At 37.9% G+C, this 72,089-nt stretch overlaps 6 protein-coding genes, 1 long non-coding RNA gene and 1 pseudogene across 8 annotated transcripts; 6 read left to right on the top strand and 2 right to left on the bottom strand.

Moving 5' to 3' along the window:
* Positions 1-18,726: 18,726 nt before the first annotated feature.
* On the top strand, positions 18,727-20,225 carry LOC145975456 (uncharacterized). Its single transcript, XR_014439984.1, has 2 exons — positions 18,727-19,607; positions 19,986-20,225. It is a non-coding gene; the product is annotated as an uncharacterized LOC145975456 (long non-coding RNA).
* A 6,779-nt stretch (positions 20,226-27,004) lies between these two features.
* Positions 27,005-27,643, top strand: LOC145975940 (uncharacterized). The gene has a single exon (XM_083106707.1). The coding sequence runs from the start codon at positions 27,005-27,007 to the stop codon at positions 27,641-27,643; it is 639 nt and encodes a 212-aa protein (XP_082962833.1).
* A 10,645-nt stretch (positions 27,644-38,288) lies between these two features.
* On the top strand, positions 38,289-40,186 carry LOC145975938 (uncharacterized). Its single transcript, XM_083106706.1, has 2 exons — positions 38,289-38,912; positions 38,957-40,186. Exons 1-2 carry the CDS (start codon positions 38,289-38,291, stop codon positions 40,184-40,186), a joined length of 1,854 nt encoding a protein of 617 aa, XP_082962832.1.
* A 45-nt stretch (positions 40,187-40,231) lies between these two features.
* Positions 40,232-40,864, top strand: LOC145975937 (uncharacterized). Its single transcript, XM_083106705.1, has one exon. It carries the CDS (start codon positions 40,232-40,234, stop codon positions 40,862-40,864), a length of 633 nt encoding a protein of 210 aa, XP_082962831.1.
* A 169-nt stretch (positions 40,865-41,033) lies between these two features.
* On the top strand, positions 41,034-42,680 carry LOC145975936 (uncharacterized). The gene is made up of 3 exons (XM_083106704.1): positions 41,034-41,300; positions 41,343-42,401; positions 42,495-42,680. The coding sequence occupies exons 1-3, from the start codon at positions 41,034-41,036 to the stop codon at positions 42,678-42,680; spliced, it is 1,512 nt and encodes a 503-aa protein (XP_082962830.1).
* A 5,480-nt stretch (positions 42,681-48,160) lies between these two features.
* LOC145975791 (uncharacterized) lies at positions 48,161-50,172 on the top strand. 2 transcript variants are annotated; one of them, XM_083106499.1, is made up of 3 exons: positions 48,161-48,496; positions 48,563-49,530; positions 49,597-50,172. In XM_083106499.1, the coding sequence occupies exon 2, from the start codon at positions 48,791-48,793 to the stop codon at positions 49,400-49,402; it is 612 nt and encodes a 203-aa protein (XP_082962625.1). In that variant the 5' UTR covers positions 48,161-48,496; positions 48,563-48,790; the 3' UTR covers positions 49,403-49,530; positions 49,597-50,172. The 2 variants fall into 2 exon arrangements, with proteins under 2 accessions (XP_082962625.1, XP_082962624.1); XM_083106498.1 differs by having other exon boundaries at positions 48,161-49,530.
* On the bottom strand, positions 49,500-53,404 carry LOC145975934 (uncharacterized). The gene is made up of 2 exons (XM_083106702.1): positions 49,608-53,404; positions 49,500-49,506 (listed from the first exon to the last, which is right to left on the bottom strand). Exons 1-2 carry the CDS (start codon positions 53,402-53,404, stop codon positions 49,500-49,502), a joined length of 3,804 nt encoding a protein of 1,267 aa, XP_082962828.1.
* Positions 53,405-57,179: 3,775 nt separating this feature from the next.
* LOC145975933 (uncharacterized) lies at positions 57,180-62,932 on the bottom strand (annotated as a pseudogene).
* Between the last annotated feature and the right edge of the window lie 9,157 nt (positions 62,933-72,089).

Here is a 72,089-nt window from a genome sequence, read left to right as displayed (position 1 = left end):
TGTCCTGTTATGTCCGTGGCAAAACCGAGGAAATAAATAAACACAGTTTTGTAACACCTATGCGATTTGACGTGATAATTTCTCCAGCTATTGCAGGAAAACTTCGAACCGTCGTAACTCCAGAAGCAAGCGTTTCCGACCCCATGTTTATGGGACATTTTCTGCTTGTTTAGATCCCTGGAACTTATTCATAAAGTTTGTACAGACCATTCAGGGACATCCTGTTATATGTTATTTGAAGGATTAATTTAGATTATATCCAGTATATGTTTCAAGGATTATTTAAGAAGAAATTTAAAAAATTATATATGCGTTGCATATATCCACACAGTACGAATGGCTATTTGCCGACTGAATAGCTATTAGTCGACATTTTTTAGTCAACTTGAAGTCGTCTTTTTAAGTCGTCGTTTATTATTGTGGCCTGTTTTTTTGTGTGTGAGTGTATATTCACCAAGTAGCTACCAAAGATATCCAATGGATAAATAAAAATATTCATATACTTCCACGAGTTTTACGCCTCGCCGCTAGGTGGCGAAAAGGAAAACGCTTAACCCGAAAGTGGAATTCATCTAAGATGGTAATATAAGGCCGCGACACAAGTCCCACGAATCACAGCTTATCGGTCAAAGAGCGCTATTATAATTGCATCTCCTCTAGCTTTTGCAAGGAGCTTCAGAGCTCCATGTAATTAACCGCAGACAGTTAATTTTTTTTTAATTCCATCATATATGTATCTATATACAGAACATTAAATCGATCAAATTTTTGAGAAATGACATTAAAATAAAAATTTAGTAGTTAATGGACATGACATTAAATTGACTGAAAATTGACTAAAAATTGACTGAAAATTGACTTATAATCGCCATAAAGTTGACTTCTAAGTCGATTTATTAACTGGCTGACAATCGACTATAGTCGAGTCATTTGTTGGCTGTTAGTCGACTTTAAGTTGACATTCAATCTGACTTTGAAGTCGACTTTAGACTTTTTCTGCCGACTGACAATCAATTAACAGTCGACTTGGTGCTGTTTGGGTACAAACATATATTCGACATATAAACTGTCAAATCAAGCAACGCGATATAAAATATGGGAAAAAATATGCTGGATATAACCTAAATTAAAATCCTGAAAATAACATATAAAGCACCTCAACGATATATTCTGGACCAATTTAGGATGTATTGTAGACGTTTCAAGAGTTATAAAATTTCCTATGGACATCCTGCAAATATCCTTAGGACTTTGAAATAGAATCTTCTGAGGATATATCTAGGCTTTATGTGAGGCGCTCATTTACTCATTCTTCGCTCATTCTTCAGGACATCCTCAGAATGTACGAGGATTACAAACAGATATCCTCAGGATATCTCCTATATCCATGTAGGACGTCCTTAGGAGATTCACAAGACGTCCGTGTGCTGTCTGGGCTCATTCTTTTTTCTCTTCTCATTATTCATCATTTTCATATCTTTCCTTCTCTCCTTATTTTACCTACTTATCTTTTATTCTTCTTATCTTCTTTCTGTCTTATCTTTTATTTTTATTTTTCTTCTTATTTCTTACATAATGATTGATTACACGCCAATCTCTTTGAATATGGTAGAAGAGAAAATATATTTTACCATTTTACATCATTACAATAATATTTTCTCTTTCGTTTACAATAATAGCACATTAATATTACACATAATATAATTATTCATTTACTTATTTATATATTTTCTTATTTGTCATTACTTCTTTATTATTTATAAATCTGTTTTATCTTATTAATTTTTTCTTCAAACATCTTTACTCTCTCTTATAATTCTTTTCATTTATTAAAACATAATCTATTATAGACTTTTTCTCCTATCGTATCTTTTTTAATTTAAGCCTTTAAAGTTATTAGTTTAATCCTTTTTTCTCGATTTTTTTAACTTTACTTCTACAAGTATAAATATATATATTTAAGTATATAAATGTAAGTATATTAATAATTAAATTATCAATTAAAATATTACTGAAAGATAATCATTAATCTTTAATTAAATTAAGTTTAAAATAAAAATCTCTTTAATTTTTGTTTACTTTGTTATTTTTTTTATATCATTATAATAGAGACTACAATCAAGACTGCATTATGAATATTTTGAAACATTATTTTATCCATGTTTTACTTCATGAGAATAAAGTATTTGTAATTTAGTTTTGATTATAGTTACAGTCATGTTACTTCTTCGTTTTTGGTTACATTTTACATTAATCTATTTTATTGTTTAATTATTCAATATTTCTTTATAAACATAATTTTTTATTTTTTTAGATAGATTATCACGTTCTAAATAAATTTTTAATGAATCCCAAGAACGAACCCGTGAAAAGGCGACATACAGTTGTCCATGACTAAAAATATTTTTTCGAAGATCTATTGCAATTTTATCGAAAGTTTGCCCTTGTGATTTATTTATAGTCATAGCAAATGCTAGTTTCACTGGAAATTGTCTTCTTTTAAAAGTAAATGGATACACATTTTCGCAATATAAAGTAATACGATTAAGAAAAACAATTTCTCCAATCTTATTACCTGTTAAAATTTCACAACGTAATAAGTTACTATCTAAATCTAAAACTAATAATCTAGTACCATTGCATAAACCTTCATTGATACTGAGATTTCTAATAAGCATGATAACAGTGTATTTTCTTAAGCGTAATTCATGAGGTGGAAGACATGTTGGATTTAAAGAGTTAAGATATTCTATTGGAATATTTCGTGTATATCTTCATTATTTCCAGTCGTTTCAAGAGTATCCACACTTGTATAAATTTTCTCTGTCATCTCATCTAACAGATTTATTACTTTTTCGTTTATTTCATCAACATCAACATTCCTTGCAGATAATATAACATGATTAGCCATAGTTTTATATTGTTTACGTATTATAATATCTCCGTATATGTCTTTAACCATATCCGAATTTGCATTTGCTATACATTTTTCTGGAATGTGAACATTATCTGAATAATCATTTAAAGAACCATTACCTAAATTTAGTAAAAATTGTGCAAATTCTTTTTGTCAATGAAAATATTTTAAATTGTTTCCATAGAATACTAAATTTTATTGATAAATTTATAATTTCACAACGTGTAGCTCTTTCTTTTACAGGTAATAGTTGTCTAAAATCTCCACCAAGAAGAACAATTTTACCATCAAAATATAAATCATTTTGCATTATATCGCGTAATGTTCGATCCATTATTTCTAATACATAACGTGGTGCCATAGGAGCTTCGTCTATAATGAAAACATCCACAAGTTTTAAATTTTCAGCTTCTTTAGATTGAACTTTAATATTCGATGTAGAATCAGCAAAAAGAGCTACAGGTAACGCAAAAACTTCGTGTATCGTTCTTCCATTTGGAAGTAATGTCGCAGCAATACCAGTAAATGCCATTGTGCTAACTATTTTTCCTCTATTTTTAAGTAAATAATATAAGGTCGTATAAATGAAAGTTTTACCAGAGCCACCTGGACCATCAATATAAAAATATTTATCATTATTATTACTTATTGTAACTACTAAAATAGTATCAACAATTTTTTTTTGTTCTATGTTTAATTGTTCATATTGTAGCATACCTATTGATGTATCCTCTACAATTTGTTCTTCGTCATTTGTTTCTTGTTCCTCTATTATTTGTTCCATTTCAGGAAAATTAGCAATATTCGATCCTTCTTTTTGAAGCAAATTAATGATATAATTATAAACTTTCTTTATTCCTATTATAGGTCCAAATCGTCTTATATAATCTTCTGACATATCTTTTTTAAATTCATCCCATATTTTTTTTGGATGAATTGGTTGACAATGAATTAAAATTCGTACAAACAAATTACGAAGTCGTTTTGGCATCATCCAAACTTTTGCTTCATTCATTGCACGATACCATTCTTCATCGTCTTCTATGAGTCCTAATACTAAACATGCAGCGGTGAAAGTTTGATGTACCTCGTTATTAATTGTTCTTAATTCTTGAAAATTTGTAGCTCCTTTAACATGTAATAAAAGTATACGTAAATGAAATAGTTCTAACTGAGACGGGCTGACAGAATACATACGACCGATACAATTAAAATATTTTTGACGTTTTTCCCAACGATTAATAGTTTTGCCATTAATTGTAATTTTTTTAAATACATAATGAGATGGAATATCACTATATAAATATTGTTTCGCTTCCTCATCTCGAGCATTTAATTCAAAATAATCTAATAACATTGTTACACGTCCTATAGCAGATCTTATTGCATTATTATTAACATTGTCATCGATTATCACATTATGTTCGTTTGGTAAATGAACTGGTAAACGAAATATAGCGTGACTTTTTTCTTGTAAAAGTTTACTTAAAATACGCCAACACGCTTCTACGGGTCCAACATATCAAGTTTCGATAAAATCTTGAATTTCATCGTGTATTATTGTTTTATCTATATTTTCTCCAATGATTATAGACGCAGCATCGTGACCCTTATAAATATATTTATATAAATATTTTACAGATTTTATACTCGAAACTATTTCAACATTAATATGACTATTAAATAAAAGTAAGAGTGTTGAATTATATGGAACAACATATCTATTATCAACAACATATCGTCTAGGTCTTTCGTACAGCAATCCATTATTTCTTCGACGATATTGTGGATAACCATCTTCATCCATAGTTGTCTCAGGTTGAAATGGTTTTGGAAAATGTTTCGAACATTTATTGTCTATCAAACACCAATCTCCACATGGCCCATGAATCATATGTTTCATTACAATATTGTGTAAACTTTCATTTTCATTAGGATTAGGAATTTCTGCAGAAATAAATTTATCAACTATTTCAGAATTTGATATTTTATAATTTTGTTTTAATGTAATTAATAAATGTATATGTGGTAATCCACGTTTTTGAAATTCTATTACATAAACGTATGCCAAGACTTCACCAAAAAATTTTTATCTAACAATAACATCGATTAAATAATCCTTTTTTATATTAAATACGCGAGCACATATATCAGGTCTATCTGCAGGTTGTTGATTCGGAAGTAAGTTCTCTTTGATTTCGCGCCAATTTGGATTACAAGTCATAGTAACAAAGATATCTGGTTTTCCATATTTCCGAACAATAGCCATCGCATCTTGATAATGTTGTAACATATTACGTGGTGAACCTATAAATGTTGGTAAATGGTATAAATGGTATAAATGGAAGTATAATCATTTTTCCAATATGAGCATCAGTATTATTGGCTACGTTTGCTAAATAATCAATTAATCCTTGATAAGTTTCAGCTCGTAATTGTTTTTGATTTTGTTTACAATAATTAATTCGATCCTTTTCAATTTTTACATAACTATCTACAAGCCATTGCTGAAACAATCGTCTTCCCATAATAAAAATATTAAAATTATCACGTACTACTGCAGTCAAAAAATTCCGGGACTGCTTTCATATCTTCGCGCCAAACGATTTACATGTGTAACCAACTATTATTTTCACATTGGTACGACTATTTTTGACATTTCTGTCAGTTTGCATGACAATTGATTCATTTGTGTTTATAATACAGAGCGTTTTGTTGTGTTACTTTTTGCAGAGCGGCGATTTTCACGATGACCGATTCAACAGAGCAAAGAACTTGCATTAAATTTTGTGTTTCAAATGAAATAAACGCAACGAAAACGTTCGAAATGTTGCAGAAAGCCTTCGGAGATAAATGTTTGTCGCGTTCAAGAACTTTCGAGTGGTACAAGCGATTCAAGGAAGGGAGAGAGACGATTGATGACGATCCTCGCTCTGGAAGACCATCAACATCAATTGATCAGAAAACCATCGACGAAATCAAAGATCTACTGACAACCAACAGACGATTGACTTTGGATAAACTTGCCGACACTGTTGGGATCTCGCATGGTTCGTGTCATGCAATTGTGAGTGATAAATTGGGCATGAAACGCGTTGCCGCGAGGATCGTACCAAAACATCTAAATTTCATTGAGAGACAGCGTCGCGTTGATGTTTCTCGGGAGATGTTGGGTGAAGCCAGAAATGATCCTATGTTCATGAAACGCATCGTAACTGGTGACGAAAGTTGGATCTACGCATACGATGTCGAAACACAACAACAATCTAGTGAATGGAGGCTCAAAGGCGAGGCAAGACCGAAAAGAGTGCGTCAAAGTCACTCAAAAATCAAAGTTTTGCTCACAGTCTTCTTCGATTATCGTGGTGTAGTGCATCAAGAATTCCTTCCGATTGGTCAAACAGTTAATAAGGAGTATTACTTGGGTGTTATGCGCCGTTTGAGGGAGTCTGTTAGAAGAAAACGACCAGATTTGAGGCAAAACAACACTTGGTTCCTGCATCATGATAATGCACCAGCGCACACATCACTTCTTGTACGCGACTTTTTGACCAAAAACTCAACCAATGTCATCGATTATTCGCCTAATTTGGCACCGTGTGACTTCTTCTTATTCCCGAAGCTAAAATTACCACTTCGAGGAAATCGTTTTAACTCCATAGATGAGATAAAAGCAGAATCGCTGTGCGTCCTGAAGGCCATTCCACAAGATGCCTACGAGAAGTGTTTTCGTAATTGGCAGAATCGCTGGCACAAGTGTATAGCTGCAAAAGGGAACTACTTTGAAGGAGACACATTTGATTTATAGATATTAATAAAGCATTTCCTTAAAATTAACACAGTCCTGGAACTTTTTGACTGCAGTAGTAGTTATCTTTAAGAAAAGATATGTAACTGTTAATTGTAAATTACATTTTTTTCTTAAAGATAACTATGTATTTTTTTTACACCAATGGATTCCTCTCATTTTTTGTGCCTAAAAGTATTGAGGTAAAATCATCGAACAGTGAATATGTTACAAGATATTTTATGGTTTATGTAAATTTGAGAAATTATTTCAAGCCTCATAACTCAAAAAGTACTTAATGAAAATATACTTTATTATAGTGTTTTGGAAACACTCGAGGCATGCTACAAGAATATGCAAAAGTATATAGGGTATCCTATTTAAAAAGTTGGAAGTAACCTTTACGTAACCTTCAGGTGACTCTTCAAGGTCAAACTAATGGAACCATCTTATGTCCCCCTTGAAATCATACAACTTTTGTTTGAAACATTTTTTCATATCTTTTAGACTTTACGAGATATTTCGATGGCAAAGTTAAAATGGAACACCCTGTACATATACAGGGTGGACCATTTTAACCTTTAATGGAGAATAACTCGAAAACCAAGCCCGGGAGAGAAAAATGTTTCAGACAAAAGTTGTTTGGTTTCGAGGGAGCCATAAGATGGTATCATTCGTTTGACCTTGAAGAGTTATTTGAAGGTCACATGAAGGTCACCTTCAATTTCTTAAATGGAACCTATTATTTGTCATTGCATATTCTTGTAGCTTATCTCGAGAGCTTTCCGAAACAGTATAATTAAGTTAGTTTTCATTAAGTATTTTCCGAGTTATGAGGCTTGAAATAATTTCTTAATTTTACATAAACCGTAAAATATCTTGTAAAATATTCATTTTTCGATTATCTTACCTTAATACTTTTATGTACAAAATAATGAGAGGAATCAATTGGTGTAAAGAAAACACATAGTTGTTTCGAAGAAAAAATATGTAATTTCTAATTAACAATTACACATTTTTTCTTAAAAATAACTGTGTTTCTTTTACACCAATTGATTCCTCTTATTATTTTGTACATAAAAGTATTAAGGTAAGATAATCGAAAAATGAATATTTTACAAGATATTTTATGATTTACGTAAAATTAAGAAATTATTTCAAGCCTCATAACTCGGAAAATACTTAATGAAAACTAACTTAATTATAGTGTTTTGGAAAGCTCTCGAGATGAGCTACAAGAATGTGCAAAAATATATAAGGTATTCCATTTAAAAAATTGAAGTGACCTTCACGTGACCTTCAAATGACTCTTCAAGGTCAAACCAATGGTACCATCTTATGGCCCCCTCGAAACCAAACAACTTTTGTCTGAAACATTTTTCTCTAAAATGCTTAGTTTTTGAAAGAAAAGGGGTGTACTTGTGGTCTAGGACACCCTGTATATATATATATATATATATATACACACACACAGGGTGAGAAAAAAGGACGGAACCCTGAAATATCTCGAAAAATATACATTTTATTGAAAAATGTTTCAAACAAAAGTTGTAGGACTTTAAGTTACGTAATACATAGTAATATTAGTATGACCTTGAATAGCGCCATCAATACACGCCGTCACATAGAAATCATTTTGAATTTTTTAAATAGAACCCCCTATTTTTCATTACATATTCTTGTAGCTTATCTCGAGAACTTTCTAAAATACTATAATTAAGTTATTTTTTATTCAGTACTTTTTGAATTATGAGGCTTGAAATAATTTCTCAAATTTACATAAACTATAAAATATCTCGTAAAATATTCACTGTTCGATGATCTTACCTCCATACTTTTAAGCACAAAATAATGGAAGGAATCCATTGGAGTAAAAAAAATACATAATCTTCAAGAAAGGATATGTAACTATTAATTACAAATTACATACTATTTTTTTAAATAACTATGTATTTTTTTTTATACCAATGGATTTCTCTCACTATTTTGTGCGTAAAAATATTGAGATAAAATCGCCGAACAGTGAATAATTTACGAAATATTTTATGGTTTATGTAAATTTAAGAAATTATTTCAAACTTTATAACTCAAGAAGTACTGAATGAAAAATAACTTAATTATAGTGTTTTGAAAAGCTCTCGAGGTTACAAGAATATATAATGAAAAATAGGGGGTTCTATTTAAAAAATTCAAAATGATTTTTATGTGACCTTGACGGTGTTATTCAAGGTCATACTAATATTACTATGTTATGCGTAACTTAAAGTCCTACAACTTTTTGTTTGAAACATTTTTCACGAAAATGTATATTTTTCGGGGTTCCGACTTTTTTTCCTCACCCTGTATATATATATATATATATATACAGGGTGAATTTTAATTTTTGTGTCAATCTTTTTATCATGCAGGAGATTACCGACTGCAATTGTAATAAATTAATCGGTACATAGATGTCAGATAATTGGATCCACCGTATCGAAGGCCGGGATATAATGTGTACAATTAAAGCAAGTTAAAAGCTGAAATTATGTGTGTAGTATGGATTTATTTTTATTATTAAAGCTACGTATTTATTATTATTATTATTATTATTATTATTATTATTATTATTAAACCTACGTATACATATTCGATATATTAAAGCAGTAAGAATACATATTTAAAAATTTAATTCAAATTTAACACTTTAATGTTTCATGTAAAACTTTATTTCAAATTCCGCATTTATTTTTGGTGGAAAAGAACAATACATTGAAGAATCAAGCGCGTGGCGAGCGTTGCGGCTACGGTGTGTCACGTCTCAGTGACCAACTTTTCCCCTAGATGCCTCAGTTCCAGAGAAAAGTGCGCTCTCTTTATTTTCAAGGCAACCTGCGTACACCGGCTATACCTTGGGGATGCCGAGAGCGAGGATCTGACTTGTCGATTACGGAAAAATATAAGAAAGCCGCGAAACTCTATAATGGAGTAATGTTAAATGAGTCGTGACTGCTGAAATAATTTTATGTATATGGATATGTAAAGGGTATCTATTAAAATGGGATTTCGAGATTTTCTATCAAATCCATTAACTGGTCGATATCGATATTACCTGCGATATATTGATCTATGAATTCCAAGAGTATATCGAGAATTTTTGAACTTGCTCTTCGTCTGTTAAGGTGAAAAAATCTTTATCGTTGCAAGAAGGCCTCATTGGAGAGTCTGTAAGTAACTCTCTATTTCACACTGATTCTCCGGTAACTGAGATTTTAATTGAGTTAACAGATCTATTGATTTTAATGAAGGGTTTTCAATCTTATCTTTATTTTTTATAGTTTCCAAGTAATAGTTATAGAAAGAGTCAAATTCTACGTTTGAGATAACTACTCGAAGAAATTTCTGTGAATTAAAATTTTCCGGTAAGTAAAAGAGGAATTTAGCCTTAACCCTTAAAGCGGAGATAAAACTTTCTGGAAGGAAAACCCTTTTATATCTGATTTGACAAGATTACGCCTTGAGTTCAATTCTAATCTCTTGATCCGACGGAATCGAGAAGCGTCACGATATTCACGGATTATTTTTCCTGCTCTATGCCTTTTTTTCTTGAATTCTGACGGTGGGTTTACCATTAAAAAAAAAGTAATATTAATGTTAATATATATATTTTCAGGCAGGTAAAATATAGTATTGGTTAAGGAAATTGGTATTTTATTTATTCTTGACTGAATCAGCGTCAATGCACATTAGCACGTAGTACCTTTATTCTTGTAATTTGTTCAGATAAAACGTCAGTGGAGGAATAATTTATAAGGATATGTGGATGTCTCCGGCATGACCGTAGATGCCCGGGGACGATGGAACTAGAGGGCAGAATAAAGTTATGATAGCGGAATTTGCATGTAAGGGTAGGGAACTTAGGATGCTTCTGGCATGACCGTGGATGCCCGGCAGCGACGGAAGAATGGGCGAATGGGCGGATAATAAAATCTGTGTACAGCACTGCGAAGACGCTATACCTATGTGTGTGTGTGAAGACGTTTTATCCTAATAGCAACGTTAGAAATTTATGCGAATCCAAATATCGCTGGTATTTTCAATGAAGCGTCGATTAAGCAAATTGGGTTATGATGTCGGATGCCTCCGGCATGACAGTGAATGCCCGGAGACGATGGAGATCTGGATTTGGGTTAAAATGTGGTACTGAAATTTTAAGAATAAAGTTTGGAGAGTGAGGAGTTCTCCGGCATAGCAGAGGATGCCGGGAGATGAAGGAGTCTTCGGAGAAGGGAAGTTGCGACGCTCAATTGATGAGGGCGATTTTCGGAGTTCTAATTAATTTTTGCTTTGACGCTTATCAGAATAGAATAACGAGTTAAAACAATTTCTGCAGGAGTAAGAGGAAGGAATACTGCCAGCGACGTGCTAGTGTTCGACAGTATGCTTGTTTATTTAATCCTCGATGTTTTGTTTCAGGAAATGTTGTGAATGCAAGGAAGGTGAATATTATCACACGAATATTGAATAGACAAGAATGAAGTGGGACAAAAAATCTGGTACTTACCACTCAGATGTCGATTTCGGTTGGTCTCGATCGCCTTCGTCTAAGCAAGGTCTGGGAATCTCCAAGGATTGACACAGTGAATTTGCACAAGTATAACTTCTTTATTTGAATTTTACTGAACGATATAGCAGATTGATACAAAGTATTAAATTTTAGTTATAATGAATGGTTAAAAAATATTAAAGAATAACGACAAAGTGATTACGAAAATAACGACTAACAGCGAGTCTGCTATACTGGCTAATTATTAATGATAGAATGAATCGCTTGCGCCTAGAATCCGGGGTTTATATACTGGCGATTTCGTTGTTCCTTGCATGATCTTTAGCCGTAGGAATCCTCGAGTAAGGTGATCTCTACATCGGATCACGTCGTTCTCGGAAGCACTACTGAATTATTACTTATCAATTGTTTTGACATAGATATCCTCTTCATAGAAGCGCGGCGGTGATCAAAGAGTAGTACGCGGCTTTCATCGGAGGTGTCGGTTGACATCTCCGAGAAATCAATGTTCGATATGTTTATGACTTCCTCTTAGACCACCTCACGCGTCAAAACTATGCGCTCTTAATTTAATATTTAGTATCTATCATTAGCGGTGTTAGGATTACGGAATCATTTTATATGTATAACTTCCTTTATATTTTAGAAAAGGTTCAGAAATTTACGGTTCAAGTTAGAATAGATTAATTTTAAGTTGTAGCGTATAGAGAGTTATTTCCACTGGTTATGATTCCATAATGAATTTTAAATAAAGCATTTCAAAGTGTTTAAATATATTTGTATTTATTCATATTTAAGATCAATTCAACAGTTCCTTTGAAATACCTTACTTGTTATTGCTTAAATTATATATTTTCGGTCGCGTTTATTAAAATCTAAATTCGAATTTTAGCGCGTATATAAAGTCCTCATTATACATTGATTGAGGGAGTACTTATTTAATTAGCTAAATAACCGTGTAGAATAAAACGGTAAGCAAATATTATAATTGATATTTTAAGCGTTAGAATTCGTATGCGCATATATTAGAATTAAAATTAATAGTAATATAATTGATAATAGTGAGTAAAATTGAATTACGAATAATAGAATTGAATATTCATTCTTATTCCATGGATATAGCAAAGAAATAAGGTGGGTAAGCGAATTGTAACTAAATCTAGTAATTTTAAGATGGCGGGACGTCACAGGTGAAAGACCACAGATATCTATACTATAACTAGATCGCTAACTCCCATTGATTTTGTACATAAAATGTGTCCCCGAAAACCATGTAATATGGCGGTCGCGCATGCGTAATATTGGTGGAAAACTAATATGGTGGACACTTGTAGCCAGCTAATATTTAAGTTTTCACCTTAAAACTTGTACTTTTTCCCGAGTAGAAAAATTTCTGGGAAAAACTTGTCACTATCCAGAAATTGACCAGTTTTTACTGGCTAAGATTAATTAGATAGTATCTGTTCAAAAACTAGCCAGAAATATCTGACTATTGTTTCACAGCCAGTTACTGTCCTAAAACTAGGCAAGAAACAATGATAAGTAAATACTGGATAGTTTCTGTTCAGCGAAAACTTTGAAAATACTGGCTATAATTTTTTGACTCATTCTTGGTCAGTAACTGGGCAAGAAAAAATCGCAAGTAAATGCTGAACAGTTTTTGTTCAGCGAAAACTTTGAAAATACTGGCCATGGTTTCTTGATTCATTCTTGGTCAGAAACTAGTCAGAAAAAATGATAAGTAAATATTGGACAGTTTTTGTTCATCGAAAACTCTGAAAATACTGGCTATGGTTTCCTGACTCATTCTTGATCAGAAACTGGGCAAGAAAAAATGATAAGTAAATACTGGGCAGTTTCCATTCAATGAAAATTCTGAAAATATTGGCTAATTTCTTAACTCATTCTTGATCAGAAAATAGACAAGAAAAAAATAATAAGTAAATACTGGATAGTTTCTGTTCAGCGAAAAACTTTGAACATAAAAGTTGAAGTTCTATAAAGAAAATGTAAAATAGAAACATTAAATATAAAATTAATAATGTTTTTTAATTATAGATATAATACATTAATTTAAAAAAAAATTATACAACTTAGAATATTGCATTATAGAAATATAATAAGGAAATAAATAACAAATTAAATGCAATATTAACAACAATACTCTAAATAAAAATGTACTTGATAATGATTTTAGATTATTAATTTTTATTTTTTAAACATTACATAACTTAAAACATTACATAACAAAAATATATTTCTTGAGTATTTTTTTTTATTTCTTAATAATTTTGATTAAATTTCTCCACTTTCCATTACTTCTTCTATGTGATCCGTATTATCATTTTCTTCATTACTTTCTTTATCATTTTCTTCATGTACTATATCAGGTACTTTTAATTTTGCTTTTCTTCCTAAATTCCAATCTTTAGCATTGCTAATAACATTTCCGAGAGCTTTGTGAAAAGAGTTTTCTGTTATATTAATGTCTGCGCGGTTAATAAGTATATCTAAAAATAGAATTGAATAAAATTGAAAATGCAATATATATATTTAGGAATTAAATATTAAATCTATAAAATCATTAATGTTGATTATTCACCAAATAATTCTTTGCAGAAATATGTTTCAATAAAAATATGTTTGTCTTTGGTCTTTTTCACAGCCGTAAATTGCATTATTACATCTTTTGTAAAATATTTTCGTAATATAATTACGACATTTCTCGATATGCTTAAATTATTGTTGATTAAGATATTGATTTATTTTACCTGAAGATAAATATATAACAAAATATTTATATTGATATATTATTATATATGTATATAATATATAATATATATAATAATATTATATATATATATATATATATATATATATATATATATATATATACAAGGTGTAACTTAAAAACCTCCCACTAAACAAATAGTGTTATTCCTGATTAAATGATTCAGGATGTTGACTCGATTTTTAATCAAGAATAATATTATTTGCTTAGTGGGAGCTTTTAAAGTTACACCCTGTATATAATACAATAATAAATATTAATCATATACTTACGAAGAAAGTTCGATATTTCTGTTCTTCCTCCAATAGTTTTGAAAATTTAAAAAATTCATCAATAGTATTAAAAGGTAGTCTAATATCATTTGCACAAATTGCATTTTGAGTATTGATATTTTTCGAAATTAAAATTTCATCCAATTTGTTATTAATGTCTTGATTACATTTTTGGAGTGTTTTCATGCAATATTCTAAATTATTTAATTTTTTTAAAATCAACGTCATACCTACAACCAAAAATCATTATTAAAATCGAAAAGAATTATAATTCTAATTATAAGTGTGAAAACGTGTTATTATTTACATTCAAATTTCTCTTCTGTTGCTGTAGAGCTTTCTTGAGATTTTGAAATATTATATTCAGCAGCATTGCTGCTTGTAGTTGGTTGATCAGTATTAAAATCTATATTTCCTTCTTTTATTATTATGGGCGTGGAGATATTTTCTATTGATTTTATAGATAATCCTACAATTAAAATGAAAATGTGCTCAGGCAAATGTATGTTATTATATCATTTTTATTCTCTTTTCTTTTATGTATACCCTTTGATGTTTGTTTTTTCTTAAACGATTTCGCTCTTTTCCTACTTGTAGAAATTTCCTTCAAATAGTTTTCGTCATTTGATTCTATATTGTAAAATATATTATTCTTATTCAATAAGCACCATAAAACATAAAACCGTGTTATAAACATTAATTGTGTTTTTATAACTAACCACTTTCTGATGATACCATATATTTTTTACCAGATGTAGACGCGTTCTTTAAAATATTATCTATTTCTTGTTTTTTTCTTTTTTTAGACATAATTTGCTGAGTTATTTCATCAATTTGCTCCCGGCAATCACTATCACAATCGGTTGTGAAAGCATAATTTTCGTTTTTTAAACGATCTAATCGTTGCAGTGCTTCTTCATAAGAATCTATGAAATTATAAACACACATTACAAAAAAACCAATGCAAATTATTTTAATTCTTCGTTATTCACTCTTGGATAGTTTCTTTCTTATTTTAATAATATTATATATACATACATATATACATACATATATACATACATATATACAGGGCGATCCTGAAAAACGATCCGTCTATAAAATGACGTATTCCTGACACCATTCTAAGACAATTTTTCCTTTACCAAAATTTGATTTGAAGCGTAGTTTTTGAATTATTAAAGGAAGTAGTTAACGTATGACGGGTCGAATACAAGAGGCAGGCAAGGGTGGCGCGATTCACCGTTAGACGCGGGTGCTTACGCGGGGCGCCTGCTGCGATCAGCTGATCGCTATACACATACAGACACACATGCGAACACATACATTCTCTCTCTGTCTGTCTGTCTGTCTGTCTGTCTCTCTGTCTCTCTTTCTCTCTCTCTCTCTCTCTCTCTCTCTCATTCGCTCACTCACCAGTAATTTTTTTTTTTTTTTCTACGAGAGAGGGGAAAATGCATTTTATGCATACCCACCGGTCGATCCAGTGAGTTATGTGGGACTCGAGTACCAAGTCGAATTACCAACTCGGTACTCCCTACCCACTAAAAACCCCTCTCTTTTCACGAATTTCCTTTGACACACTGTCCCTCTGACTTCCCGAGATCTGTTTTCACATAACGTCAAAAAATAGTTATCATTACCTTGTTCGATGACTTTTGATGTATTGCTGTAATTGCTTGAAGGAGAAATGAATTTTCCGATAGATCGTACGTTCTCAAATTTAACGTAGATATCACGTTGCAAAAGACAAGAAATCCACACTAAATTATTAACTGAAAGTTTTTCTTCTTTCATGAACTGTATTCTTTTATAAACTTTAACGTAATCACATTTATTTACTCACTCGATGAGACGAGAAATTTACTAATGACTCTATCACTAATCACTATTAATCACTGTCGAATAATAACTGTTGGCGATTAAAAATCACTCGATGAAAGAAACACGCGCGGACACGTTACTACACGACGCGACGACGCGACAATGCGACGATAATTACTCGGCGACTGCAAGCAGTTTTTTGTCATGGTAGGTTGCGGTAGGTTAAGGTACTACTGGCGCTATCGAACGCGATCATGTGTTCGATTGAAGAATGCGGTAAACATAATAAACATTTAACATATTAATATTATTATTATCATGAATGTGTGTGATATCCATACATCGTATGATATCTATTTAAAAATTAATTAGATTAAATAAGTGTTTTTTAAAATATTTATTACTTTTACTATTATCATGTAAAATATTAATATTAAATATTTATTTAACTATTTTATCTATTTATTTATTTATTTATCTATTTCACCTATTTATTTTTAACTATTTATTATCAATGACCGATTTTCGATCATTGATAATAAATAGTTAAAAATAAATAGGTGAAATAGATAAATAAATAAATAAATAGATAAAATAGTTAAATAAATATTTAATCAAAACAGTTATAATGGCAATACGAGTCGAGTGTCGATGTTATAACACATTTATTTATAATACAATCAAATAAATATTGATATTAAAGCATACAAAGAGAGGATAGCGAACGTTTCGATCCTATTTTTGGGTCATCTTCAGCGCGAAAGTATATAATAAAAGATAATATAATGAAAAAATATAATAACAAAGTGTTTTATATCGGAGTCTGTTACAAAGGGTGCTGTCTAAAGCGATAATAAATGTCTCGGTATCTCATTATCTTGACGATGCCTACGTAAAAACAAAGGACAAAAGTAAAATAAGTTAAATAAATAATGTAATTAATATGAACAAAGAATGAAAAAGTACTAAATTAAACATGAAATTACGAGATTGAAATTATTTTAATGTCAATTTATTAAAAATGATCTAAATAAACTGAACATATAGTCAAGAAATAAAAATTAAAAGGTTAAAAAGATAAGAAGTTAAAACTACGGAAATGAGACTTACTTCCATGCATCGAAGATAATGACGCGCCGAGGAGATGAATAGAGACAACTTAACATCTCTGAAGACAAAGATCGACTCGTCTTTAACGGATAAATGTGATTTATATATAAACGGTAAAGAGAGTCAAATAATGTATAAATGTACACATACGCAAAGTCGCAGACCTATTTGTTATGATAGAAACTGTGTTAAATTTTTGGCAAGTTGTTGACAATATTTAAATAAATTTCTGGTAAATGTTCAGTATCCGAATTTCAGTCTTCCTACACAGAACAATGACATGCTAACAATGGAGTTCATCAAGAGTTTTGAAAATAACATAAGAAAACTTCCTGCGGTCAGTCAATCAGCTATTCGGAATCGATCGTTGATCGATATCGTTGATCGACTATCAACAATTTACCTTCTTACTCAGTTAACAGAGACGAACTTGATGAGACTCTGAATAGACTTACATTAGCTACGAAAAAGTTTCTTAACAGCAACAAAAACCTAATTTTGACTCGTGCAGACAAAGGTAATGTCACAGTTGCTTTAGACAAAGACAAATATGTTAGAGAAGTCGAAAATCTTTTGATGGACACTGACACGTACATGGTGGTTGGAAGAAGCCCTGTCAAGAAGTTAACAAATAGTTTACGTGAAATTTTAACGAGATGGAGGAAGTCGAATTTCATCTCAGCTTCCACTTACAAGTCACTTTATTACAGTGATGGTATTTTACCGAGAGCTTACGGTTTACCCAAAATCCACAAACCGAACTGTCCATTTAAAATAATTGTTTCATCCATAAACAGTCCTTTGTACTTTTTAGCCACATATTTACATAAGATCATGATTAAGAGTTTTCCGGTTTCTCACAGCCATGTCTCCAACAGTTGTGATGTGGTTAAAAAACTGTCTAATACATACCTCGACAACAAATTCAGATTAGTTTCGCTGGATGTAATTTCTCTTTTTACCAACGTGCCAACAGATCTGATTATTGACAGCGTTTCTTCCAGATGGAGTAATATCTCGCCAAACTGTGACATACCATGCAATGAATTCCTTTTAGCAGTTAAGTTTGTGTTGGATTCATCCTTTTTCACCTTTAACGACATCACTTACAAGCAATCCTTTGGCACGCCGATGGACTCCCCCTTGTCTCCTATTGTAGCTGACATAGTGTTGCAGGATTTGGAAAACAAAGCACTTCTTTCCTTAAAATTTACTCCCTCCTTTTACTTAAGGTATGTTGATGATGTTCTGTTAGCCATTCCTTCTTCTTTTTTTAAAGATACTCTGGACACTTTCAATTCTTTCCATCCTCGTCTACAATTCACAATGGAAATTGCTGTAGACAATAAAATTAACTTTTTAGATGTGACTTTAATTTCCGACAATAATTTTATAATTTTTGACTACCGTAAAGATACCTTTTCCGGTAGATACCTACACTTCTTATTTCAACATCCTCTCTGCCAAAAAAGAGGCACAGTAATTGGTTTAATAGACAAGGTTTTCCGCTTGTCTCACCCTGTTTTCCATTATAAGAATATTAAATTGGCTATCAACATCCTTTTAAGCAATGGATACCCTTTAAATTTTATTTTCCACACATGTGTTGACCGCCTTAAGAAACACCTTTTCAAACCAAATTCCTTAGTGAATAATACCCAGGTCATAAACACAAATGATCACATTACTTATTTCACGATACCATACGTTCCTTCAATCTCCGGGCGTTTTAAACATATCGTTAAGGATTTGGATGTTCGACTCTCATATTACAGTATCAATAAAATGAAAAACTTCATCAGGGCTCATAAGGATCCTCTTCCTACCTCCAATTCTTTGAACGTCATATACAAATTGAACTGCATGGATTGCGATGCGTCCTACGTTGGACAAACTTGCAGACAACTGCATACCAGAATCAACGAACATCGCAGCCACATTAGACATAACACTAATTCTCAATCAGTCATCACGAATCACAGGGTTGGTTTTGATCATACTTTTGATTGGGATGGCGTTCAGGTTTTGGATCGAGAACCATATTTGAGTAAAAGATTGATCTCCGAAATGCTATATATCAAGAGGCAAAAAAATGGTCTCAATTTGCAAACGGATACTGAACGTTTACCAGAAATTTATTTAAATATTGTCAACAACTTGCCAAAAATTTAACACAGTTTCTATCATAACAAATAGGTCTGCGACTTTGCGTATGTGTACATTTATACATTATTTGACTCTCTTTACCGTTTATATATAAGTCACATTTATCCGTTAAAGACGAGTCGATCTTTGTCTTCGGAGATGTTAAGTTGTCTCTATTCATCTCCTCGGCGCGTCATTATCTTCGATGCCTGGAAGTAAGTCTTATTTCCGTAGTTTTAACTTCTTATCTTTTTAACTTTTTAATTTTTATTTCTTGACTATATGTTCAGTTTATTTAGATCATTTTTAATAAATTGACATTAAAATAATTTCAATCTCGTAATTTTCATGTTTAATTCTTAGTACTTTTTTCTTTCTATGTTCATATTAGTCATATTATTTATTTAACTTATTTATAACTTATTTATTTTATTTCTTTGACTTTATGTTCAGTTTATATTTAGATCATTTTTAATAAATTAACATTTCAATCTCGTAATTTCATGTTTAATTTAGTACTTTTTCTTTCTTTGTTCATATTAATTACATTATTTATTTAACTTATTTTACTTTTGTCCTTTGTTTTTACGTAGGCATCGTCAAGATAATGAGATACCGAGACATTTATTATCGCTTTAGACAGCACCCTTTGTAACAGACTCCGATATAAAACACTTTGTTATTATATTTTTTCATTATATTATCTTTTATTATATACTTTCGCGCTGAAGATGACCCAAAAATAGGGTCGAAACGTTCGCTATCCTCTCTTTGTATGCTTTAATATCAATATTTATTTGATTGTATTATAAATAAATGTGTTATAACATCGACACTCGACTCGTATTGCCATTATAACAGTTTTGATTAAATATTTATTTAACTATTTTATCTATTTATTTATTTATTTATCTATTTCACCTATTTATTTTTAACTATTTATTATCAATGATCGAAAATCGGTCATTGATAATAAATAGTTAAAAATAAATAGGTGAAATAGATAAATAAATAAATAAATAGATAAAATAGTTAAATAAATATTTAATATTAATATTTTACATGATAATAGTAAAAGTAATAAATATTTTAAAAACACTTATTTAATCTAATTAATTTTTAAATAGATATCATACGATGTATGGATATCACACACATTCATGATAATAATAATATTAATATGTTAAATGTTTATTATGTTTACCGCATTCTTCAATCGAACACATGATCGCGTTCGATAGCGCCAGTAGTACCTTAACCTACCGCAACCTACCATGACAAAAAACTGCTTGCAGTCGCCGAGTAATTATCGTCGCATTGTCGCGTCGTCGCGTCGTGTAGTAACGTGTCCGCGCGTGTTTCTTTCATCGAGTGATTTTTAATCGCCAACAGTTATTATTCGACAGTGATTAATAGTGATTAGTGATAGAGTCATTAGTAAATTTCTCGTCTCATCGAGTGAGTAAATAAATGTGATTACGTTAAAGTTTATAAAAGAATACAGTTCATGAAAGAAGAAAAACTTTCAGTTAATAATTTAGTGTGGATTTCTTGTCTTTTGCAACGTGATATCTACGTTAAATTTGAGAACGTACGATCTATCGGAAAATTCATTTCTCCTTCAAGCAATTACAGCAATACATCAAAAGTCATCGAACAAGGTAATGATAACTATTTTTTGACGTTATGTGAAAACAGATCTCGGGAAGTCAGAGGGACAGTGTGTCAAAGGAAATTCGTGAAAAGAGAGGGGTTTTTAGTGGGTAGGGAGTACCGAGTTGGTAATTCGACTTGGTACTCGAGTCCCACATAACTCACTGGATCGACCGGTGGGTATGCATAAAATGCATTTTCCCCTCTCTCGTAGAAAAAAAAAAAAAAATTACAGGTGAGTGAGCGAATGAGAGAGAGAGAGAGAGAGAGAGAGAGAGAGAGAGAGAGACAGACAGACAGAGAGAGAATGTATGTGTTTGCATCTCCTCCGTGGTGTGCCACCTTGTCGTGGTGGAGGAGCTCCCCTTCTCGTTGGGGGAGGGGTCTAAGAGCGCACCATTGCACGTGTGAGTCGGTGTGAGCATGTGTGTGCGTATGGCACGCGGTCGGCCCCGGTGGATATTCTCGGCAGACTAATCAAGGGGGGAGTAGTAGCCCCCCGACCGCGGGAGCGATGTTGGTGGAGAGGTGACGTCGGTACCTGACCTCTGGTCTGGAAGACGTCGGAACGTAAGTCCCGGACTTGTCCAGGCAAAGTCGGCCTGAAGGGCTATGTTTAACGTGGAAAGACCGCTCCCTCTCCGCTGGCGGAGCCTATGCCGGGGTTGAAGTTGGGTAACTCATAGAAAAGGTCTCCAGAGAAAGATAGGGATGTATGTGGTAACTCATAGAAAATCTCTCCAGAGAAAGATAGGGATGTATGTGGGAGGAGGTCGGACGTGTCTTTACGCCCATTTGATCAACGAGCGACAGAATCCATCCGTGGCAACGGCATTAACGCATATCCTGTGGAGAGAGCATTCACACACTTTTTCAGCCTAACGAATAATTGCTAGAAAACAATATTCGCAGACTAGAAAAATATGTGAGGCGCAAGTGGCTGGATCGGGAATCGAACCCGAGTCTTTCGCTTTCCGGGCAACTGCTCTAGACCACTGAGCTATCCAGACCTCACACCTAATGCTGCTTTTTAACACAGTGATATGCGACTCCAGAGCGATGTTGGTATCTTGCTCGATGGATGCAATGCCGATTGCCATGGAGGAACCTTGAAAAGGTCGCTCGCTGACCAAATAAGTGCCGGTGGAGGTATTCGCGTACATACTGGCTTCCGACTGGCCTTCCGTATAAAAAACGGCACCGACGAGCACAACGCCGTAGAGTGACCACATCCCCCAAGATCCCTCTAGTATATACTAAAATCCCCACTGTACCAAATAGCAGTGGCGGATGGACCTTAAGATAGGGCCGGGGCAGGCCTCCAGAGAAAGATAGGGATGTATGTGGGAGGAGGTCGGACGTGTCTTTACGCCCATTTGATCAACGAGCGACAGAATATGGGCGTGTGTGTGTGGAGGATTACCTGGCCAGTATTTCCTCATACCCGAGCCGGGCGGGGTAAGTCCCGGCACCGTCTAGCCCGAGGTATGGGTTACTCGTGGCTCGGAGCCACGGGGCGCACTCGATAGGGGACGTTAAACCTATAGCATCATTTTGTGGACCTGGCCCTCTCCAGGAACCTTTTTCCAGTAGAGTCACTGTGGGCGACTAGGGTTGGCCACCCGAAAGCCGCTTCTCGGTTGTTGCTCACTTCCATTAGGGTTATTAACTCGGCAGGGAAGTAGCCCTACTGCGGTAGGGCTCCCATGATGGGCGAACTGTCGTTATCTTTTTGTAGGTATAATATGGAAGACTACTGCATCATCTTTGGATTGGGGAAGGAGGTGGTGGCATCGCCACCGATCAAGGGAGCGCCTGACGGGAGGCTTCGTGACCCGAGGGCCACCACGTACGTGGATACTCCGTGTATGGGGAGGTCGTCGGCGACGGAAAACATCCCACAGGCGGTGGTGACCGAGGTCGTGGAGGCAGTACGCGGTGGGGTGGAGGAGGACCCTTTCAGGAGGAGCAGCAAGGTAATGCGCTCCCCTCCTAACACCGGATCTGGAACTGCCGGGAGAGAGGGCCCGGAAGTGTGGCCGAACATCCTCAACGCCGGTGATCTTCCGAATATTGGAGGATTGCTGCCGGTGACGAACATCGAGAGGATGGAAGCGGCGACTCTGGATAGGACAGGGCGGGCGTCCACGCCATATGAAGGTATGACCTCTGGAGCGGGTTCTATTATTTTTGTTGATGAGCCCACCTTGACCGGGGAGGGGGGTGAGATGGATGAGGCTTCCTCGTCCGCCTTAGCCCCCTCCAAGGCGGTCAAGAGGAGCAGAGGCCCCGAATCGTCCGGGTCGGAGCGCTCGACCTCAATGACTGAGGACGAGGGCTCCACCACGAGTGCCGGCTCGAGACAGAGGAGGAAGAGAGAGAGACCACGCACCACCAATATAATAGACGTGGTTAGAGCGAAAGAGAGAGAGAGGGAGGAGGAGAGGAAGAGAGAGAGGGAAGAGTGGGAGGAAAGAAGGATGGCGGACCCGAACCTTGTCATCCCGCCGGCCGCCAACCTGCCCGGCTTGGAGGACGTGATGGGGGAGCTGGAGAATCAACCGACTCCCGACGTCACATCCGAACTGATGCAGGTGGTGCGGACGATCGAGAAGGTGGCTACGACTTCGAAAAACTTGACAGGGAAATACGTCAGGTTGTTGAGGATGGCTGCCCTTAAGATCCATGCGGGTCTTAACATACTCGCATACAGAATACAGCAGGAGCGAGATGGAGAGGGGGAGGAGGTGGCTAGCCTTAGGAAGAAAATCAGGGGGCTACAGCTGGAGAAGTGTAGGATGGAGAAGGAGGTGGAGCAGGCCTCACACCACAGGAAGGAGGCGGAAAAGATAGTGAGAGAGAATGAGGAGCTGAAGCGGAAGATGGGAAGAATGGAGGAGGAGCTCAGGGACGTGAAGGAGAGGCTCGTCGATGGGATGGATGGGGGTGGTTGGCGGGCGGAGGTGGGTGACAGAGAGTCGCCCGCCCCAGCCCGCTCACCCCCTCCCCACATACGTCTGTCTTCCCCTGTCGGGGAGGGGGGGCGCGGGGGTTCCCTGCCGAAAGCGGGGGTCGCCCCGCGCCTCCCCCCCGCGTTGGGGGAGGTACGGGGGAGTTTGATTCGAGTCTCCGCCTCCTTCAACAGATGGAGGGGGTGGTGAACAGAATCGTGGAGCAGGTTATGGAGAGGCTCGGCGTCCGGGGTTCGTGGGGATCGTTGATTGTCCCGCAGACCCCGGCCGCCGACCCCCTCGTGGAGTTCGACCACCTTCCGGCTCCGGAGGCCCCTAAACCGGGGCCGTCGGGCGTCGTGAGGGAGCCTGAGAGGAGGAAGAAGAAAAAGAAGAAGAAGAAGGGGTCGGCGGCTCCTGTCCTTGAGTATTTTGGACGACCGGAGGGCGGACAGGAGTAGCACCGGGAGGAGCCAAGGAAGGAGGTGGAGGAACCGAAGCCCGAGGCACCTACATGGGCTATGGTGGCCGGGAGGAGGGGGGGTCAGAATAGGCCCTCCCCCCGCCCTCGGTCGCCAACGGGCTCGGCCGGGGGTCTTGTGGTGAGCCGCGGCGGCAGTGGGGGGGACCCTCCTCCCCCACTAAGGGGGGGGAGGACCCCGTCCACGGCCGCGGTCACCATCACGGCCCCCGACCACAATTATTATATATCTCAGTTTTTACAATATTTATGGCTGGGTTAATGGCTAATTTTGAAATAGATTTAAAAAAAATTATTGCTTTATCTACTTTGAATCAATTGGGTTTAATAATAATAATTTTAAGGTTAGGTGTAAAGTTTTTAGCCTTTTATCATCTTTTAACCCATGCAGTATTTAAATCTTTATTGTTTATATCTGCGTATATTATAATTCATTTTATAGATAATAATCAGGATATTCGGTTTTATGGAAAATTAAATGAATATATCCCTTTTACAATAATAAGATTTTATGTGGCAAGATTGGCCTTAATAGGATTTCCTTTTTTATCTGGATTTTATTCAAAGGATTTAATTATAGATATAATTTATATAATAAATTTTAATATTTTTATTATTAGTTTTATTATTATATCACTAATGCTTACAGTTTCATATTCATTACGTTTGGTATATTATGTTTTTTTTAGGGAGTTTAAGTGGGTTAGATTAAATAATATTAAAGAAAATATATTAATAAATATTTCAATGTTTATATTATTAAGGATAAGAATCTTTGGGGGTGCGATATTTTTTTGTTTGTTTTTTTGATAATTATTTTATTTATATTAGTTTAAGAATAAAATTATTAACATTAGTTTTTATAATTATGGGTGTTTTATTAGTGAATTTGTTATATATGAAAAATTTAATTCAAATTTATATTTTAATGTATTTTTTTAGGTCTATATGAATATTAAATTTTTTATTTTTATGAATTTATGAGCCATTTTTAAATATAGGAATAAGATGTTTTAAGATAGATATAGAATGGGTAGAATTTATTGAAAAGGATTTAATTTTAAAGTTTATAGAAATTATTAAGTTAAATAATAATCAACATAATATATATATATATATATTTATTATTAGTATGATTTTTTTAGTGATTTTTTTAATATAAAAATAATCTAAATAGCTTATTGTGTTAAAAGTTTAATATTGAAGATATTAAGAAAAAATTTTTTTTTTAGGTATTTTAAATATTAAAATAAATTTTATATTATTTTTATAGTGAAAATATAATGTTTTTTCAGTTAAACTATATAAATTTTGAAGTAAAATGATATAAATCATTGAATTTTGAATTAGAAGTTCAAATTAAGACTACTTTCCCCCCCCCCCACGGCCCCCGTCATACATACGCGGAGGTCCTGAGCAGAGCGAGACGAGCCGTAGGTACGGACAAATTGAGAAGCTTGGGCATCGAGGACATGCGGGCCCGTCGTGGACTGACGGGCTCGTATGTCCTCGAGATCCCAGGCCTCACGAAGGAGGACAGGGAGTCCAAGGCGGAGGCTCTTGCCGCGGAAATGCGGGGGGTTTTCGCCGAGGACCCCTCTGTCCGAATAGGCCATCGGCGGCGATTCGTGTCCGGGGGATAGACGAAGCGGTGACAGCGGAGGAGGTCGTGGCGGCAATCGCAGATAGGGGCGTTGCCAAACACGAGGAGATCAAGGTCTCCATTAGTAGGCCAGCTAATGGAATGGGCGTGGCTTTGGTCCGTTGTCCTGTTAGGGCGGCGGACGATTTGGTCACGGCTGCCCGCCTAAGGATAGGGTGGACGTCGGCCAGAGTGGAGTTGGCTGTGGCGCGTCCCTCCCACTGTTTTAAGTGCTGGGGGAGGGGCATGTCGCAGCCAGATGCAGCAACGCCGAGGACAGGTCCCGCACCTGCTATAGGTGCGGAACGGCGGGACACACGGCCTCCTCGTGCCGAGCGGCCCCTCGCTGCTTACTGTGCGCGGAGGCAGGGAAGAGGGCGGACCATCGGATGGGAGGAGCTGGCTGTGAGCGGTTTCTGGGGCGAGCCCCACCCGTGTCATCTGCCCCCCAACAGCGGCAGAGGCAGCGGCAGCAAAAACATCAGCAGGGGCAACAGCAGCAATTACGGGAGGCGCCGCAGCAGCCGCGACCAAAACCTCTGCCCAAGGAGCAGAGGCCCCCGAGGGAGAGGACTGTAAGGAGGGACTCGGAGAAGATGGGCGCGGAGGAAGCAGATGGCTAGGGGCAAGTCCGCTCCTCTAACTATTTTGCAAGCCAACCTCAACCACGCCCGCCGTGCGCAGGATCTTTTCTTGCACACAATGGCGGAGCGTGGTTGTGGGTTGGGTGTAGCGTCGGAGCCGTATGCGAGCCCCCCCGGGCACCCGTCCTGGTTTCCAGGCGGGTGCCTGGGGAGGGCCGTACCCCTGGTAGCCATCGTGCGGGGGAGTGACGAAAGGTCGCCTCCCTGCGGGATGGGGCCCAGGGGCCGGCATTTTGTGATGATGAGGTGGGGGACTATCTGCGTCATTGGAGTATACCTTCCTCCCTCGCTGAGCCTGGCTCAGTTTGAGGACGAGCTCGGCGAGGTGGAGGAGGCAGTGAGGAGCGGCCTTCCCGGGCCGGTCCTCGTGATGGGTGACTTCAACTCCAAATCGAGGAGTTGGGGCTGCCGGTATGGGGACCGGCGCGGAGAGGTGCTGCGGGACTGGGCAGGGTCACTGGGGTTGACCCTGCTCAACGAAGGGTCCGTGCCCACGTGCGTGAGGCCGCGGGGGGAGTCCATCGTCGACCTGACGTGGGCATCCCCTGCGGCCCTGCGCAGGGTGGGGGGCTGGAGGGTGGCAGCCGAGCTTGAGACCCTGTCGGATCACAGGTACATCGAGCTCGGTTTGGCTGCCCCTCGGCCTCCCACCGGGGCGGACGTGATGGAGAAGCGCAGGTGGTCCCTCACCAGGTTGAACCCGGACCTCCTGATGGCCTCGATGCACGCCTCGCTATGGGTGTGGGATGAGGATCGTCTGGGGCGGGAAGGAATGGAAGTGGAGGAATTGGCGTCGAGGCTTCGCGAGGCTCTTTGGAGAGCTTGCGATGCCTCGATGCCAAGGGTAAGAAAGGGATGCGGGAAGAGGTCGGCGTACTAGTGGACCGAGGAAATCGCGAATCTTCGCGATGCCTCGGTCCGGGCCAGGCGTCGGCTCCAACGGACCCTGCGAAGGAGGGGTAGCAGTGAGGCGTGCATAGAGCAGGCGCGGGGGGAGTATCGCGAGGCTCGGCACTCCCTTTGCGCTGCCATCGGGAGGTCTAAGACCAGGGCCTGGGAGGAGCTGATCGCCTCCCTGAATGAGGACCCGTGGAGGCGCCCGTATAGAATGGTCCTCAAGAAGTTGAGGCCACGGGCGCCTCCGACCACGGTGTCTCTCGCCCCCGGCTTCCTCGGGGAGGTGGTCGAGACCCTCTTCCCCGGGGGAGCCGGGGGTGCGGTGCCCTTCCCCCTCTCGGGCCGTATGCCTGAGTGGAGGGAGGGCTGGGAGGTGACAGCGGAGGAGATGGGGGAGGCCGTCCGGAGGATGAAGCCGAATAAGGCTCCCGGTCCGGACGGCATCCCGGGCAGGATCTGGGCCTTGGTCATGGGTGAAGCTGGCGGGTCCCTGAGGTACCTCTTCACGAGGTGCCTCAGGGAGGAGGTCTTCCCCTCCCTCTGGAAGGAGGCGAGATTAGTCCTCCTCCCGAAGGGAGGGAGGAACCACGATGACCCATCGGCTTACCGACCTCTCTGTCTGTTGGACGAGGTCGGTAAGCTGATGGAGCGCGTGCTAGTGGGGCGTCTCAATGAGCACCTGCAGCGAGTGGCAGGGCTCAATGAGGGCCAATTTGGGTTCCGGACGGGCCGGTCGACGATCGACGCAATCGACTGTCTGCGGGCCCACTCGAAACAGATAGTCCAGCGCGGGGGGGTGGCGTTGGCTGTATCCTTGGACATAGCCAACGCGTTCAACACCCTCCCGTGGGACAAGATAGGAGAGGGGCTGCAGTCGCACGGGGTCCCGGATTACCTGACCAGGGTAATCCGGGACTATTTCAAGGAGAGGTGCATCTCCTACCGCGATGCCGGGGGGGTGCGCAGACGGAGGCCCATCGTGTGCGGTGTCCCGCAGGGGTCCGTCTTGGGCCCGTTGCTGTGGGACATCGCGTACGATGACGTACTGGGAAGGATACTTCCCCCCGGCTGCCAAGTCATTTGCTATGCAGATGACACGCTGGTGGTAGTCGGAGGGAAGAACTGGAGGGACGCGGTTACGCTTGGCAGCATCGCGGTGGCCGGGATAGTCCGCGGCATAAAGGCGCTGGGCCTGGAGGTGGCCCCCCAGAAAACGGAGGCCGTCTTCTTCCATGACGGCTCCCGGGGGGCCCCCCTCAGGCTCATATTTAGGGTGGACGGACATGACGTCCAGGTGGGGACCCGGATGAAATATCTGGGTCTCCATCTGGATGGCATGTGGACATTTGAGGAGCATTTTGCCCAGTTGGCCCCCAAGATAGGTGGGGTGGCGGCCTCACTGGCGAGGCTGCTACCCAACCTGGGGGGACCGGACGACCGGGTCCGCAGGTTGTATGTGGGCACGGTCGGATCGGTGGCCCTCTACGGGGCCCTGATTTGGGCGGATGCGGCCTCGGGGTCCAGAAGGATCAGGAACATGTTACGGGGGACACACCGCCCCATTGTATTGAGGGCCGCGCGCGCATACCGCACTGTCGCGTATGCGGCGGCGGCAATCCTGGCGGGTTCCCCCCCTGGAGCTCTTGGCGCGTGGCCAGTTGGCCGCATATTGGGGGGTAAGGGAGCTCCGTGGGGGGGGGAACCATCGTGGGACCGGGGACCAGGAGGGCCATTGGCCGTCAAGCGGTGGAATTGGTCCTCGCGGACTGGCAGCGGCAATTAGCCGGGCCGGCCCACGAGGGCCAAAGAGTAGTGGGGGCCATTCTCCCTGTTTTCAGGGAGTGGCTGGGGAGGACCTGGGGGCGCATCACCTTCCGGGTGGCGCAGGTGGTGACCGGGCATGGTTGCTTCGGTTACTACCTGTGCCGCATCGGGAGGGAGGCGACCCCCGGGTGTCATCACTGCAGGGGAGACCGGGACACGGCGCAGCACACCCTCGAGGCCTGTCCGGCCTGGGAGGTGCAGCGCCGTTCCTTGGCCGCGGTGGTGGGGGAAGATCTGTCCCTCCGCGCCGTGATGCGGGCCATGGTGCGAGGGGGAGGAGCAATGGAGGGCGATGGCCTCCTTTTGCGAGGAGGTCATGAGGACCAAGGAGGAGGCGGAGAGGGTCCGTCGACGGATGCCGCTCCCAGAAGCGCAGGATGTCACGGCCCGGAAGATGCGGCGAGGGAGAAGGCGACCCGTGCCTGGGCCCCAGGCCCCAGCGCGGGACTGATTGAGTGGGGGGGGGGGCTATTGGGGGCCCGCTCTCCCCTCACTGCAGGCTAAGTGGACAGATGGGGGGCTAGAGGGAGGTTCCGGGGCTGGCAGGGCCTGATGGCTTACCTGGTGCTCCCCCCTCCCTCCCCCCATCCGGCATAAAAAGAGGCCCCGTTCAGGGGCCGCGGCGAGGGGGGCCCCGGTGTGGAGCGGGGAGATCTCCCACCGGGACAGAACCCCATTGGACGGAGCCGGGAGGCGGACGGGTGTCCTCCCTCCCGGCTACAACGAGGGATTGCGGTGGGGGAGTCGCGGAAGAATGCCTGTGGCGTACCCGTGGCTCCCCCGTGACACCGCGGTGGAGGACACCCGCAGGGGTTTTAGCCGGTAGGAATCCGGCATAACCCTCTCTCCCTCCCCGGGGAGGGGGGGTATCCAGGAGGATTTTCCCTGCGTATCAAAAAAAAATGTATGTGTTCGCATGTGTGTCTGTATGTGTATAGCGACCAGCTGATCGCAGCAGGCGCCCCGCGTAAGCACCCGCGTCTGACGGTGAATCGCGCCACCCTTGCCTGCCTCTTGTATTCGACTCGTCATACGTTAACTACTTCCTTTAATAATTCAAAAACTACGCTTCAAATTAAATTTTGGTAAAGGAAAAATTGTCTTAGAATGATGTCAGGAATACGTCATTTTATAGACGGATCGTTTTTCGGGATCGCCCTGTATAATGTAATATATATATACAGGGTGTTTTATTTTAATCCGACCAGTCGAATATCTCGAAAACCAAGCCCGGGAGAGAAAAATATTTCAGACAAAAGTTGTTTGGTTTCGAGGGGGCCATAAGATGGTGACAATGATTTAACCTTGAACAGTCATTTGAAGGTCACATAAAGGTCACCTTAAATTTTTTAAATGGAATACCCTATATATTTTTGCACATTCTTGTAGCTTATCTCGAGAGCTTTCCAAAACACTATCATTAAGTACCTTTTCGTTAAGTACTTTTTGAGTTATGAGGCTTGAAATAATTTCTTAATTCTACATAAACCGTAAAATATCTAGTAAAATATTCATTTTTCGATTATCTTACCTTAATACTTTTACGTACAAAATAATGAGAGGAATTAATTGGTGTAAAGAAAACACATAGTTGTTTTGAAGAAAAAATATGTAATTTGCAATTAACAATTCCATATTTTTTCTTAAAAACAACTATCTGTTTTCTTTACACCAATTGATTCCTCTCATTATTTTGTACGTAAAAGTATTAAGGTAAGATAATCGAAAAATGAATATTTTACAAGATATTTTACGGTTTATGTAAAATTAAGAAATTATTTCAACCCTCATAACTCAAAAAGTACTTAACGAAAAGGTACTTAATGATAGTGTTTTGGAAAGCTCTCGAGATAAGCTACAAGAGTGTGCAAAAATATATAGGGTGTTCCATTTAGAAAAATTGAAGTGACCTTCACGTGACCTTCAAATGACTCTTCAAGGTCAAACCAATGATACCATCTTATGGCCCCCTCGAAACCAAACAACTTTTGTCTGAAATATTTTTCTCTCCCGGGCTTGGTTTTCGAGATATTCGACTGGTCGGATTAAAATGAAACACCCTGTATATATATATATATATATATATATATATATATATATATATACACATACATATATACATACATATATATATATATATATATATATATGTATGTATATATGTATGTATGTATATATAATATTATTAAAATAAGAAAATAATAAAAAAAAACATTCTTACTTGCTTGTCCTTTAATTGTAATGGTACATGTGAACCATTTACTGTCTGGATATTTTTTGGCTTTTACAATTTCATGAAATTGTTGACATTTTTTAGTCGTGTATGGTGGTGGTAAGAAAGGAGTTTTTAATGCCTTTTCTTCTGCATCATAATATATCCAATTACTTGGAACACAATCAACAGATTTTCCGTTTTTATCACTTTTATCATTCGAATCACTAATAAACTCAATTATTGTATAATTTTTCATTTTAAAAAATGAAAATGTCAATTACGTTGACGCGTGAGGTTACGTATTACTTGATTAAATAACCAAAAGTAACCAAGTAACTAAGTAATGCTTAATAAAAAAAAATAGTGATGTCAGAAACTAGAAAATGAATGCGACTTACTCGAAAATCAGTCAGACGCACATCAGTTTCTTGCAGTAAATATATTTACAGCGTTACTATATAAATATTTTAAAAAATTGAAAAAAATGAAGCGTGTAGTAGCAACAAGAGAATGAAAAAGAAAATACAAACGTATAAAAGCAGCTGTGAAAAAAGATATGCATATCTTATACAGTACATGTAAGCATATTTTTACATTTAACTTTTAATTTGTAACATTTATATGAAAAGATCAATCAGAGATAAAAAAATAAAATCAGAGATAAAAAAAATAAAATAAAATAAAACAGAAATTCTACGGTTAAGTAAGGTTAAATAATTCTACGGTATAGTAAGTGTTTGTTTGTAATATTTATATTGAAAATTACTTTGAATAAAATTAAAAATTAAAAAACATTTAATAAACAAAATAGTTGCATTAACAATTAATAATTTTTTCTATATGTTACCATACTAAACTATAATTAAAATATTTCTGCACATTATAATTCATTATGATATTTCTTCCTTTTCTAGTACAAAGCAAACATTCAAAATGTAATGGAAAGCAATACGGTATAAAGAATATAGAAAAAGGAGGACTAAATAGAGAACAGGTTAGTCATCAATTATTAATATACAATGAGGATTGCAATATTATCTCTCAGCCTCAAGAAATTTATGAACGCAATTATGTTCCAGACAACAGTATTAATTTAAATGAAGAACTTGACAAAATAGATATTTCTGATTTGAACATTGACATAAATTATCTGCATGTACAACAAAAGGACGAAAATGAATATCATAAAGTGGAAAAAGTAAAAAATAATGAAGACTATAAAGTTAAAGATATTAACGATATACGTAAGTGGGCTGTAAAATGTAACATAAATCAAAATAATTTAGAAGAACTTTTAAATATTTTACGTCGTAATAGTTATCCTAATTTGCCCAAATGTGCAAAGACGTTTTTATTTACTAATGAAGCGTCTTACAACATACGAATAATGAATGGAATAGATGGTACAGCCGGTGAATTTGTTTATTTCGGATTAGAGAAATGGCTTCGTGAATATTTTCTTTCTGACTTTCATTCTTCATCAGATATTTTCGTACAATTTAATGTTGATGGAATGACATTGTATAATTCTAGTTCTAAACAATTTTGGCCTATTCTGTGCAAAGTAATTAGTAAATCCAATATGTACAGTCCATTCTTCATAGCAATTTATAGTGGCAATAGCAAGCCTGCAAGTAGTCATGATTTTTTTAAAGAATTCATACAAGAAATTAATGTATTAATGTCAGAAGAATTAATAATTAATGAAAAAAAATTTAAATTAAAAATTCACAGTTTTATCTGTGATACACCAGCACGAAAATTTGTGAAATCTATTATAGGCCATAATGGATACGGTGCTTGTGAACGATGCGAAATATATGGTATTACTGTTTCTGGAAAAAAAAAGAATTCTAAAAAGTATATGGTATATCCACGCGATAAATATTGTAAGAAAAGAACAGATGTATCATTTCGTAACCAACGTCAATCATGTCATCATACAGGACAGTCACCATTACTAAACGTTGATCCACCAATAGACATAATAAAATTCTTTCCGCTTGAATACATGCATTTGGCTTGCTTAGGAATCATGAAAAAATTATATTTGGATACTTGGTACTTTGGTCACACAGATACAAAATTCAAACCATCTTATCGTCGTGTAATAGATGAAAGAATTGACTGTATAAAACAATGGACACCATGTGAATTCCAACGCAAGCCTCGTAAACCAATTGCACAATTAAAAGCATCCGAATTAAGATTTATTTTGTTATATATTGGCCCCGTCTTATTCAAGAAAATTCTCAATAATCAGATATATAAACATTATTGTTTATTACATGCTGCTTTCAGAATACTGTGCAGCTCACATTTTCTTCATTTATTTATTAATGAAACTCGAAAATATTTAGATAGCTTTTTTGACATAATGCCACTTATTTATGATAATACGTCTCTCAGCATTAATGTACATAATTTAATTCATATTGTTGATGATGTTGAATATTTTAATTGCACACTAGATATATCAGCCTTTCCTTATGAAAATATGTTAAGTAAAATAAGAAAACTGATCCGAACAGGTAATCAGCCTTTACCACAAGTGTGCCGACGTCTTTATGAAAGTAATAAAATTCAAAAACCATGTCCAACTTTTACACAAACTTCAATTTTAAAACAGAAAAATGATTGTAATGATAAACCTATTATACTTAAAATATATTATAAAGGATTTACATTAAGTACCAGAAAACCTAATAATATTGTATCATTAAAAAATGATTTTATAGTACAAATAACTGACATTCTGTGTGATTCGTTACAAAATGATTTTTACACAATTCAAGGATACGTTTGGAAAAAAATGAAATGTATGTACACATATCCATTGTTATCAAATAATTTACAAGAATGGAAATTAGCATCAAATGTATCTTCTACTATAATTTCTTGCAATTTGAATGACATTTATGGTAAAATTGTTATAATTCCACTACTTCATAAAGAAGGTGACAAAGAAAGCATAGAATTTTATGCTTCAGCATTATTACATGCCGAAGAATATTAATTATAAAGATACAGATAAATACATTCGTATTATTTAGAAAAGAAAAAAACACCTACAAAAACAGATAAAATACAGGTATATTACAAACAAAATGTTGTCTGTAAAAGATATCACAACAATAACCAAAATGTCTATGTATCTAATATTTTCTTAACTCTTTGAATTTCATATTTAATATTTAATATTAAATATTTAATTCAAAGAGATAAGAAATATTAATTAATTAATTTTTTATTTAATATTTTTGTTACACGTCAAAAAACGCGATCATATAATGTCGGTAGGCAGCAAAATATTAATTTTATTACATATTTATTACATATTTATATTTTTTATATTATATAGATCGCAAGGGACAAGGATGAGGTCGTTATTCAAGAGTACGTTGTGCTAATAAAGATATGCAGTACGCGGAATAAGAAGACAGTTTAAATATAATAAAATATAAAAATATTAAATATAACTATTATAACTATTATATAACTATTATGTAGAATAATGTGTTTAAATATTATACAGGGTTTAGCAAAAGTGTGGAAACCCCTTAATATTTCGAAAAATACGCATTTAAAAAAAAATGTTTCATACAAAAGTTATAGGGTTTTATGTGGCGCATTACACAGCAACATTATTATGACCTTGAATAGCGTCGTCAAGGTTATGTGAAGGTCACCTCCAACTTTTTAAATGGGACACCCTATATGCTTTTGCATATTCTTGTAGCTTATCTCGAGAGCTTTCCAAAACACTATAATTAAGTTAGTTTTCATTAAGTACTTTCCGAGTTATGAGGCTTCAAATCATTTCTTAATTTTACATAAACCATAAAATATCTAGTAAAATATTCATTTTTCGATTATCTTACCTTAATACTTTTATGTACAAAATAATGAGAGGAATCAATTGGTGTAAAGAAAAAACATAGTTGTTTTTAAGAAAAAATATGTAAATTGCAATTAACAATTCCATATAAAAATGAAAGCACGTGGCGGATATAGCTGAAACTTTAACTGCAGTCTAGTGAGAGATGGCGCTTACTAAAAGCAAACCTTTTTCGGTACTACTAGCGCCATTTCCTGGATTTTCTAAGGACTTAATGAACGACCCTCGTAGCTAAAAAATGATTGAATTTCTACTCGGGTTACATTATAAATTTTTAATTTTGTAATAAAATAAATATAAATATATATATAAATGTTATATACATATATTTTTAATCTTTATATATTTTTAATCTTCTATATATATTTTTAATCTTGATTTTAATTATATCATATACCTTTTAAATATATTTTGATATATTTTATCTTTAAAGGCTGTAATAAATTTTAATTAAAAATGAAGAACATTATATATTATTTAAAAATAACTTATATTCAACTGTAAGTTTATACACAAATTACACTTATGTACATTGTACATAACATCAACCAATCACAAACGTGACTGCTGTCCACCAACGTTACGCATGCGTGAGAATTTAGTATATAAATTTCGTGGACATGTATTTGACGCAAGTTAGCGGTCTAGTATATAGTATAGATGTCTGTGTGAAAGACACGAAAACGTTTCACGACGTACAAACAAACAATATAGTGACGTGTACGTATTACAATCGTTCGGTAACAAGTATCGTAACGGGTGTAGTGCACATGTACATATCACCTCGGTGATATTCGCACAAAAGAACGAGTATATTGAATACTCACACATCGAAAGAGACAGAGAGTCTCACATACACGAGAATACGGCGTGGCGGTGGACGACGCGCAGTCGAGACATAACCTCAAAGACGAGAATTAGGCATTGGCGTGGGACGGCACGCACATTCAAGGCATAACCTCAACAACACGAGAATCGACGCGGCATTGGACGGCGCGTAAACACACGGCACATAACCTCGACGATACGTAACGAGATAACGGCAAATATTAGGTAAGTGAGTCGCTCATCTTCTCCTTCGCTCATCCTCTCATCCTTCTCTTATCCAAATAAATAAAGAAAAATGGAACCTAAGCAGTGTTGAGAATGAAACGCAGTCAAGTGAAAGTGCAACTTACTCGTATTCAGACATTTTTCAGTACAACAGCTGAGCCAACAGTAGCTGAAGCACGAGTACGATTAGAGAAATTACAAGAATTATGGGATAAATTTGAAGAACTTCAGGGTTCTCTCGAGAGCACGAAAACTTAACCGAGGAGAAGGAGTTGCTCAAAGCAACAGCGAGGCTGAACGTGCAGTGTTTGAAGCAATGTACGAGGGTAGGCTGAAAAGTAATGCACACATGCTTGTAGAACACGAACAAAAAGAAATAGCAAGATCGGGCAAAAAGCACATTAAAGTACAATTCTTAAGCTTCAAAATCATATATTTATTTTTCAACATAGTCACCGTTAAGACTAACACATTTCTCCCAACGTGTAACAAGTTTTTTCATTCCGTCACTGAAAAATTCTTCCGACTTCTCTCGAATCCAGGACTTGATTGCTGCTTTCACCTCATCGTCCGAGGTGTATTGATTACCCTTGAGGTCTCTCTTAAGTAGAGGAAAAAAATAAAAATCGCAAGGCGCAAGATCGGGAGAGTAAGGAGGGTGTGTAATCGGTTCAAACTTCAGGTTTCGCAGAGCCTTTTCAGTTGCGCGCGAGGTGTGTGGACGAGCGTTGTCATGTTGCAAGATTATTGGCGCCAGGCTGCCTCTAACACGACAAACTCGACGTCGGAGGTGTTTTAGAGTCTCTATGTACTGAGAAGAATTTACCGTTGCGCCTCGTTCCAGATAATCGGTCACATAAACTCGGCGAGCATCCCAAAACACAGTCAAAAGAAGTTTTTTTGCGGACGGTTGTGTTTTGAACTTTTTCACCTGAGGAGAAGACGGATGTCGATATTCAGCGCTGTCTTTTCTCTTCCGGGTCGTAATGATGGACCCATGACTCGTCCCCCGTCACAATATTCAAAAGAAAGTCGTCTCCTTCGTCACGGTAGCGCTGCAAAAGTTGCTCGCAGCATTCCAATCGACGCTGTTTGTTCTCGTCTGTGAGACGGCGTGGTACCCATCGTGCACAGATTTTACGGTATCCCAATTGTTCAATAATGAAGCCGACACGTTCCTTGGATATTCCAATTTGGTTTGCGATACACTTTTGAGTGATTCGCCGGTCATTTTGAATCAAATCGTCGACGAGTTTGCGATGTTTATCGTCTGTGGCAGTGATCGGACGTCCGCTGCGTGTTTCATCAACAATTATGGCTTTTCCAGGCTCGCAACCACGAAATTTTATTACCCATCGATTCACAGTAGACCTATCAACAGCATCGTCACCATAAACAGCCTTTAAACGACGATAAATCTCAGTAGAAGTCACTTTTTCAGCAGTTAAAAATTCGATAACAGCACGCTGTTTAACTCGCGTTGACATAGCACTAGAACACATCTCCATACTTCCGCTGCTCAAAATACACTGGATGAACGCAAGTCATTCAAACTGCGCATGCGTATAGAGGGGGAATGTTACTTCCACATGTCACCTGGCGCGCTTCTAAAGGTCATTTCGTTCGCGTTCTACAAGCATGTGTGCATTACTTTTCAGCCTACCCTCGTACTACGACGTGGCGGCGAAGGCTCACGGTATAATAGACAGAGCCAATAGGGCACGAAAACACCGAACATTAGAATTGAATCAAGGTAACAATCGTCAGGACGAAAGAAATTATGTAAGAAGAGCCAAGCCCAAGCTGCCGGAAATAAAACTCCCTGAATTTCGCAGAGAATACACAAAATGGATGTTTTTCAAGAATAGTTTCGAATCGACAATTCATAACGATGAGAATCTCTCGCCGGTGCAAAAGCATCAATACCTGGTGGGGGTGCTTCAAGGTGAAGCTCGACAAGTAATTCAAGGTTTTAAAATTTCAAATGAAAACTATGAGAGTGCATGGAAACTGCTCAAGGACACTTATGACAATGAGATGATCATAATCGAGACACATCTCGACGAATTGTTACAATTTCCGAATATCACGAAAGAAAATAAAGCTGAATCAATCCGACAATTTATTTGGCATATTCAGACACACTTCAAATCGCTCGAAGCGTTGCAACAGCCCGTATTTGAATGGGAGACAATCATAATACATCTGGCAAAGAAAAAACTCGATTTCACGGAGCAGCGCGATGGCAGAACATTGTTAAAGGTAAGACACCTCACAATATGCCACGACTGGACGAATTTATCAAGTTTTTAACGAAACGTTGTCACATGCTCAGAATCTTGAACAACTCAAAGGAAAAGCCTACAGTGCAAAAGCCTCAGCAGCAGAAGAGGATCGAGAAGAAGGTTTCTCTTGCTTCGACATCATCGAGTTGTAAGATTTGCAACGGAGATCATCCAGCATATAAATGCGAGTTGCTCAAAACGGCAACATCGGAAAGATTTAAATTGGTTCGAGAAAAGCAACTCTGCGTAAATTGTCTCAACCCAGGGCATTATGCAAAAAATTGCAAGGCATCCTCGTGTAAAAAATGTCAAGGCAAGCACAACACTATGCTACACAGAGAAACGGAAACATCGTCGCGAGAGAACGAAAAAACGGATATGTCAGTAGTGACAATTTGCTCAGAGAATTTATCCACGAAAGCCATACCGATGACAAAGGTTTCGAGAGATGAGGAGACCTCGGTAGAAGTATACTACGCTCAAAAACCAGCGTCCCGTGTGGTACTGTCAACAGCTCGAGTCTATGTACAAGATGAAGATGGCAACCAGCAGATTTGCAGGGCATTGCTTGATCCTGGATCGCAATCAAATTTAATCACGGAAAAAATGATACGAAAACTTAAGTTGTCATATCGATCAGAAGATCGAGATATCTGCGGTGTCAGTCAGTCGAGAACAAGAATACGAAAAGTCGCGCAAGTAAGGCTTGCGTCAATGCACAATGATTTCGCGATAATACTCGAGTGTCTCGTCTTACCATCGATAACAGAAGATTTACCGCAAAGAAGGATCGAAATGAAAAGCATTACGTTACCGAAGTATATTTCGCTGGCAGACCCTATTTTCCAGGAACCGGGATCGATTAATCTATTGATTGGCGCAGAATTATATTGGAAAATACTTCTAGGCGCACTGCGAAATCGCATAAACGGGCAACCTGCGCTGCAAAATACAAAGTTTGGCTGGATAGTAGGAGGTTCCCTAAACGACGATGAAGCTAATTCTTCGTCGTCATGTCTGCTCGTGTCGAATCAAACGTTGAGCGAACAAGTCGAGCGGTTTTGGAAGCAAGAAACGGTTCCCGAAGCCTGTCAATTCACGAAAGAAGACGTTGAATGCGAGACGAAGTTTATCGAAACTACAGAACGAGACGAGACAGGAAGATTTATTGTTCGTCTACCAGTACGCATGAGCGTGAAATTAGGCGATTCGAAAGATTCGGCATATCGACGATTTATTGCGCTAGAATGACGATTGAGTAAAGATCCAACGTTAAGGGCAAGCTACGTGGATTTCATGCAAGACTACGAGCAGCAAGGACATATGTCGGCGGTGACGGATGAAAACGCACTCGAATCGGAGTCATATTATTTGCCGCATCAAGCTGTAGTGCGACCTGATAGTGTGACAACTAAGCTCCGAGTTGTATTCGACGCATCAGCCAAAACGAGTACGGGGAATTCGCTAAACGATAAATTATTGGCAGGCCCAAATCTACAGAAGGAATTATTAAACATTATACTCCGTTTTAAGACGCACGAATACGTTTTAACTGTAGATGTGGCGGCTATGTTCAGGCAGATTCTCGTGGACAAGCGAGATCGAGTGTTACAGCGAATACACTGGAGAAAAGATTCGAGTCAACCGGTACAAGTTTTTGAGCTGAACACGGTAACATATGGAACAGCATACGCTCCATATTTAGCGATGCGTTGTCTTCAACAGTTGGCGAGGGAGCACCTTGTCGATTTGCCAGAAGCAGCGCATGCCATTAAGGACGATTGTTATATGGATGATATTTTAACAGGATCGAGAAAACTCGAAGATGCGATTAAGTTGCAAAAGAATATCTCTCAGATTTTCATGAACGGACAATTTCCTCTTCGTATCACCTTTGAAGACAATCTCATTACCCAGATTAGAACTTGAAGCCGCGCTTTTACTTTCGCGATTATACACAATAGCGCGAAATTCGTATGGTTCAAGAATCGATGAAGTTACTCTCTGGAGTGACAGCACGATAGTTCTCGGTTGGATAAAAAGTCCGCCCAGTTCACTAAAGACGTTTGTAGCGAATCGCGTTTCAAAAATTCAAAATATGACGGAGAATATCGCCTGGCATCATGTGTCTTCTAAGGAAAATCCTGCTGACTTAATCACGAGGGGAGTCAGCGTGGACACGCTATTGAATAACGGCCTCTGGTGGAACGGTCCCCACTGGTTAAAGTCCGATTATTGTCGACCAGAACAGGAAGAAGAGCCGGAAATGAATCTACCGGAAATGAAATCAACAGCGATTACAATGAAGATAACGGAGGATTACGATATATTAATGAGGTATTCCTCTTTCGACAAGCTCAAGCGGGTGATTGCGTATTGCATGTGATTCAAAAATAACGCTCTCAAGAAGAAAAATGGCGGTCCGTTGACGGTCGAAGAATGCGATGAGGCTGAAAAGGCAATAGTAAAATTGGTACAACGAGAAACATTTCGTCAAGAGATTCAAGATTTGAAGGAGCAACGAGAAATCTCTCGCAAAAGTCAATTAAGAGGATTAGATTCCTTCCTGGATACAGACGGTCTGATTCGAGTAGGAGGGAGACTGCGAAATTTAAATCTACCCTGGACACAAAAACATCAAATAATTTTACCGGCCAAACATTTTGTAACCGGTTTGATTATACGCAGTGAGCATGTCAGACATCATCATTGCCCACCGGAGCAACTTCTCAGCGTAGTCCGGAATTGTTATTGGTCAGTATGTGGTAGACGAGAAGTACGAAAGGTTGTTAAACGCTGTCTGGCTTGTTTTCGATTTAGGCCAACAGTACAGGAAGCAAAGATGGGAGATTTGCCCAAACAACGAATAAGCGGATTTATTAGACCGTTTACTTGCACCGGAATCAACTACGCGGGACCTCTACAAATACGAGAAAGTCGACGTCGTGGACGTATTCATGTTTCGAAGGGATACGTAGCCGTGTTTACGTGTCTTAGCACAAAGGCCGTTCACTTAGAACTCGTGTCGGATTTAACTACGGAAGCATTTTTAGCAGCCATGAGTCGTTTTACTGCCCGACGAGGTATATGCTCTCAGATATTTTCCGATAATAGCACGAACTTTGTTGGGGCTTCGCATGAATTGAAAGAGATATACCGCTTTCTTGAGAAGGAAACTCGTCAAATAGAGACAAATCTCGCTCAACAGCGTATCGTATGGAATTTTATTCCTCCTCGTGCCCCTCATTTTGGGGATATATGGGAGGCGGCGGTAAAGATAACTAAAAGACATCTTTATACGGTGACGCAGGGTAGACTGATGACATTTGAAGAATACGCTTCACTGCTAACGGAAATCGAAGCGATTTTAAATTCGCGACCTCTCACATCTCTATCCAATGATCCTAACGATTTTGATGCATTAACTCCAGCCCACTTCCTTATTGGCGGCTCACTGACCCTACCTGTCGAGAATAATTATCTGGAAACTCCAGATAATCGATTGTCACGTTGGCAACATATATATAAGTTACGCCAACGATTTTGGAAACGTTAGCAGGCGGAGTATCTGCAAGAACTTCAAAGACGCAATAAGTGGACAACCTGTAGCAAAAATATCGAGTTGAACGCCTTGGTTCTGCTCAAAGACGATAACGTACCTCCTCTTCAGTGGGTACTAGGCAGAGTGTCCGATTTACATCCAGGACTGGACGGAGTCGTACGTGTGGTCACGACGATCATATAGTTAGCAGACAAATTTGATATTCCCTATTATCTATTAAATCAATCGCTTGGGAATCGTTTGGGCACATTTAAGAATAGATTCTCATAGTTTAGGAAATAATAATTTATTTGTAATTAATTAAAATTAATTGAGCGTATAGTTAGCAGACATAAATATTAAAAAAAAAAAATTTTTTTTAATTAACGTGAAATTATTTGGGAAACATGTCTGTAATGTTTTTAATGTTTGGGAAATAATTATTTCATCTGAAAATCAAGTTTAAAGTATGCTTACTGGACATCGGTTAGACAAATTTTTTATTTTTTATTTTTTATTGTTATTTCTTATTTTTTATTATTGCAATCGTTTGGGAATTATTTGGGCAAGTTTAGGAATGTTTTCATAGTTTAAAAATTAATAGTTTATTTATAATTAGAGAAAATAAATTGAAGGCGTATAGTTAGCAGACGTAACTTTTAAAAAATCTTTTTTTTTTATTTTAATCGATATGAAATCAGTTAGGAAACGCGTCAATAAATGTTTTCAACGTATCCGGATAGAAATTAAGGCTTAAGGGTCCGTTCACATGGACTAATATTTTCCGCGTAACGCGTATCGCGTAACCAATCAGCCTTAATTCCGCGTAACATTTCCTATTCGATAGCCAATCTATATTGCATTCTTTCTTTGTGTGGACTCAATTTTATTATAACAATTTGATTTTGGAGCATCGTTCTTTCCGGCTATTTTATGTCCTGCTACATTACTTCTCTCTGTCCACTTTGAAAAGTGTTAGTAAAAGTGATCAAGATGTGGAATAAAATAAATTGGATATTTCCCATACAGCACAGAATATTGTAGTAATATTGCGACAATATTGCAATGTTGCTGCAATATTACAACAATATTAATAATATTGTTGCAATATTCTGTGCTGTATGGGTTTAATTCTGAATGTTTGTATGGTCTGATTTCTCATTACATACATTCATCGAAAGATATCTGGAATGGTTAGTATAAAACATTCCATTTTCTGTTTTTTCTTTAATTTAACATTTTTCGTTGTCGTGTTATTCTAGTTGTATATTGTTTTCCAGCCTTTAGATCATGTAAAACAACGTTGGAGCATTCTAATAGCATAAAGATTCTGTAGCACGAGGAATTGTATTTCAATCTATGCACTTATGAAGATTTGGTTATCACGTTTCTAATAAAGTATTGTGGAATTACCTAGACAAATTCGGCTAGAAAATATTGGTTTTTTTTGTATGTGGCATACACATGTCGAAAACAATTAGTTGTCATTAAGCAATGATGGGCTGGTAAGTAAATTGTATATAAAAAGTTTGAATTTACTATATTTAAATTGCACAATACTGTAAATATATAGTGACTAATGCTAAAACAGCTTATAAATTCTCATGCACAATTAATTATTTTTTGAACTTATAATGATAAAGAACTTATTTGAACTGAATTTATTAAACTATTTGATTTTGCAGCATCATGTTCTTTCCGGATACTTTATGTCCTGCTACGTTACTTCTGTCTATTTTGAAAAGTGCCAGTAAAAATGGTCAAGATGTGGAATAAAATAAGTTGGACGTTTCAGTTCTGATATCTCTAAATGTCTGTATGAACTGGGCAATTTCTCAATACTACCATCCATGCATCGAAAGATACATTTAGAGCGGTTGGTATAAAACATATTTGTATTTTGTTTTTTTTTTATTTAACACTGCATTGTCAGGTTATTTTACTCGTATATTATTTTTCAGTCTTTAAATAATATAAAGAATCGTTGGTGTAAAGACTGTATCATGGGGAACTATACTTATTTCAATCTGTACACTTATGAAGATTTGGTTATCACGTTTCTAAGAAAAGTATTGTGGAATTACCTAGACAAATTCGGCTAGAAAATATTGGTTTTTTTTGTATATGGCATACTGACGGCGAGAATAATTAATTAGTTGTCATTAAGCAATGATGGGCTAGTAAGTAAATTATATATAAAAAGTTTTAATCCATACTATATTTAAATCTGTACAATACTGTACAATACTAAATATATGGTGACTAATGCAAAAAGCAGCTTATAAACTCTCATGTACATTTAATTATTTTTTGAACTTATAATGATAAAAAACAATTATTCGAACTGATATTGTAACGATGCACCCCCGAATGCATCGTTTCCCGGCGAACACCGGCCGGAAGCTGCCGCCCGACGAACATCGGTCGGGCAATGGCAGAGGCGCAGTGCGCCCATTTTTTAGCGTTTAGAGAACAACCGGGCAGGGACTCTCAACTATTGAGAGACTACTGTCGGGAGCCGTTACCGGCGGCTGAGAACCCGCGTTCGGCACCCCGAACTCCCCCGGGCGGACCCGAACCGCTCCGATTTTTACCGCCGCTCGGTGGGGGTAATTACCGAATACGCCGGCGCGGGTAATTAGCCGAGTATAAAACGGGCTCTCGACGGCACAACCGGACAGATCCTTGCGATCCTCTCAAGCGCCTAGCTAGTCCGAAGGCAAGCAAAGCAGCTCAGAGAAATCCTTGCGAGAATAACAAGGCCAGAAGGTAGTGAGAACGCTGCCTCCGCCGATCGATATCGGCGCCTGTGAAATCGCCTCCGAACCAAGATCCTTATCAGGCATCGCGCCTTCACGAGGTGGAACGAGAGCCGCCTCCGACGCTCGCTAGCGTCGCGACGCCTTCCTAAAACCCGCAATCCATCCGGGAATTATCAAGAGACGGGCCGAATAGTACATAAGATTAAAGCCGAACAGCTGAGCGAACCGTGCGTAAAAACCGCGACAAAAACACGCCCGACGAGTCGCAAGAAAGCGATAACGCGCCGATACCAGGAAACGGGCGAGTGCATCGCGCCCGGAAATAATCGGTACATTTATACACACACACACACACTCGACACATCTGCACATATACATTTATACACGCGCATACACATTCACATCCACACAACGCATCTGTACATACACAATTATACACACACATATACACGCGCATACACAACACATTTGTACATTTACATTGGCAACAATAAAGACTTATTGCACACACATTTCCGCGTTACCGAATTATTGATTCCACCACCTGGATCCGACGGCTATCCATATCATTACGTTTCCGCGGTACACGAAAAACCGCTCGTTACAATATTATTTAAACTATTTGATTTTGCAGCGTCATGTTCTTTCCGGATACTTTATGTCCTGCTACGTTACTTCTGTCCATTTTGAAAAATGCCAGTAAAAGTGGTCAAGATGTGGAGTAAAATAAGTTGGACGTTTCAGTCCTGATATCTCTGAATGTCTGCATGAACTGGGCAATTTCTCAATACTACCATCCATGCATCGAAAGTATCATCTTTGAAGACATTTAGAGCGGTTGGTATAAAACGTATTTACATTTTTTCAGTTTTGTTTTCATATTTTTAATTGTTAGATTATTTTTATCGTTTATCATTCTTCACCTTTTAGATATCAAGGTTTTATTTATATTTCTAACATATTTCTTATCTATATAGAGAATATTTTATTTAACTTCAACATTTCTAAAGTATCTTCATTATTTTTAACAATATGAAAAAAGATGTAAGGAATAGATAGTTCAATGAAAGATATATCATGATAAAAAAATTTAATCAAGTTTATTTAGAGCTTTATAAAAACATAAAGTTTAGGTCTTTTTTTAAATAAATGCAGTTCTGTTTTTTGTAAATGAATATATCTGATTAAATTTTTGCTTCCATTAGCTATAACATTTTATTTTAAAAAATGTGAACTTTTCAGTCTTGAAAAATAATAAAGCATTGTTTGTATTAAGGCAATCTATAATGAAGAACGGTATTCTTGCCAGTTTGTGCATCTATGGAAGTTTGGTTTTCAAAAAGCATTGTGGAATTACTTAGAAAAAGATTAGCTGAAAAATTTTGGCTCTTCATATGACATACAGACGTCTGGGATAATTAGACAGTGGCTTTTATGCAATGGTGAGCTGGTAAGTAATTTATATATAAAAATGTTAGTCCCAATTATATTTAAACGCATATAATAATAGAAATATACAATATATATATATATATATATATATATATATGTATATATATATATATATATATATACATATATATACACACATAAAATTATAATTTTATTGTAGAAGAAAGAATTGACGTTAGGTTAGATTATTTAACATTATTAAAATTAAATAATAGATGCAAAAGTTACGCGCATTTTCAATTATCACGTCTCCAAACTTCGATTTTATTTTCTTTTTTCAATGAATTTTTTCAATGAATAGCTTTAATTGTAAGAGTTACCGACCCAAATTTTTAAAGTTTTACCGACACAACCCAGATCAGGTAATGAAACAATAAAAACAAAAGATTGTTAAGAAATGTGATTTCTTCTGTTCGTGTTCTTCGGAGTTCATTATTATTAGATCTCATTATTGAGTAAAAGTGTTTGAATTTTGAGTGTAAAAAGGACACATATTGTATTGAATATATATAAAAAACCTATTTCAAAAATAGTACCATTTCAATCTACAAAATTATTTTAATCTACAAAATAGTTATTTTAAACCGTAAAAAAACTAAGTTATTTTAGTTATACATTTTACTTACCTTACAAAAGTAATGATATCAATAAAATTGTGCTAAGTAAAAATAAAAATTTATAAAAATAAATCAAAAAACTGTATCAAAAAAGTTACAAAATACTATCAAATCCAAACAAAAAATAATATCGAAAAGTTGTGCTATTTGAAGATAAAAACAATAATATTTTAATAAAAAGTTAGACATCATGTGTTTAATTTTGTTAGCAAAAGGCGCGAGAATAAACCGAGAAGTGAGCGCGGCGCGAAAGAAAGAGAACGACAAGTCCCGATATATATATGTGTCTATGTACAGTCCTTTATTCTAATTCACAAATACAATTTTTAATATATTTACAGTTTCTTGACTAACGACGAAGAAAGATCGAAAAATTCAAGCTGAATTTTGAATCCGCAAGCAACGGAGAAAATCGATTTATTCCGCGAGCGACGGAAAGAACGTTTTTAATATTCGAGAGCTAAATGATCGCGTCGGAGACTTTTCGACAAAAGGCTCAGTGCTCCGTGATCGCGTCGATTTATACTCAAGCCCTTCTCGAAAGATCCCGATTTTTCGTGAACTCGACGGTTACCGAGACAATGTTTAAATTGAGCGATCTAACGGGTTATTTGTTGTTGTTGGATCTTTCGAGAAGGGCGAGCGCTGTTTTCGGATATTCGCTGACAAAGCGATATCTCGCTATCGGCTGCCAGGGGCGCCGAACGAACGGCCGGGCCCTCGACTCTCCTTTTTAGTCGAGGGCCATTGCGAGAGTTTTAATTAATTTTTTGATGTTTTTGAACATTCCGCCCGCCTCGCCGAAGGCGTTTGGCGAAATTAGGCTATTTGCGGCAGTGAATGCGCTGCACGCAATGGGAGAATTTATTTTACAGTAGGAAAAAATTTCAGAATAATATTCTATATCTAATTAAAAAATTCAGATCCGTTACTCGCGAGATCGGATCTATTACGGTTGAGGTCCGTAATCCTCGCTGCTGTTGACGGGTAGCACTACGAGTTTCACTACCGGTCGTACGAACTCGGAGGCTGCGGTGCGCACGGTGACGACGCGAACTTGGCCGTCCTCTCCGGGGTGGACTTTCGTGATTCGCGCGAGTGGCCATTTCGTTGGTGGTGTGAGTTCGTTCCGGAGAAGACATAGCCGACCGACCTGGAAGCCCGCCTCTTCGCGTAACCACTTAGGACGGTGAGTTATGGAGTGGAGGTACTCCTTCGACCAGCGCTCCCAAAAGTGATCCCGCATTTTTTGCAGGAGCTGCCAGCGGGATAAACGAGTCGCCGGTTGATGCAGCAAGGACGGCTCGGGTACGGCAGTCAGGGCGGCTCCCACCAGGAAGTGTCCGGGTGTCAACGCGGCGAGATCCTCAGGGTCGTCCGAGAGCGCCTGCAGTGGCCGCGAATTCAGGCACGCCTCGATTTGAGCGAGGAGGGTGCTCATCTCCTCGTATGTTAGAGTGGCGTCGCCAAGCACCCGTCGGAGATGATGTTTCAACGACTTGACGGCGGCCTCCCAGATACCACCGAAGTGCGGCGCGGAGGGAGGGTTGAACTTCCACTCGATTTTCTCGGAGGCGAGTCTGTCGATGACCCAGAGACTTTCGGGGGTGCCAGCGGTGAAGAGAGCCCTCAACTTCGAATCGGCTCCCACGAAGGTGGTTCCGCAGTCACTACGGAGACTGCGACAAATGCCGCGGCGAGAGACGAATCGTCTGAGGGCCGCAAGGAAGGCCTCGGCCGTATAGTCCGAGACCACTTCGAGGTGTACTGCCCTGGAAACAAGGCAGACGAAGACCGCTACGAAGGCCTTGTAAGAGCGATGTCCACGCCCCTTGGTGGTGCGAAGTTGAATCGGCCCGGCGTAGTCGACCCCGGTGTGAAGGAAGGGCCTCGCAGGTACCACGCGTTCTCGTGGAAGGTTGCCCATCAACTGCTGTGGGGTTGCCGCCCGCCATCGCACACAAATGAGGCATCGCGAGATAGCTCTTTTAACGATGGCTCGACCTCGTGGAATCCAGTATCGCTGGCGGATCAGAGACAATGTGAGCTGCGCTCCGCCGTGCAACGCTCGTCGATGACAGTCGTCCACGATTAGCCGGGTGAGGTGCGAATCCTTTGGCAGGAGGACGGGATGACGCTCGTCGTAGGCCAAGATGGAGTGCTTAAGCCGGCCGCCAACCCGCAAGAGGCCCTTAGGATCTAAAAAGGGACTAAAACGGACGAGTGAGTTTGATTTGCTGAGCGTAAGATCCTGACTTATTAATTTTAATTCGGCCTTGAATTTTTCAGATTGCACTCGCCGGATCCAGGAAACTCGAGCCTCCTCTATCTCATCAGCAGACAGAGTCGTTCCGGGGGAGCGCCGGCGAGTGACCGCTGCACAACCTGCCTTCACGTTCAGCCACCGTCGGCACCAGGCTGTTACGCGCAGGAGTCTCTGCAGGGAGGAGAAACGCAGCAACTCGGCGGCCTCGCTCGTTGATGCCTCTGTTGCTTCGACGTGGACTCGGATGCGCTTCTCAGGCAGGTCCTCCTCGATGTTATGGCTGATGGTAGTCGGCCACGCAGCGGTTTCTAACCTTAGCCAAGGTGGACCCTGCCACCACAGTGGGTGACTCAGCAGCGCACTGGGAGAGAGACCGCGGGAAGCGCAGTCGGCTGGGTTGTCCTGGCCAGAGACGTGATGCCACGTAGCCTCCGGGGTTGTCCTCTGGATCTCGGAGACGCGGTTCGCGACATAGGTTTGCCATCTGGTCGGGTGACCTCGAATCCAGCCCAGCGTGACGGTGGAGTCCGTCCACAGGTGAAGCGGTGCGGCTACGTCGAGGATCGCCATGGCGTGTTTGGCTAGGCGGCAGAGAAGGACGGCAGCGCATAACTCTAAGCGAAATAAGGAAATCTGTTTGAGCGGCGTGACCTTCGTTTTGACGGTGATCAAACTGACGGCCCATGAATCGTTTAATTTTGTCCTCAAGTACACGACGGCGGAATACGCGCGTTCAGAGGCGTCGGAGAAGCCATGGACCTCCAGGTGCGTGCAAGAAGGGTCCAGATTGATCCAGCGAGGTACTCGGATTTGCTCGAGTACCGGGATTTCCGCATGGAAGTCGACCCAGTTTGATGCGGAGACGTCGTCGAGCGGGGCATCCCACTCGAGTCCTTGAAGCCAAGTAGATTGGAAAGCGATCTTGGCACGGACCACGACCGGCGCCAGCCAGCCGAGGGGATCGAATAGTTGCGCCACCAAAGACAGCACGGATCTCTTAGTGACGGACTGCAAGGCAATGTGCCGGGTAGCGAAAGAGAAGTCGTCCGTAGCGGGATGCCACTGCAGTCCCAAGGTGGAGTGAGCCTCGTGTGGTCGCCAGTCACGGAGTTCGCGCTGCAACCGATGCTCCATCGGGATGGCGGAGAGGAGAGCCGAGTCGTTGGTCGACCACTTCCGGAGAGGAAAGCCGCCCGCCATGCAGATGTCGGACAGCTGTTTGCACATCTCCTTGGTCTCCGCGAACGTTGATGCTCCAGTCAGAATGTCGTCCATGTAGACGTCCCGTCGGAGTGCGGCCGTCCCCAGTGGATACCGCTCACTCTCGTCCTCGGCTAACTGCTTCAGGGTGCGCATCGCCAGAAACGGCGCACACGCGAGACCGTAAGTCACCGTGCTCAGCTGATACTCCGCTGGACTGTCTTGCTCGGAATAACGCCACAGAATTCTTTGCAGGTCCCTATCGTCCGGATGTACCAGGATCTGCCGGAACATCTTTTCTACGTCGGTGGCGAGGACGTATCGGTGTTGTCGCCAGCGGAGTAGCACGTCGGCGAGAGGAGGCAGCAAATTCGGACCCACCATAAGATGATCGTTTAGAGTTCTGCCCGAAGTAGCTGGCGTGGAGCCGTTGAAGACCACGCGCAGCTTCGTGGTGACGCTGGTCTTCCGCAGAACGCCGTGGTGAGGTAGGTAATTCACCGACTCATTTGATTTGGCGGCAGGAGCTATGGGTGACATGTGGCGCAAGTCCTCGTACTGCCGCATGAAGTCTGAATAGAGCGCGTGAAATGGAGGATCCCGAGTGAAGCGCCTCTCCATGCTGAAGAGAACTCGCAGAGCCGAAGAGCGCGTTGCTGAAAAGTCTGGCAGAGGAGAAACGACCGGCAGACGCACGACGTATCGGCCGTCGGCGGTTCGCGTATGAGTCCGGCGAAAGAAGTTCTCGCACTCCTGATCCACAGGCGAGAGAGCTACAGCGGCGTCAGAGAGCTCCTCCTGCTGCCAGAACTTCTGTACGAGAGCGCTTAGACTTTCCTCGGCCAGGCAGTGGTGTGCTAGCGTGCGACGCGGAGTGGCTGTTGCGCCGACGGCCCCAGATAAGATCCAGCCTAATGCCGTTTTTTGTGCCACAGGTTCCTGTGATTTGCCTCGCCGAAGTCCCTCCTGGAGGATGGTGGCGTAGACATCAGCTCCCAAAAGGATGTCCACGGGGTCCGCAGCTGAGAAGTCCGGATCGGCGAGCTCCAGTCCCTTGATGTGCGTCCACGCTTGACGGTCGGCCTTGATCCCGCCTTCATAAAGGGTGAGCCGGGGAAAGACCAAGGCGGTCACGTTTATTAAAGGCCCGTCGCATAGAGAGCGGATCTGGAGAGCGACCTGACCGCGCGCGAGGCCCGTCTGCTTGCCGCCGACTCCATACACCGCGACCGAGGTAGGAGATCGCACCAGACGAAGACGCTGGGCTAAAGCTTCGGAAACTAGTGAAGACTCCGAGCCCTGATCGACTAGGGCGCGCGCAGTGTGGACGCGGCCGAACCGGTCCATTACGCGAACGCGCGCGGTAGCAAGGAGCACCGACACCGTCGGCTCGGCCTTGCGTTGCGCTAAGTGCGACGTCTTAGCGACTTCGACCGACGGACACGCCTCGTGGAGAGTCGAGTGATGACGCGCGCGACACAACGAACACGTCTTCTGAGAAGCACACTCGCTTACCTTGTGCTTCCCGAGGCAGTTAAGACACAGATCGTTCGCCTCGACGTGACGCTTCCTCTCTTCCGCCGTCTTGTTCTGGTAGAGATCACAGAACATTATGTAGTGGTCCTGACTACACAAGGAGCAGCGACCTCGTTTGCTGTCCTGCTTTCGCGCGTGTAGAGTGCGGGTTTTCTGCGTTGTACTCGAACTCGACTTGGAAGAAGCGGCCTCGACCTTGACTGGCTGCAACGATTCCAAGGTGTGCAACCGACGATCCAAGAAGAGCTGCAGTTTATCATACGAAGGTGGATCGTTTGAGTCACTAATAAAATTCTCCCACTCGCGACGAGATCGAGGATCGAGAAGGTCGACAACCAGGTGCACAAAAAGGTCTTCGCCCTTCGTGATAGGGCGCCCAATGCTCTCCAGTGAGCCCACGGTGCTCTTTACGCTGTGGTAGAGTTTGCGCAGATCAATCACCGACTCGCTCTTCAGTTTTTGAAGTGACGTGAACTGGGAGATGTAACTGCGCACCAGGAGACGCTTGTTCTCATAGTAGGCAATGAGAGCATCCCACGCGCGCTCGAAGTTCTCACTTGTTGTAGGCAGGCTTCTGACCAATAATTCTGCCTCTCCCTTAAGGCACGCCTTCAGATAATGGAGCTTCTCAACTGGTGTTGTGAGGGTGTCCCTTCCGATTAGGGACTGAAAAAGGTCGCGGAAAGCTGGCCAATCCTCGTACTTCCCGGAGAAATGAGGCAGCTGGATCCGTGGAAGCGTAGTGCGAGGAGCCTGAGAGGACGGCTCTAGCGTCTTCGTAGCAGCTTCCTCGGTCTTGAGGCTACGCAGAAGGTCCAACAGCAAACCTTTATTACCGAGGTAGGCCTCCTCAGCCAGAGCAGGTATGTCGAGTTTTAAATACTCCGAATCTGCGATTTGGTCTAGGTGGTTTAGAAGCTCATCGTTGTGAGTGTCAAATTTGGTCCAGTACCTCTCCAAGGACTGCAGGCGCGCCTCCACGGCGCCCACAGTGATTCTGGCAGCGCCCAGCTTCATCAGGTTCTCGTGAGTGCGAGCGATTTTGCCGTAGAGATCCGTTGCGGCGGTAATTATTAACTCTGCCTTACGACTCATGATGGCTTGAATTTCAGGTGACTGATCTCCGAAGCACAGAGGAAGCACACCACTTTTCACTCACACGGCGTCGTATAAAAAACCGGTCACGAAGATCCGGCTCGAAGGACCAGCAAATGTTAGCAAAAGGCGCGAGAATAAACCGAGAAGTGAGCGCGGCGCGAAAGAAAGAGAACGACAAGTCCCGATATATATATGTGTCTATGTACAGTCCTTTATTCTAATTCACAAATACAATTTTTAATATATTTACAGTTTCTTGACTAACGACGAAGAAAGATCGAAAAATTCAAGCTGAATTTTGAATCCGCAAGCAACGGAGAAAATCGATTTATTCCGCGAGCGACGGAAAGAACGTTTTTAATATTCGAGAGCTAAATGATCGCGTCGGAGACTTTTCGACAAAAGGCTCAGTGCTCCGTGATCGCGTCGATTTATACTCAAGCCCTTCTCGAAAGATCCCGATTTTTCGTGAACTCGACGGTTACCGAGACAATGTTTAAATTGAGCGATCTAACGGGTTATTTGTTGTTGTTGGATCTTTCGAGAAGGGCGAGCGCTGTTTTCGGATATTCGCTGACAAAGCGATATCTCGCTATCGGCTGCCAGGGGCGCCGAACGAACGGCCGGGCCCTCGACTCTCCTTTTTAGTCGAGGGCCATTGCGAGAGTTTTAATTAATTTTTTGATGTTTTTGAACAAATTTTTTAAAAATATATATTACAAAATTGCGCCAACAAAATAAAAACTTTTAATATAAAATATATATTTTTCTTAAATTTCTAGTCAAGTTACAAAATACTATCAAATCCAAACAAAAAATAATATCGAAAAGTTGTGCTATTTGAAGATAAAAACAATAATATTTTAATAAAAAGTTAGACATCATGTGTTTAATTTTTTACAAAAATATATTACAAAATTGCGCCAACAAAATAAAAACTTTTAATATAAAATATATATTTCTCTTAAATTTCTAGTATTAAAAGAAAAGTATTAAATAAAAATAAAGTTGAAAAATTTAATTAAAAAAAGAAAAACAGAAAATATTAAAAATAAAATTAAAACTTATCAAGAAGATAAAAATTAGAAATTAATAGAAAAAAAAATACAAATTTATATAAAAATTAAAAATTAAAATAAAAATTAGAAAATAAAATTAAAAATTATTAAGAAAATAAAAATTAGAAATTAATAGAAAAAAATTTATATAAAAATTAAAATAAAATTTTAATTAAAAGACTTAGCGCTGCTATATCACTCTTTTTTGTACTATACATATATTAAACATGACTAAATATATAAGCAAAGAACCCCATATTTTATTAAAATATGACGGTTATTTCTAGATCGTATAGCAGCGCTAAGTCTTTTAACTAAAATTTTATTTTAATTTTTATATAAATTTTTTTCTATTAATTTCTAATTTTTATTTTCTTAATAATTTTTAATTTTATTTTCTAATTTTTATTTTAATTTTTAATTTTTATATAAATTTGTAATTTTTTTCTATTAATTTCTAATTTTTATCTTCTTGATAAGTTTTAATTTTATTTTTAATATTTTCTGTTTTTCTTTTTTTAATTAAATTTTTCAACTTTATTTTTATTTAATATTTTTCTTTTAATACTAGAAATTTAAGAGAAATATATATTTTATATTAAAAGTTTTTATTTTGTTAGCGCAATTTTGTAATATATTTTTGTAAAAAATTAAACACATGATGTCTAACTTTTTATTAAAATATTATTATGTTTTTATCTTCAAATAGCACAACTTTTCAATATTATTTTTTGTTTGGATTTGATAGTATTTTGTAACTTGACTAGAAATTTAAGAAAAATATATATTTTATATTAAAAGTTTTTATTTTGTTGGCGCAATTTTGTAATATATTTTTAAAAAATTAAACACATAATGTCTAACTTTTTATTAAAATATTATTGTTTTTATCTTCAAATAGCACAACTTTTCGATATTATTTTTTGTTTGGATTTGATAGTATTTTGTAACTTTTTTGATACATATAAACTTAAATTTAAACAGGCCATCAGAGCTAAACGCGGATGGTAGTGCGTAAGTTCAACGAGAATTAAGTTTTCGTTGAAATTTATTTGTGTGCACAGGGCACAAAATTTTCTTGGTACGATACCAAGCAAATTTTAAATAATTCTCAATTCGAGAAATTATTTAATTATTATCCCTCTATTTCCCCCCTGTAGTGTTGTAGGCGAGAAAAATATCGGGCTGAAAGTCGCTGAATCGGGAATCGAACCCGAGTCTTTCGCTTGCCGCTTTAAAATTTGCTTGGTATCGTACCAAGAAAATTTTGTGCCCTGTGCACACAAATAAATTTCAACGAAAACTTAATTCTCGTTGAACTTACGCACTACCATCCGCGTTTAGCTCTGATGGCCTGTTTAAATTTAAGTTTATATTTTAATATACAGAGCCTAATTTCTTATAGTTATTTAATTCACGCCGGCGGAAGATGGCGTTATACTTTAATTTAATATATATTTGTAGGCGACCGAGAAGTATCGAGTTGAGGGGTCTGAATAGCTCAGTGGTAAGAGCAGTCGCCCGGCAAGCGAAAGACTCGGGTTCGATTCCCGATTCAGCGACTTTCAGCCCGATATTTTTCTCGCCTACAACACTACAGGGGGGAAATAGAGGGATAATAATTAAATAATTTCTCGAATTGAGAATTATTTAAAATTTGCTTGGTATCGTACCAAGAAAATTTTGTGCCCTGTGCACACAAATAAATTTCAACGAAAACTTAATTCTCGTTGAACTTACGCACTACCATCCGCGTTTAGCTCTGATGGCCTGTTTAAATTTAAGTTTATATTTTAATATACAGAGCCTAATTTCTTATAGTTATTTTTTGATACAGTTTTTTGATTTATTTTTATAAATTTTTATTTTTACTTAGCACAATTTTATTGATATCATTACTTTTGTAAGGTAAGTATAATGTATAACTAAAATAACTTAGTTTTTTTACGGTTTAAAATAACTATTTTGTAGATTAAAATAATTTTGTAGATTGAAATGGTACTATTTTTGAAATAGGTTTTTTATAGTTTTTGAGGGTTATAATAACCATTATTTTGCAAACACATAACAGTTTTTACGCGGACTTAGCACCTTTTTTTACCTTTTTTTTAAAAGGGTAATTTTTGTAGAGATATCACTCCTTTTTGTACTATACATACATTAAACATGATTAAATATATAAGGAAAGACCTCGCCACCACCCCCATCATATTTTATTAAAATATGACGGTCATTTTTAGATCTTACTTAGAGCTTACTTAGACAACCAGACTTCTTTGCTATTCTTACTAGACAAATACAAACAAATTAATATGTCATTAGAAGTTAATTATTTTTTCACTCAATCAATATTTCTAAATTTAGTAATAAATAATCATTGCTCTGCTTATCTAATTCATCTTTGAATAAGTAAAACAAGAAAAGAGTGAGTTACAAACTTTTATTTTAAATAATAAAAATATTGTATTTAATAATAAAAATATATAATTGATAATCTCTTTCTCTTTCTCTTTCACATTAAAATTTTTGATACATAAATAGTACAGAATATTAAACATTGTTCATGAAATTGCTGATACATAACACCTTTTTTTGCATAGAACTGATCGAAATACAATTATTAAATGATTAAGTATTAATCAAGTTAAACATGTAAATATATTTTAATAAGGAATTTTTTTCTTTATTTTATAACATTTGATATTTATTATTTACTACATTTTCTGTAAAAATAGTAAATAAACATCTTTAGCACCTCTAGGCCACTGCCTTTTTTTAACTTGAGCATCATTAACTTCAATCCAAATATTAGATGTTCCTTCTCTACACATGCTTATATAATGACCTTCATCAATATTTGAACCATAGTAAAATATAGCATTCATGACTTTATATAAATGTCCATCTATTAATACTTTAGTTGTTGGAATAGCACTCAAATTAAAGTTTTGTGTTGCTTTCGTTAATTTATTGTCCTGTGATGAAAATATTACACGAATAACAACTATCTCTTTTGATAATATTATTTCTTTTTTGAATATTATATCATTTCCAGTACAATATTCACACGTCTCATTATGCGACTGATACCAATGTGAAAACGTAATATTTAATAATTCATTAAGATTACAAGTTTTCTTCTTTAAATGATTAATAGGAATAGAAATAATAATATTATTATCAACAGTAGTTTTTGTATTATCACAAGTTTTACATCGTCTAATAGAAGTTATTTGATGCCTCACTAAACTCTTTATACAGGTATATTCATATTTTTCACAAAGAGCTATGAAAAAACAGGTGCATTTCGTTTTATAGGACTTGAAAAATATTCTCCTACACATTGTCGTATTGCATATGTATTTAAATTACATATTCCATTTTCATATCGATGCATTAACATACGTAAAATATCTGATTTATCACAATTGGACAATTGCTGCCTAATGGCATTTAAATTCAATAAACACTGTAATACTGCATTTGCATAGCATGAAACCTTGTCTGTATTTTGAAAACCATGCATGATCCAAGCTGTACTTTTTCGAACATTTTCATCTAAACCTGATTTTTGAACAGAAGCTATTACTTTTGGTAACACCCATAAGACATCTTTTACTTTGTAATATTGTTCCTTTGACATAGCAATCATTTCTACTTTCGGTTTATGTATTTGTTTTAGACGATTATATTCAATAATTGCATCTTCATTAGCTCTTACTGATGAAGGATCGAAGTTAATTAAATGTAATCCTTCTAGAGATGTTAATCGCGATAATGCAACATAAGTTTGGCCACAATTAAACACAGAATTACCAATGTCCATAATAGCACTTTGCAAACTCAATCCTTGGCTTTTATGTATAGTGATGCCATAACTCAAACATATTGGGAATTGTTTTCTGACAACGTATGCTCTATCTACCACCTCAAATTTAACACTTACTCTTTCAATTAAATATTCTAAACCTGATGATAAAAGAAGTTTAATTTTTTCTACTTGACCATCATTATCTTGTACAATTGAAATTACTTTAGCAATTGTACCATTTACAAGACCCAAACTAACATCAACATTACGCCGTATCATAATTTTCGCTCCAATTTTAATTATGATTTTTTTCGAAAGCCCAGCTGTTTTTGAATTATCATCATCATTATTTGATAATACTTTTAATACTTTCTTTTTTTAGATATGGAATACATTCAATTGTATCTTCAGCAACTAATATTATTTCTTTAGAAGTAATGCGACTTAACATTGCATCATTGAGAACATCACACATATGACAAGTGGGCAGTAAACAAACGATGTCTGATGATAGATTGTTAATAAAATGACATAACTCGTTTAGTCTAGATTCGAAGGAATCACCTTTAAAACAAATTTTTTTACTTTCGAGAATCTTACCATCAGATTTTGTTAATAAACCGATACGAATTCTTGACAATAACTCACGATAAGTGTTATCTCCTTGCTGACGCATATTGATTATCAATTCATCATACTCAAATAATGTAGTCCATAAATTAACCGCATTTATGGAACCAAGATATTTAGCAACTTTTTCATCTGATAAATATTTAAAAATAGGATCATCGCGTACGGGAGGTAGTTGAAGCAAATCTCCGAATAAAAGAATGTGCTTTCGACCAAACCAACCATCATCGCAATCACTAGTGTCAAATATTTGAGACAATCGAAGATTTATATACATTAAAGTCAAATTAGATATCATTGACACTTCATCAATTATAAAAAGAATAACATTATTAAGCTGTTCTCGTAAAACTTCCAATACATGATCAGATAGTTGCTTATACTTAGGAGTATTACCATGTTCAACGGGTAATTGAAACAATCTATGGATTGTCAAACCATCTATATTAAATGCTGCTATACCAGTAGGTGCTGCTACAGCAGTATCTTTGTTGAGATTTTGTTTTATCCAGCATGTAATAGTCTTGATTAAGAAACTTTTTCCAGTACCACCTTCTCCGCTAACATATAATCGCAATATTGATTCATCTGACTTTACAGTATTGATAGCTTTATCGAATACATGTTTTTGATCCGCATTTAATTTTGCTATCATTTCAGATATATCGATTTCTCGAACCACTTTATCACCAAGATCCTTAAAATCTTGCATTGCTTCACCAGCTTCTATATTTTGAACACCTATCGGATTTTCAGGATCATCCTGAGACTGTTGTTTTTGTAAATCGTCATCTAGGCACTGCTGAACTAACTGTTTTGCAGTTTCAAATGCTTTTTGCAATTCTTCTAATTTTTCATAATATTGTAACGCTTCTACAAGATGCAATTTTTCTTTCTGAAACGATTCGGCATATGTATTCCGTTTTTAAGATCGTCTAATTTTCGCCATGATTTGAACATAAGTAATAACGCAAAGAAATACTTTTCCGGCTGTGTATTAACATTAATTTTATAATGATCAATAAGATATCCACGCTGTCGTCGTTTAAGATATTTACCATCACCTATTTTATAATATTCAACATACTTATTTTTTGGTTTGATCTTCGAGACATCATACCACTGTGCAAATTCATAAAGAGATATATTTTCTAATTCGTTTGGTCTATGTGGATAAAGATCATCTATTAAAGACGGATAAAATATATCTGTAGATTCAGGATCAAGAGCTTCAATTTCCTTGTAATTTTTTAATCTTTTACGTCGTATTTGATTAACATCTAACCATCTGATAGTTGTATTCCGATCAGTTCCATACAAAGAAATATCTAACAATGTATCAGCAGCTTCGAGAGCTCCACATTCTCTATTATTCACAAATCGCATACTTATATTCCAAAGATGACTTACTAATTTCTTATTATTATTATTATTATTATTATTATTATTTTCAATATTAAGAATAGAATCAGACAACTCACATTTTGCTGCTTTATTCATATATTTAGTAATGTATGAGGTAAGCAGCGATGATTTTTCACCAATAAATTGTATATCCATATTACCTTCCCATGCAGTAAGAAGAACAAGATTATAATCATTTATATTAACTTCATTCTCCGTTCGAGGAAGATCGTAAAGCCTACTTTTCTGTTTCAATTGTTTTCTACCTGCTATTGAAGTTGCTACATCTCTCATGTTAAAAGTTTCAGTAACGGGACGAGGAAATCCAAAACGACATCGACGAATAACTTTACAGCCTACTTTTTTAGAGCGAAGACAATAATCGTTGTGTTTATGTCGTTGATGCGTATCAACACGTTTGTACAATAGTGGCGAAATATTTTCATCTGGCATTCTGCAGCTTATATGTTGTAAAATAAATTTGGAGACTTCTTCAACAGTAGATTCATTGAAAATCGGTGCATTTTTAATCCAAATTAATAAGTGGAAATGTTGTATACCTCTACCTTGGTATTCTCGTCGCCAGAAATAGTGTGTTACTTCTCCAATTGGATGATCTTTGGAGTTAATGAAATCGAGCATTGCCCGAAACTTATTATCAAGAAACCTGGACGTTGATACAGGATCTTTAGCAACAAGTTCGCTAACTAAAGAAACATCATGCCATTTATTTACTTCACGAATATATTCACCTAAATCTTCCCATAACCATTCACTCGGACTAAGTGTTAAAAACCATGTCGCAGGTCCATAATGCTGCGTCATACACCTTAGATTACTTCTCGGTTTACGCCAATATTGTTCCGTATTTCGAAGTGTAGAAAATATTGTTGTTAGATCAGATTCCAACTGTTCTTTCGACAATGCTTCTAAATATTCTGCAGCCGTATAACGATCTTGAGGATTAGTTATATTCAATTTATGATAAATTCCACGTCTTAACTGACGAATATTGGCATCATTCAATAAATAAAATAAATATTGTTGGTTTAATCTGTATTTTGGATGTTTAGATGTCAAACGACATTTAATAAATTCATGATCTTGAAGTTTCACTTTTCTACTTTCACGTTGTCCATTAATATCAAAAGGATATAAATCTGGAAAACACATTAAATCTAAATCTTTTTCACGATTATCCAAAGGTGCATTTTCAACTTTTAACATTTGGTACAATTCTGTAGAAGTTTTATTTGCTTTCTTTTCATATAAGGGATAGATAGTGTATTCTTCATAATAACCATCTTTTTCATCTGTAACTTGAGTTAACATTGCCTTATGTTGATTGTCTAATATATTTTCGACACCATTTTTCGTCTCATCTATTGAATTATCTAATATCTCATTGTCAGGTTCGTCATCTAATATCACTTCTGTCTCTTCCACTTGAAATTCTGAATTTTTTAATTGTTCTAAAATGTTCAATTTATTATGATCATTTGGCAATATAATGTTAGAGTATAAAGAATTGTTGTCCTTTAACCATATTAAAGCGTCAAAAACTTTTTTAACATTAACCATTTCTTCCCAAATAATCTTTGATTTGTTCGGGATACTTCTAACTAAAATATATAATTCGTTATTAACATTTATTGGATCAGTATCCAAGCATAATTTCTGCAATGTCTCCTGTAACGGAAGTGGTAAATGAAATGTTCTGCCTTTAACTTTTTGTACCATTTGCCTTTGAGGCAATTTTTTATTAATAACAGTTCCCATTTTGACGACAATTTGAAATGCTTTAGCTCTCTGTATAAGAATTTTTTCAAATGTGTTAAGAGATGATATTGCTTCGGGCACATCTTGTGTAAAGAGATTATTCAAAATGCAGTATGCGGGCATTACGCCTTTCCGAAATTTACCTGTACAATAAGTACATATATATTGCGCATTACTTTCTTGTTGTATATGTGCCATTAAATTTTTCCAATCTTGAGTGTCTAATCCTCGAAGAATATTGACTTCAGAAACATTTCTCTTGTAACACAATCTTTCGCACGATACGCAAGCATATCGTGACGTGTCTGTTGATCGTTTAACCAAAGCCTTAAACGCTTGATGATATTTAGAAATAATATCATCATCGCTCATAATAGTATCTGTCTGTTGCTGTTTGTACATATCTGCTTTTTCTTCTGCAGAAGTTACAATTTCATTTAATGTATTTAAATCAGCATTAGTTAATGCTTCATCTAGATTATCCATCTTTCGATAAGAATCTGTAAGTTGATAAATTAAACGCTTAATATATCTTACTCGTGGAAAATGAGGCGATAATAGTTGAACTGGAAGAAACATTCCTTCGCAAAGTGTTAAATCAATATGGCAGCTACGCGTATGGCCCAATTTCTCATTTGAAGTTTTCATAGTACATTTATGAATATCTTGTATCAATTTAGGTACATTTTTTAAAGTACAGAAATTCAAAGTTTCGAGAAATTTCTGATAACGACTAATTAAAATTGGATCGTCAGTTTTACATGAAAAATTGCACGACCATGATTTTTTCGTTTCTATTTCTATTAACGGTAATATATTTATTACTTTTCCTTCTTCATTCATTACTAAAGGTTCGAATGCAGATTTTATTAACGGTAAATTTCTTATTTTCTCATCTCCATTTATTACTAATGATTCTTTTGGAATTACATGTTGATATGTAGAATCAATAAAATAATTTTCAGATGAGGCTGTATGACTAGATTCGCCACATAAGGCATCTAATTTTTCTTCAACTGTAGAACATTTTTCAATTTGAGTTAAACTCGCTTCTGTTTTCTTTTTAATCAAAGCTAACATTCTGTAAATATTACGTATATAACTTCTTCTAACATACATACACCAACGTACGATTTTTTCAGCTTTTAATCGTTTCTCGATGTGATCTTTAATAGTGAGTTTCTTCATAATATTTTGTATAAATATTTCTAAAGAATGATGAAGTTTTATCGTGTTTTTCGACCAAAACTTATTATATTTTTTAATAACTTTTTTTCCAACATCGTGATTTTTTATAACAAGTACAGATTTTTTACTTTTCTGATAATATCGTCTGTTGTAAAGCCATTTGCGATCAGGATCTAATCCTTTTTGTCTATCTCGTTCTTGCTGAGTGTTTATGGAATAGCGTTTACGTTTTTGTGCACGTTGTTTTACAATATTCTGTTTATATAAATCCCGTTTCCTAGCGCGTTTATTTTCTATATTCTGATCATATCGATACCGGTCCTTAGCGCGATTATGTTCTACATTTTGTTCATATCGCTTTCTTTTCTTAGCGCGTCTATCTTCTAAATTTTTTTTATATCTATACCGTTGTTTAGCGCGGTTGATTTTTAAATCTTGTTCGCATGGACGTCGTTTTTTAGCTCGATTATTTTCTAAATTTTTAGTATAATGTATAAGAGAACTTTCTAAATCTTGCACACATTGTTTTTTTATATTAACTTCTAATTGGACAGTATTTTCACATCGAGAACGTTTTTTAGTACATTTATTTTTAGAATCTTTGTTTGGATAGATTGGTTGGTAAATTTTGATTTTACTTATTTTATTGTTACTACATAAATCATTATTATTATCAATAATTTTGTAACCGGTGTAATTTTTAATATAATGCTTATTTTGAAAATATTTATCAGTTTCTTTAACATCATTTATTTTTTCAATATTATTTGTTGTTTTTATAAATTCTTCAATGTTATTTGTTTCTTTAATATTATTTGATGTTTTTATAAATTCTTCAACATTATTTATTTCTTCAATATTATTAGTTTCTTTAATATTATTTGTTTTTATAAATTCTTTAATATTATTTGTTTTTTCACTGTCATTTGTTATTTGTATAAATTCTTTTGGAATATTTATTTCTTCAATATCATTTGTTTCTTTAAAATTATTTGTTAGTTTTATAAATTCTTCAATATTACTTATTTTTTTACTGTCATTCGTTATTTGTATAAATTCTTTTGGCGTATTGTCCGTTAATATTAATAATTGATTATTATGTAATTTTTTCTCAGAATGACTATTATCAACTTTTTCCAAACGATTAAATTTTTGTTGCTTTGTCTTATGTTGACGTATCGTACTTATACGAATTGCTTCAGCTTCTCTCGCTTTAACTACTGCTAATGGGAGTATTTTTTGAAAAGTATAACGTTTATTTTGTGGAAAATGCTCGATTACATTAGATTCAAAAATTTTTATCAAATGCGAACGCATTAAACTATGATCATATGTCACTTTCTCAGGTTTAATATTAAATAATAATGAATATTAAATTAATATTAAATAATAATGAAATTGCAAAAACACCGCAATCGTTACTATTTGGTTGATGCTGTACCGTTGGGAACTTGACAGGGTGCTTTTTAAAATCATATGTTGGGAATAATCTTTTTAAGAATTGTTCGTGATGTTTATATAGCTTCTTATAATTTAATGAATCATAAATAAATATGTTCTTTTTGTCATAATAGCTACAAACCCAATGTCCATCATATGGACCTGATGAACTATGTAATATTTGTATATGTTTTTTATCTACTGGCATAGGTTGAATCCTATCAAGGCATTGCACTCGCCAGGTTTCAACAGGTCTATAATCTGAATAATTTTGTAAGAGATAACCGAAATGGTCCATATGTATGTCAGTTAACCAGTCACCTCGAACAATTATATCTTTTTCTCTAGATGGCAGAGTTATATTCTTTGTGTTTGTAAATATTTTATATAAATACAATATAAATAAATAATTATTAGGTGTAACCTTTTTATTTTAAAATATGCAACAACTGCTCTCTAGGCAGTTGCTCTATATCAACGTACAATTTTATTACGACGCACAGCAGCTTTGTATCGGCGCACAGCAGCCGTTTTTTACAGGCGCACAGCAGCTCTGTATCGGCGCACAGCAGCCGTTTTTTACAGGCGCACAGCAGCTCTGTACAGGCGCACAGCAGCCGTTTTTCACAGGCGCACAGCAGCTCTGTACCGACGCACAGCAGCCGATTTTTACAGCAGCCTTTATGTGATTTTTAAAATTAAAATTACTTACCTGTATCCACTTGAAAAGCCGTCAATTCGTGCAGTCAACTCTGGAACTAATTCTGCGCAGAAAATTATTTTTTTGTTTTTCAATAATATCATTAAGAGAAATGGATACCTTTAAATCTAAAAAAGTTAATATTATTTCTTGGAAACCAAAGCTTTCGTAAAAAAATGTACAAAAGTTTCATGTCTTCAAGGGGAGATAGTGATATTTCGACCCAAACAATGTTTGAAACATTTTTGTGTAAAATTAACTATGTATATATTATTTACTTTATATTAATATTTATTAATATAAGAATTAATATTTTATATTGTATTAATATTTAATATTATAATAACATTTTATATAAAATTAATATTTATAAAAATATCTATGAAGACAATTTCTAGTAACACGCTGTGTAGATATAGCATGTTAGTGAGACAGAGAAAACGATTCAAAATGCGATTCTTTGTTTTACAGATCGACACAGCTCCATAAGGTAGGGTTATAATTAAAATTCAATGAATTAAATTCATGGTACTATTTTATATCCTCCTCGAAGTCACAAAACAGAAGACCTTTTTTCGAAATCTTGGTTTTCGAGAAAAATGTTAATTTTTTTCAGATACACCCCATAATATTCTATGTAACAAAATATTTAATATAATAAATATAGCAAATATATTTCATTGATATCTTTATTCGTCCCCTTGGGGATTGAAGGCGCTTTTTCGAGGAGCGTTCCGAACCTCTTACACACCTTTCGCAGAAAAAGAGTACAAAATCACGCAAACCAAAATAAACAGAAATAAACAGAAAAGAAATCACAAGAAAATATAATATAAAATAAAAATAACAGTAAAAATAAAAATAAAAATAAATACAATATAATACAATAAGCCAAAGTGAAAATAAAGATAAAGGAAAACGGAGAAAAATAAAAATAAATCAAAATTAAACTAAAAATAAAAATAAAAATAAAAATAACCACGAGCATACAGCATCAACCAAGCACCTATGCTGTGATTCGCCGCGCAGGGAAGACACCGCCTGTCCACCAACCGCTCTCTTTTCTTATTACTAGCTTATAACTACCCTCGGCTTATGTCTGCCTCACATTCTATCTTACAAACTACCCTATCTAACCTAACCAAGAGAGAGAGAGATCTATCCCTAACTTTTCGACTTCCGATTCCACATACTCCGCATATTCTCCTTCACTCCACACACACCCCTCCGTTCACCTCTCCTCCACACTCCCCCCTCTCCTTCTCTCTTTCACTCTCTATCTCCCTCATCCACCATTCCCCTTCCCCATCCTGACTCAAGATCTCTTCCATTCTTTCCCACCAATTCCCCTCTTTTCCTCCTCCTCTGCATTCTCCCAGTACATGTTCCCATGTCTCCTCACCCCCTCCACACCGCCTACACTTCCTTCTTTCTTCCGATTCCCAATATCTCGCTCCTCTCATCTCGTTATTCAACCTAAATCTTATCACCCTCCTCCATCTACTCTCTCCCCATCCCTTTTCCAGATATGCTATTCCCTCTTCCTTCACCTCCCCATACCATCTATTGTACCTTGAATCTCTAATCTTTTCCCATCTTTCCTCCTTTTGCATCTCTCTGTCTCTCTGTTCCCACCCATCATATACTTCTTCTCCCCTCCCCCTTTTCTCCTCCATCCCTTTCACTTCTTTTCCCCTGTCCTCAAAAAATTTCCTCCTCTCCTCTTCCCACCCTGTCATTTCCCCTCCCTCTCGTATCTTCCTCTTTATTTCCTCAAAACATCTCCTCGCTAGGCCTCCGCCTCTCCCTTCTTCCAGTTTCTTTTCAAACCCTACTGCCCTTTTCCCTGTCCCTATCCTAAACTTCTCCTTCCCAGTCTCCTCCCTTACCATATACCCCGGTGTGCACCAATCCACCCCTAACGTCCACCTAATCCATCTTTCCTGCATTGCCTCCACCTCTTTCCATTCCCTCCACCCCCATATTTCTGCACCGAACTCCATTACCGTTCCTACTAACCTCTCACACAGCCAAATTCTTCTTTTCCAATCTCCCGTAAACCTCCTTTTACCTATCCCCCACACCTGTCTTATCACCGCCCCTGCCTTCCTTACCCTGTCTTTCACGTGCTCCTCCTGTCCTCCGTTCCTTTGCATCTTATATCCTAAATATGTGAATTCCTTCACCTCCTCTATCTCTTTCCCCTTCCATCTCCACTTTGCCGCCTTCCTCCTCCCTCCTCCTTTCCTAAACCTCATAACTTTCGTTTTCCCCACATTCACCTCTAACCTTTTCCTATCCATATACCCCTCTAATTTCCCTAACATGTGTGCCATCCCCTCTTCATTTTCTGACAACAGCACCATGTCATCCGCATATGCCAGACAATATATTTTTTCCTCTCCTAGTTTCACCCCACCCCATCCTCCCCTTCTCAACACCTCCTCCACATCCGCTAAAACTAGGTTGAATAAATACGGACTCATTGGACATCCCTGCCTCACTCCTCTTGCCGTCCAAAAATTCTCTCCTATTCTCTCTTCTACCTTCACTCTACTCCTTGTCTCCCTATACACCTCTTCTATCCTACTCCTTAATCCTTCCCTAACCCCTCTCCCCTTCATTGCTTCCATTAACACCTCCCTGTCCACCGAGTCAAACGCCGCCTTTAGATCCACAAACGTCGCAACCACCATTCCACCTTTCCGCTTTAACTGCCTATTCACCAGAAAATTCAAAACATAAATGTTGTCTATTACACCCATCCCCTTTCTAAAACCTGTCTGATTCTGTGGCACCATGTCTTTTTCCTCCATCTCTTCCTTCAACCTCTCTGTTAACACTCCCACATACACTTTGTACAGCGTTGGCATCAACGTTACCCCTCTATATTCCTCTACCTTCACTCCTGCCCCCTTTTTCACTAAAGGAACAATTATTCCATCCTTCCACTGCTCCGGCCACCCTTCTCCCTTCCAGACCCTGTTACAGAAACCCCAGATCCACTCCTCTATCCTTTCTCCCCCACACTTCCATACCTCGTTTGGCACCCCATCCGCCCCCGCCGCCTTCCCCTTTTTCAACTTCTCCAAAACATACCTTACCTCACCTCTCCTCAGATCCTCTTCTCCATCCTCTGCCCTCCTTCCCTTCCCTCCTCTTAACACCCTACCTTCTACCCCTCCTAACAACTTCATAAAGTACTCTCTCCATTCTTTCCCTTCTATCCCCTCGTTGATCCCCTTTCTCTTTTTCCTCTCCTTATTAACTATCCCCCATACCTCCCCTTCCGTCCTTACTTCCTGCGCCTTCTTAATCCATCTCTCATTTTCCTCTCCTCTTTTCCTTTTACATAACAACTTGTATTCCGTTCTCTCCTTCCTATACCTTTCCCCCTCCCCACCCCTTTTCCTCCACTCTCTTAATGTTCTCCTCACTTCTCTCCTTTTACCCTCACATTCTTCATCCCACCATCCTGCTCTTTTCCTCCTCCCACTTTCTCTTTCCCCCTCCTTCAATTTCTCTCCTATCTTCCCTATTTTCCTTTCCAACTCTTCATCAACGCCCTTGTCACCCATTAGTTCCCAGTCTACCTCCTCTCTTATTTTTTCCCTTCCTCTTATTGTCCATCTCCCACCCCTTCTTTCTTTACTTCCCCACTCTCTCTCCTTTGCCCTTCCTCCTTTCTTTTCCAAAAATACAACCAATGGATGATGATCCGCTATCCTCCACTTCCATCCTCACCACCCTTTTCCTTGTCTTTTCCTCCCCTACCACATAATCAATCACTGATTCTCCTCTTCCCCCCGTATATATAAATTCCCCCTCTTCGTCCCCTTCTACCGTTCCGTTCAGGATTCCCCATCCCCTCTTTTCTAGTCCCCCTATCAATTTCCTTCCTTCTTCATTAACCTTCCCATCTTTTGATTTTCTTACTATTCCTTCCTCCTCTCCCTCTTCTATACCTCCTCCCAACCTCCCCGTCCTCGCGTTAAAATCACCCCCTATTATTGTCCATTTTCTATCCTCTTGCTCCTCCAGCCATCCCTCCATCGCTTCTAGCTTTTCCTTCATATCTCCTTTCACATACACTCCTACTATCCTCCATTTTTCTTCGCCCACCCATGCCTCTACTGCCAACATCCCCTCCTCTTTTTCCTCTACTTCGATAACCGAGGCTACTCCCTCCTCCTCTTTTACTCCAATAATTATCCCCCCCATCGGTCTTCCTTTTTTACTCCTTTTCTTCGCTAATTGTCTCTCCCACCTATAACCTTTTGGTAACATCCGCTTTACCCTGTCCCAACCTTTCCCATCAACCCAAGTTTCCACCATCACAACTACCTCCCATCTCTTAATTTCTTTCCAAAACCTTTCCTCCTTATTCTTTACCCCCGCTACATTCCAGAAGCCTACTCTCCACCCCTCTTTTCCTCTACCCACTTTCCTCCCTCCCTCTTTCCCCCTCTCCCCACCTTTTCTTTCCCCCTCTCCCCTATCCTTTTCCCTCTCTTTCTTCTTCGTTTTCTTTCCCCCTCCATCTCTATTCTCCCCCTCATATCCTATTCTTACATCTTCATCTCCCCATTCACTGCCTCTCCTTTCCCCTTATCCATTTCTTCTCCTCTTAATTCCCCCTTCCAGTTTCTAAGCCTCCCCTCCTCTTCGTCCCATCTCCACCAACACTCATTAATTCTGATTTTTCCGTACCCTGTCCATACTCTATTGCCTTTTTTCCTTTCTTCCTCCGCTATTTCCCCAATTCTCCATTTCATCCTTCTCTCACCCCACGTTAGATCATCTTCTATTCTGATCTTTTTCCCCTTTAGTTCCTTCTTTTTCTCCATCACCTGCCTCTTCTGCTCCCTGCTCCCTAGTCTTACCACTACCATTTCCCCCTCCCCGCCCTCCTTCCCCCTAATCCTCCTAATCCACTTAATCTCTACCTCCGCCCCTATTGCCTCAAACACTTTCATCACTCTAACCTCCAGATCTCCTGTTCCCCCCTCCAATCTACGAATCACTATGTTGTTCCTCCTTTCCTCTCTTTTCTTTAGTTCTATCTTCCTACCAATTCCCTTCATCTTATCTACTGTCACTTCATCCAGGCCTACGCATTCTCTTATCCTCCCCACCCCCACTCCCTCTGCTATTTTCTCCCTTTCCCCCAATCTGGTTTCTAACTCTTTTATTTTTCTTTCCATGGTCTCAATTTTATGCCCTATCTCCTTCTTTTCCTCTCCCCACTCCTTATCCCTTTGTAATATCTCTAGCCTCAAATTCCTAAACTCCTCACAAAATCTCTCCATCATTTTTTCTCCCATCTCATTTATCATTTTACCTATTTCCTCCTTCTCCAACCACATCCCCTCTTCCCGCAATCTCTCCGACCTTCTACTCCTCCTAAACGTCCACTCATTTTCCTCCTTTTCCTCATCTCCTGACCCCTCCCTTTTCCTCTTCAAGAAGTCCTCAATACATCCTGTACTACCCCTCCTTTCCTTGCCCAGCTCCTCTATCTTCTTTGGCCTTCCTACTTTTTTCTTTCCCTCTTCCCCTGCCGACCTTCTCTCCTCACCCTCTTTTAACTTTCCCTTTCTACTGTCGTTCTCCATCTCTTTTCCTTTCCTCACTATTCAAATCCTATTACTACCTAGAACTATCTTCCGCTATCCTACCTTGCTTCTTACAGACTCTATGGCCTGAGCGCGCTGTCCCCGCCGACAGCACCTTCCCTAGTGTCTTTCCTAGTGACTCTACACCTGCCTTCTACTCTCTGCACCCTTGTTCTACACTCCCGTCGCCACGTGCCACCCTAACTCCTAACCTCACTGCCTCTTCCCACTGTATTTTCTCTTCAACTTTCACTCCCCTTCCCTCCACTTTCTCCTTCGCCACTCCTCTCTTTCTTCCTCGCAGCCTACGCCACACTCTCAGATTCTCCTCTCACTCTAACCGCTACTCTCTCACAATTCACTGACCGCACACTCTCATACCTGTCACTCACACACTCTCCGGAATCGGAAGCCGATCTATAGCAAATATATTTAAGGAAGCAATTTCCTAATGTAAATGATAATTCGTAACTACGTTCTTAACTTAATATTTTTGTAAAACTTATTGCAAGAGATGTAAAGTATCCATAAAAAATCAATGCAATTTTTAAATCGCTGCATAAATAAAACGATGTTTTTTGAATAATGTTAGATTGTTAGATTAGATAGTAACAGCGGCCTTGATGTTCTTTTGTTTCTATTAGATTTTTAGGCAGTATGTACTAAAAGATAATATTTAAAATAATTATTTAGTCAGCAATTAAAGATTAATGTATTGATATTGATAGATAACATTTTAAATATCTGCAATAAATTTCAGAAAATAGTATTAAGCTAAGAATATGTATTTAGATCTATTGCATACATATATTAAATTATGTGTATTATAATAAATGTAAATTATTGAAAAAAGTCTAAATCATGTACATACAGGATATGGTACTTAAATCAAAAGACTAAAATATCTCTACAAAATTTAAAAAAAAATTACAATAACAAAAATTGTTATTAGTTTAAAAAGGAGGAATAATATAATATTATTGTGTATAAAAAGATTACTTTCTTAAATCATAATCTTTGAGTTTTTGAAGTTATCAAATATATGTTAATAAATTTT

The sequence above is a fragment of the Camponotus vicinus genome, unplaced genomic scaffold (assembly GCF_025532165.1).
Source record: "Camponotus vicinus isolate PSW18456_S1 unplaced genomic scaffold, iyCamVici1.0 SCAF_8, whole genome shotgun sequence".
Lineage (NCBI taxonomy): Eukaryota > Metazoa > Arthropoda > Insecta > Hymenoptera > Formicidae > Camponotus > Camponotus vicinus.
Note: the sequence above shows the minus strand (reverse complement) of the source record. Positions and strands in the feature narration are given on the sequence as shown.

Coding starts and splice junctions, on each gene's coding strand:
- LOC145975937 (XM_083106705.1), top strand. CDS start 40,232: ATGCAAGACTACGAGCAGCAAGGACATATGTCGGCGGTGACGGATGAA.
- LOC145975791 (XM_083106499.1), top strand. CDS start 48,791: ATGATGTTTCAACGACTTGACGGCGGCCTCCCAGATACCACCGAAGTG.
- LOC145975936 (XM_083106704.1), top strand. CDS start 41,034: ATGACGGAGAATATCGCCTGGCATCATGTGTCTTCTAAGGAAAATCCT. Junction 41,301..41,342: donor CTTTCGACAAGCTCAAGCGG/GTGATTGCGTAT, acceptor AACGCTCTCAAG/AAGAAAAATGGCGGTCCGTT. Junction 42,402..42,494: donor GCGGCTCACTGACCCTACCT/GTCGAGAATAAT, acceptor AAACGTTAGCAG/GCGGAGTATCTGCAAGAACT.
- LOC145975938 (XM_083106706.1), top strand. CDS start 38,289: ATGTGTGCATTACTTTTCAGCCTACCCTCGTACTACGACGTGGCGGCG. Junction 38,913..38,956: donor ATGGCAGAACATTGTTAAAG/GTAAGACACCTC, acceptor GAATTTATCAAG/TTTTTAACGAAACGTTGTCA.
- LOC145975934 (XM_083106702.1), bottom strand. CDS start 53,404: ATGAGTCGTAAGGCAGAGTTAATAATTACCGCCGCAACGGATCTCTAC.
- LOC145975940 (XM_083106707.1), top strand. CDS start 27,005: ATGAGGTGGGGGACTATCTGCGTCATTGGAGTATACCTTCCTCCCTCG.